Here is a 72,089-nt window from a genome sequence, read left to right as displayed (position 1 = left end):
AACAAGGAACAAGGTCTCATGAAGTATATGTCTAAGATTGTCAATGAACTGATTGAGAATACCGAACGCTTGAAACACTTAAAAAAAACAACACTATGCAGAAAACATGGCAAAGCAACTGGCTATCTTCCTACAAACTCAGAAGTTACAATTAATTAGAACAAGACGTACAAATACTATGCAAGCTGAAATGAAACTTTTGACAATTCATGACAACTTTCGTCAAAAGTACAACGAAACAGTTGATCGTGTTCAAAATATTCATCGTAATTTTCAACAAGAGGAAAGTGAAATTCAACAACAAGGTCTCACTTCAAGAAAAATCAGAAGTTTTCAGCTTTTTACAGCAGATGAATCACATGTTGGTGATCAATGTAGTATTTGTATGGAAGACATTAATGTTGGTAGAAAGATGAGACGTCTCACTTGCGATGGTCAGCATTGTTTTTGTCAGGAGTGTATTGAAGGATGGTTTGCTGAGCATAAGACTTGTCCTTTCTGTAGGCATAACTTTGACTGAATTAATTTCGCAACAATAAACAAATATGTTTCAAGTAGTTGTTATTGAAGTCCACTGCCTTTATAATACATCTTAACAATACTTTAATATAATGTATCTTAACAATTCTTTATATTTATTTCATATAGTATTTCACCTATTTTTCAAACATTTTAATAAATTTGTTTAGTTGTCTGTTTGCGAATTAACTTTTCTAATGATACTTTATTCAAAAGCTTCCGATACAATTTTCCTTAATCTTTCACTGGCAGAAATTAATTGATAAAATGCCTTCCTTTATTAAGTATATACATTCAATAACATATTTTTATTAATTCTTTCCGTTTTTGTCTTGTTATATTAAGGATCGCCTTTATAAGTTGACGATATCACTCAATTATGGAAACTCCTTTTTAATATTAACAGACAAGATTTATATATAATACAATACTCAAATTGGTCCAGAACACAGTCAATTGATTTACTTGTCATTTTTCCCTGCATAAATAGTAACAAAATAATTAAACGATGGTTAAAAAACCTACAAGTTTATTGCTTACTTTAGTTCCAATCGATTTCGGGCATCAGTCCTTCTTCAGTGAACTTTAAACTAACAGAGCTAATACACATTCATGCAACCAAGTTAAAAAGTATATCGCTAAAATGTTTGTTTTTAAATTCATTTCATTTGGATTTGCTTTTACATACAAAAAATATTATTTTAGTGTAAAAAATATTCTAACTCTAAAAATTTGATATTATATACAGTTTTGTATTACTACGTAATAATATATTTTTTTTCATTTTTATTTTCTTAGTTGCATGTAGGTATATTAGTTCAGTTAGTTTAAAGTTCACTAAAGAAGGACTAATCTCCGAAATTGATTTGATCTAAACTATGCAATAAACAAGAATTTTCAACCATCGTTAATTTTTTTATTAATATTAACAGCTAAACCTGGGCATACTTCCCTAGTAGGAGATATCAAAGCTTAAATAATGCAATATTTTTAAATCGCTAGGCCTGTTAGCCCGTGTTTGGTAATTTATTATAGAGTTATGGTTTTTATACATGTATTCATTCTTTTTTTTTTTGCTTCCTAGTTAAAAATATTAAAATTTTGCTAAAGCATCTGTATAAAATAATTTACAAACACATTTTTTAAATTTTAATTTCGTAATAAGTTTTTTCTAAACCAGTTGCAACGCGAGAATGTTTCTTTGAAAAGGTGTGGAAAGTATAAGAATGTCAAATTATCCTTTTAAATTTTCTCGTTAATATGAATAAAATTTAAAAAATAAGAAATAAAACTGCATCAGGGTTTTTTTTTTAATGGAAATGAAGCCACCTTATGTACGTCTTAGGCTACAAGGGACACTGAAATAGGGTAAATATTTAAAAAGGCCTTCTCTTATAGTACAAGTTTGTATCGTTATAAGTTTTTCCCAAATAAAGAATAAAATTAGTAAGTTTTGAAAATCCTAGATTTTCAGTAATTTATATATTAAAATAATTTTTAAGTTATAGAAACAAACTTAAAACAATGGGTCGATATAAAAGATTTTAGTGATAATACAAAAATAACACCAACATACTTTAAAACAGCTGTAATACATATATATGTTTATATTCAAAATTTGGTATTATAAAAATCTATTATATTATCCATTTTTAAAATATTACTTAATAAGTTAAAATTTTTAATAAAAGAATAATGTTTCTTTAAATAAATACAACTACTGATTTTGAAGAAGAGTTTTTAAAATCAATTTGATAGAAAATATAAACAAAATATGAATCAAAGATAAATATTTTTGTTTATAAGTTAATAAATTCGGAAAACCTTAAGATTTATTGTAGGCCCTAATAAACCAGCATAATTAGCTTGAATGTGTTTGTTCCAACATAAAGTTAAAAAAAAATAGAATTTTTCTTTATGTTAAGGGTTACTAGCATTATAAACTATATTTGTTAGTTCTTTTAAGACTATATGCCATTAATTATGTACTTAAGAGTAGTTGTATGTAAATCAAGAGAGTAGTTGTTTAGCTTGAATTGACAAGTATTCTTAACTGTTAAGTAGTACATAACTTAAAGTTTAAAGTTATTGTAGATCTTCGGTAATAAAAATAAAAATAAATATATCTAGTTATAATTAAAAATTAGCAAGTATATATCTTATTAATAGAGATTATAAAAAGGTTAGTCAAGGGTTTCGCTGAACTATTTTTATAAACTCCTCTTAGGCAGAATTTCAATAAACAGTTGCCCAGATTTTCTACAGGTTTTTCATAAACTTAATCAAATCAACTCATTAATATGATTGCTATTTAGCAGCAAAAATAAAACCTTCTTCAAAATTGTAAGTTTAAGAAACATTGAGTTAAACTTTTCAATGACTTTCTATTTTATAGTGAACTTATTTTTATTGTTTGAAACCAGTAGCCAATTCATTTGTCTAAGTTAAATTTTTGATAACCAGCGTTTTAATAACTGTTGAAAATTTAAATGTGAAAAGTTGCTGCTTATGCTTATAACAGTAATAGAATAAGTAGTTGTTTAAAGATGTGTTAAGTGTTAACAAACCTACTACAAACTGTTTTCAGTTTTGGTTTAAAACAGTTGTATAAATATGGGCTTCTCGAATTCAATAACTGCTTTATTTTAGAAACTTTTAAGTAAACTTTCTAAGTAAGTTTCGCCACTGAATTTATTACAAATTTTACTTCACTAAATTTACTCCTATTGAAAATTGTAATGCACTTTAATCAGTGTTATTTCAAAAGTGTTTTAAAATTAGACTTGGTCAGTATTTGGTGGCCATTAAACTGTGAATTTTCAAATTTTAAAATCTAGATAAAAAAATTGTGTATTATACTTTTTGAAAAAAACTTAAAAGCCTGTAATTTTGATTAACAGTCATTAAAATATTTAGAAAGTCTGAATTTGTAACAACTTTTGCTTTTCGATTAATGAAATTTAGATTGAATAAGAAGTTACTGTCGTACTTTAAAGATAATTTTTGTTTTAAACTTTACTAATTATAAAATCCAAAGTAACATTAAAATACTTTAAATTTATTTTTTTTCATATGTTCAAATGTTTTTAATTTAACATTTAACTCAAAAAAAAACAAAGCCTGTACTTTTAAAATCCTGAAATTAACTTATAAAATGGTGCAATTTTAAAATTGTTCTTTTTAGTGTAAACTTAATAAAAATCAAATAACTAAGTTTATTACCGAAATATTACTAAAGCGATGCTATGTTGTAATTTTTTATTAGTTTTTTGATTAGTTTAGTTGTTTATTTATATTTTAAATGTTTTTTTTTTCTAATCTAAGTAAATAATAAACTTTAAAATTCCAAAAAAAAATACACAATTACTCTAACATGAAATTTAAAGTTCTATCATGCAAACGTCATTTACTATCTATATTTTCCTTTTTTTGAATTTTGCAACTCTGCAAATTAGAACTTTTTCATACATAGTTCAATAAAGTTTTTTAGAACTATTTCTATTCTTTTCAAATACTGAACTAAAATAACTTTTTAGAAGATAATATAGGCCAATGAAATTTTAGTAAACTTGACTGCAACTCAAAAAATTTGCCATTGCTTTTTCTAATAGGTATTAATTTTATTTTAAGAAAAAAATAAATTTATAGCATTAAAGTACAGTTATTGATTAGTTTTTGTTTTAGTTTTAAAATGTTTGCGTCGGAACTCCTTCAAGTTTAGCGTTTAGTTTCTTAATTAGATCTTAATTTATTTTTAAGGCTGTGTGTGTTGATTATTTGTCTTTAATTTTTTGATCCCAGATTAATATAATGTTATCTTTAAAGTAGTATTTGAGAAAATAACATATGCAAGTTAATGAAATTAGTTTATCCTAACAGTATTTTCAACCAAATTCAAATTGATTAAGACTTTATCTACCTATGTACTTGATATTTTTGTTTTATGTAAGCTAAAAACATAGGATTCTTTTTTTGTAATGAACATTAAAACATTATCAGCTCTTTTTAAGCATATGTGTACTTTTTACTTTTAAAAAATCCCTCACTTATTGAAAAATTTTTCCAGTCAAATATACTTTTTAGATTTTTTCTTCTTTTATTCTAGCAAACTTTTACTTATTTTAAAACTTGATTTGAATTTATTATAAATGTTTATTGAGTAGGTTGTATCTTGTTGTTATAAGTATGTTGTTGGTTAGTGAAATTTTTAATCATTTTGAAAGATTTGACACTTTTAATTTAATGAAATTTTAATAATTTAAAATGTTTTTTTTTTCTAATTATTTAATTTTTTTTTTGTATGAAGTAAGTAAATATTAAACTAAATAATTTTGTCAGGGTGGCAACGAAACCTAGAATCCTGATAAAAATCTGGATTTCAAAAAATTTTGAAAAAATCCGAAAAAACCTTGATTTTTAGACAATTTTTACATTTCAAGAAAAATAATTTTGATATTGCACAAAAAACATATGATTTATTAAAAAAAATGTCATCATCAAGTTCTTTTTATCAAAAAGCACATTTTAAGTAGTTAAATAGTGACTTATCAATGTTGTTATACTCTTAAACACAGTTTATAAACTTAAAGTTAATTTTAAACTAGAAGTAGACTAAAGAACGTTTACTTTAAAAACCTAGAATAAATTAAAAATCCTGGAAGAAATTTCTTTAAAAACAAGTGGCTACCCTGTGATGTGTTGATCAGAAGTTATACAACAGTAGTACAAAAAATAAATAAAAATTTAATTTTAGTTCTACCACTGAGTTCATTACAAATTTTAATACACTAAATTTACTCATAATGGTGTTTTAATATTTTATAATAGGTGATAATGCAAATATGTCTTAACATTTGATCAGTATTAGGGTGGCCATTAAACACTGGATTCTTAAATTTAAAAATATAGACAAATCAACTGTTGTTTTTTACTTTTTGAAAAAATAAAAATAAAAATTCTGGAATTTTGATCATAAGTTTTTAACAAATTTTAACTCATTGAGCAATAGTATCTTTTATTTAGAAATATAAATATATTTATTGTTATATGGAATATTTGCATGCATCATGATAGTGTATAAGTAATGACATTTTATTATCATCTGTTGATTTTAACTATAAAATAATTGGTTTCTAACTTTATAAATATTGCATCATGCTTTTATTAAACATTTAGAGTTCAATAGATTTTCTAATCGTAAAGAAATTCTCTCGTTTTTTTTATTACAATTAAAAAGTAAGTTAATAAAAAAACATTTTTTGATACTTGTAAAACTTAAAAATCACAATTGTTACGGTATGCATTAAGTGCTTAAATAAGACATTTAATATCAGATTTTTTACTTTATTATCTATTAAGTTTATCACCAAATTTTTTCGTCCTTGCTTAGGAACCTTTTAAGGTTTAATTAACATTCTGGCATTTTTCCCTATGAAAATTTTCAAAAAACAATCTTTTTTGTTATTAGTTATATTCTGTTTGTTTAGTGAGACCATTTATAAGTCACCTCAATTCAGTTTTATAATAAATTAGGGAATTTTCATTCTTTCAAGAATTTTATTTTTAAAAACCAATACTTATACATTTATCTGCTATGTAGTTTGTTATTTTTAAAGAGTTTTTCTGAGCATTAAAGCAAATATACTAGTTATTTTAGATTTTTTCATCATGTTTTTAAATATTTAGCTGTCAGATAGGTAGTTGGGGTGGTATATTCAAAAGTTAGAATTATTTATTTTGTCAGCCATTTTCAGTGCAAAAATCCAAGGAATAGGTTTAATTAAGGCTGACCAGAAGGTGTTAAGATTTTAGTGTAATTATATATATAATTACACTAAAATCTTAACACCTTCTAAAACAAAAATTTTAGCCACAATACAGATAACTTAAAAATTGATAACTAAACACTAATTATTTCTAACCATGGTCTTGAATAGTAATATTTTTTTCCTTGTAAACTATGAAAGACCTGGAAGAATTTTGAATAACCTACAGAAACTAAGAAATCTGAGAAAAATCACTACACCTATGACTTAATAAACTTCAAATAAATATTTTCTTATATAAACTTATTACTGTTAATGAAGGGTGTGAGGTATATATCTTTAATTTTAAAACAATAACTTATAATTTTTAACCTGAAGTATATACTATAAGACACAATTTATAAACTAAAGTTTGTTAAACTAATTTCTAAGGTATTTTCAGTTTTTTTAAAATGTTTTTGAAAAATAAGTTTTTTATGGCTGATTTTATCAAGGTTTTTACAAGGTATACCCTTACTCAAAATACTCTAGACACTCATTATAACTTAGTATATTTGAAAAAAAATCTTAATCTTACTCAATAAAACTCAGTTACTCTTTTTTTGAATTTCTTTGTGACTTAGGACAACTCAGGATATTTTGAACTTTTTAACTTAGGCCAATTCTGAATGTTATCATTTTCATTAATAAACAAGAAAAGTTTTGTTATTTTTAAAAATAATTGACAGTGGTTTTTCTTATTTTTGAATGAAACTACTTTGTTTTAAGATCTTCTATCACCAACTTTATTAAAAACATTTTTTTTCTTAGAATAGAAAAATTAAAACAAGTCTTTTAAGGTTTTGAAAAATCTAAGAATGACTAAGGTTAATATTTTGGTCATCCAGGACAAATATGGTGGCAAAAAGAGTGGCAACCCTGTTTCAAAAAATTCAAATATGTCTGTAAGGTTGAAAATAGTATAATACATATTTTTGACAAGTATGTTTTTCATAAAAAAAAAACTTAAAGTTAGCATATTTCAAAACAAAAAATCAAATTTTGTAAATGTAGTTGAAATAAAAAGTGTTTTGTTTATTTATCTCAACTAAATATCATAGAATATAAATAACAATGTTTATTCAACTTTTAATAGTTTGTTTATTTAATACTAAATAAAAATATGTTTTATGTATAACTATTTTTGTAAACAAACTAATTTTTGGTAATATAGATTTTACTGTTTTATATACATAGTGGTCATATTACATTGACTAGCCTTTATTTTGAAAACTTAGGCAATGAAATTTAAAATTTCTATAGTTTTAAACAGATTTCTATAAAACTTAATATAAGATAAAAACAACTAAAAAACAAAAACAAATTTTTTATAGCATGAACATACGTAAAAGTATCACTACAATACATTTATAGCAAATTTATACTTAAAACGACTTTTAACTTATATTTAACCAAATAAAAAACACTAGAAAGTATTTTCTTACCAAAAGCTTGACATTTTTTTGAAAATCCAGCGGCTACCCTGATTGATAAAAACAGATAGAAAATAAATATTTCTATGAAACAGTTTATTTTTACTTAATAGTTTTCACTTTACTATAATTACCTTACTGTGCTTTTAAAATTAAACAGCTTAAATTTTAAAGTTGCTTTTCATATATACTCCAAAATAACTAGTAGCTTAGCTATTACAATTTGAAACAAAATTTTTCTGATAAAAATTATCTTCCTTTTCTTATAGTATTGATATTAAGTATAAGCTGGAAAAACTATTTGTAATTGAAGAATGGTTGTTTCAAAGCATATTCCTATACATTTATAATTTTAAATTTGGTTATATACTGTTCAAAACTTAATTTTACACACCCAACACAATCAATATACGTTTTCAAATACAGACTATATATAATACAATTGCTTTACTTTTATTATTTTTATTTTATTTTAATAATTTCTATGATGCTTAAAATCGTTGAAACCGTTCAAACTTTCCAAGCCATTTCCAACCGAATCAACACTTCCATCGTGTTTTTTGTTGTTTTCTGTGATAAATTTGCAAAATTAATAAAAAATATTAAACTTGTTTTCCTATAGGTAAGTTTTCTTTATCATATCATTATCAATTTTCGCTTAGTTTCTTGTAAACGTTTTTTAACTATATATGTGTTAAACTTTTATGTTTTACTTACTTTGATTTTGTTTATATTGAGTTATGTAGACTATAAAATTCAATAAATTATCATGCAACTTATAAAAGGCTGCTGACCCCTTGATAAAACCATTTTGTTTTGTGAAAAAAGTTGTAAAGCTTTCATCAAAATTTTTGTTTATTTAAAAAAAGAGGACCCTATTTCATAACCAAAATGAGTTCAGTTTTGTAGATAAATTAGAATTTAGAATAAGTAAGCTAAAACTAGTATTCAGTTTTGTTGTTAATTGAGTTTGTAACCAAACAAGTATTATGCAGTACAGGCAGTAGAATAGAACTGTTGTAGAATAAGCAAGTGTGAAAACAACACTTAAAAGTTAAAGTTCATTTATTTTTACTTAAATAAAACAATTTACCTTTCGGTTTTTGGTCCATTCTTAAGTATTCCATATGTAAATGTTTATTTTAATATTTGTCTACAATATTTTAAAGTTAACGATTTAAAAAACAAATTATATGAATTATCACTATTGTACTTACAATTAAAACAGATAAAACATATTAAACACAAGTTTTCAGTATCACAATAGAACTAAGTAATTTAACTTAAAGTAGAATTTAAACTAGATTTGTTAGGTTTTATAATAGTTTATAACATAACTAACAATTACATATGATTAGTTTTAGAAATTTGAAATAAAATTCAAAACAATAGCAATAAAAGTTTAAATAGTTTTAAAGGTGGAAGGTGCGAACTAAAAATATCAAAAAAAGACTTCCTAATTGAAAATATATCGTCTATAATTTTAGTATAAATTTTCAAACTTTATTAGTCTAACTTTGATTAAATCTACTTGAAAGTTTATACTTAATAGACTAAAATGTTTAACATTTACAATTGTATCTTAAATGATATTAAAGTTTTTGCATTTTATAATAAGTTACTTAAAATTTGTACTTCTAGGATATAAAATATTTGCTAGGATTAGTTTATTTACACAAGGTAGATTAATGAGTTTCTAGTCTCAAAATAACTTTAACTCCATGTTAGTCGTTGTTTTATACTCTAAACTATTAAGACTAATTTGATTTAAGAAATTAGAGATAACACTGTAGTATTTTCATTAGACTAATAAAAACTACGTACAAACAGTTTGAAGAAAAATGAAGTTTTAAACATCGAACACTGCACTAATTCTTATAGCTGGGATATTGGTCTATAGTTAGACAGAAAATAACTCGTAAACATTATTTAGTTAACTTGTATAGCTTTTCATTTACATGCAAATAATTAAAGTCAAAATTTTTTCCATTTAGTATAGCAGAAATAAATATAAATGTTAAATTTTAAATTTAAACTTTAAAAATATTCGATCCTAGGATAACCCTTGGTTATTGAGTCGAACACCACGGATACCTTTTGACGTATCCAGGACGTTTTACCATAGTACTTAAACCATATATGTTACAATTCTTTTTTATGATATTTATAAGTTTTGTGTATACTAATGTTTTTAAAATATGTATTTAGTCTTATGGAATTTACGAAAGTAATAATAAACGGAAAAGTTATATTTGAATGCAAGTTATTTTTTAATGTATTATTTTTTATATTATAAATGATTGCCTTCACGAGGTTTGATTTCAAAACTCACGTCTTATGACTAGACATTAATCTGTGAAGATGTAAAAATAATATTAAACGCGAGTTGTTTAAAATCATTTGTTTTAAAACAACTCTTTTATTTTAATATTAAATTCATTTGTTTTAAAACAACTCTTTTATTTTAATACTAAATTATTTAAATTTATGTTCATTTATATTGTTTAATGTTTTCTGTATGAAGCTTTAAATTCAAATTAAAAACAAATATTATTTCAGGTAAATTTTAGAATTGATATTTTAGATTCCGATTTTCTATACTAACAATTCATATAATTCTTTACTATTAACATAAAACTCATAAAAGCTACGAACAAACAGTTTGAAGGAAAATGGACTTTTTACAACCAAAAGCACTATATCAGTTCATATAGCTGGAATATTGGTGTCTTGATAGACGGTTTTTAACTCAGTAAGTCCTATTTAGTCAATTTTTTAAATATTTTTTACTACATGGAAATAATATAAGTCAATTATGTTTTTTTAATTTAAGCGCCCAAAAATATTATTTGTGAACTGAAAGTTTAAACTAAAAAACAGAGAATTTATACATGAACTTACTACATATCAAAACTTTTAACATTATGCAATAGAACTTGAACATTTTCGGTTGAAACTGTTTTTAAATTTTTTATTTATAATTTCAATGAATTCTTATCTTAACAAGATATGTACTTAGTTATACTACCAAATAATTTACCCAAGTAATGCTTATTTTTCGAATCTAACTGTTTGTTCAAAAGGTTTTATTTTTAGTTAAAAGTTAAGTATTTTATACAGTTATCTAATATATGAGAATCAAAAACTCAGAAAAAAAAAGTTAAATGTTTAAAGTCTGTATCTGTACTATTTAAGGTCTGTTTAAATATAAATTTTAACAATAATTTGTTACCAGCTAACTTTAATAGTTACTTTAAAAGTGTAAAAAACGTCCAAAATTATAATACGATTTCTGCAGAAACAATTGTTTTCTTACTAAGATTCAACAGCCATCAGGTCATAAATCGCTCCCTACCAAGGAAGTAAGATATGGACCATATGTTTAAAAAATGTAAGTTTTATAAAATTCCAGGATGAACTTAAAAGTTATCTATTAAGTAGTGATTATAAATACCACTAGTCATCATTGCTACTCGTCAATTTCTATTTGTTTAAGGAGGTAATAGTATTTGTTGTTTAATTTCCTTGTTCTTTTTGGTCTTAAGTTAATTTCTTTTGTTACAAATACAGTGGCTTAGACTAGATTGCAGCATTTGTTATCTGGTTATTCCTTAAATTGTTTTTTTAAGCTATTATTTTTAACTTAATTCAGAAAACTTTTTTTTTTTCTTTTTTTTTTTAGCATGCTAATGTAAATAATTGTTTTAGATGTATATACTTTAACAGAAAATTAATTGTTTATATATTTAGCTGAGATAACTGTTTTAAGCAAACTTATGTTAAATAAATATCTTTTTCTAAGGAAAGCAAAAAAAAATCTCTTTTATGTTTCCAAGTGTTGTTTGCTTTCTAACATTACAGTTTTAGACTTAGACAAGTATTCAAAATTTAGAAATGTTTATTTTAAAATAGAAGGAGATTTCTTGTTCCTATTATTATTCATTATTATTGTCTTTTTACTTATTAAGTGCATAAATGTTAAAATCTATTTTTATATTTTCATTTTAAAAAGTTAAGCTCAGTTATGGTAGAATCATTTTTTTAAAACGATTTAAAAAAAATATACATTAGTCTATTTATGTTTTTAACTGTGAAATTACTTTTAATGTTCAAGTAAAATTATTAAATAAAAAAGAAACGATATTTTTTTACAACAAAATACTGATAAACTTTAAATTAAAATAGTTTCAGCGTATTACATTTTTACCATATTTTTAAAAAGTGTCATTTAAACTCTATCAATCATATCATTATTATACAAGTTTTATAGTCGTTATATTAGTCTATTATGAGTTATCAGACAACTACATTTTAAACACAAAAATTATTTAATTAAAAAGTTTAAACATAACTGACTCATTTTCGAAAAAAGTTTATAGATTAATTTCGTTTAGCTTTTTTCGGAATAAAAATGCTAAAAACTATGAATATTATAGAGTAATTTTAGTTATATACAATGAATTTGAAAAGTCTAACAAAAAATAGTTACGTCATAAAGTATAAAAGTCTGTTTATAAAAAGTTTGAAAAATAGAATAGAGTTGTACTGAATTTACTTGAAGTATTTTATAAGACAATATTGCTAAAATAAAAACATTTAAAATAGTAGAAATTTTTACCTGAAACTAAATTAAATAAAAAGCACATTAAAAAATACGACAATAACGACAACAATAATACTACGAAAGACCCTATTTGTAAAGTTTTAAATTGTAAAAATCTCTTTGTTTGCAAATTTTTGGCTCGCGAGTTCTAATAAACAAAGATTCTAGAACTGAAAGATGGTAGGTGTTTCTAGCTCGGGATAGAATTTCGAACCTATTATTCAGGTAGTTCTTGGCGCAAACAGGTTTCTCCTCTTGTTGAGGAGGTGCTGATGAATAGATGACTGTTCACCTTTAGTCTTCACGTCGTCATTAAAAATAAACCTTTTAAGCTTTTTCGTGACATGCTGCTTTCGCCTTATTTGGAAACATAGAGATGTTCGACCTACGTAGTCATTTCCGCAATGACATTTAAATATGTATACTATATCACTCAAATCATGGGTAGGTGTGGCATCTTTTACGATTCCGTTAAGCGGGCGGTTGGTGTTGTACACAACACGTAGCGAAATGCTGTTAAAGGTGGATTTTATAGCCAATGAAGCTTGCTTAGCCAGTCTTATTGAGTTTTCACCCATATAAGGAAGGCGGAGGTAGACTTGCAAGGATGTGGGCCGAAAGAGGGTAAGCGATTCATTTTGGACTGAGTTGCCTTAATTGTCTTCTTGATGACTGTTTCGGGGTAACCTAGTGAGAGAAAAATTTTGTAGATGTTGTCAAATTCTAGATTCAAACAGTCAGCCGTGCAAATTTTAATAGCTCTATGAAGATCATACAATGCATAACCAACTGAGCTATTAAAATTTGCACGGCTGACTGTTTGAATCTAGAATTTGACAACAACTATAAAATTTTTCTCTCACTGTTTTCTGTTTTATAACTAAGGATTTAAATAATTAGATGATAAAAAATTATGTGCAATAGCTCGTAATAAATTGTAAAAACATGTGGTGTACGGCTCGATAACCGATAGGTTTCTTTTCAAACAAGGTCATGACACCAAACTTTTTAATCTTTTTTTTATCGTTCAATATACGATTATTTTAACAATAAAAAACGAATTAATATTATCTGTTTTTTTGTTGTTTTTACTTTTAAATTATTGTCAGATTTATTTATTACATCATTGTTTATAAAAAGTTGTTTGCATTTCTAAACAGTCTTCATCAATAAGTTCAAAATTTTTGTTTCCATCATCTTAAACAAACAAGTTTTGAAAGGCCTTATTAAACCAATAGACTTTATCAAAATCAAATTTTTATTAAAATCAAAAGTAAATTGTTATCGTCATGCAATACAGAAAAAGCAGGTGCTATCTTAAGTTTATACTTTACGTAGCAGTAACATTTTTTTCATATATGTTCTGTAAAAAACTTTTTTCATGTTCCATATTAAACACTTTAACTGCTTTTCGATATTAATTTGATGTTTTTTTCATATTTCTGTAACATCTGCTTCGTCATAAATTTATATTGTTTATAGAGTTAGCTCGGTAAAAATCTGGGTAGAGCAATCGAAAAATTAGCTTTATACCCAATCAACACTAATGCCAAAACGAAATAAAGCTGTGGTCATTAGCATCGATTAAATGCGAATAAATTACAAAGCAGTAAATCAAGAATATTACCGTCTTCATGCGTAGGTGAATCAACAAGTTGTGTAAAAAGATTATCTGAAAAAAAAGCTTATTTGACAGTCATATTAGGTTGTGACCATGCATTTATAGTTATGGTGCTTATTTATTAATTATTTTTTTATCTTTTCAAGTTTTCTATTACTAATTTTTTTATTTGCATATTACTAAGTACAGTTGTAATAAAGACTTTTGTAAATTTTAGTATAGAAATTTTTGAATCAAAGTTGAAATACAAAAGCAATGTTTATTTTTCTTTAAATTTTAATTTTAATATCTGTTCTCAGAACTGGAATATGACTGTTAAAAGCTAGCTCAAAAGTTGATTTTGGAACAAAGTTATCTGATTTATGCATATACAGCACAAGTTTGAGATAATTTTTATATGGGTAACGAAATTTAAATCATTCAGATGAAGCCCAGGCCTAAGACACAGCCTACCAGCTTTTATCTCAGTCGAAGAAAGTGATTGACAATGAGAGGGCTAATAACGCTCGTCTCAAGCTGAGATTGAGCAATGTTGCAAAGAAGTATGAGAAATTGTCCGAAGCAAACATGGTGCTGTATAATTAACACATAGCTCAGGGGTCGGCAAACTACAAGCCGCATTCAAAATTTTATTCCAACCAACTTGATTTTTTTCAAAAAAATATTATGTTTTGAAATTTTAATGCTGTCTTTAAAAGTTAATTTATCACCTAATTATTTTCATTCATAAAAACATAAACGTTCCCTTTTCGACCTACTGATCCCTGGCATAGCTATAACTGTATATATGTATTAAAATTTTGAAATATAATATACTATGTTTAGGGTTGCCAAAAAATCTGGAAATCTAGAAAAAATTGGAATTTAAAACAGTTTTTACAAGAAAGTAATGAAATTTTGGTTTGACATAAAATATCTTTTTATTTTAAATAATTTTTTTTTTATTTAAAACCACAATAAAAGTAGCTTTATAACATCTTTTCTGTTTAACAAGAGTTCTATTTAGTAAGGTGTTTAATAAAAACGTTTTTAATCATAAAAATAAAACCAAAGTCATGCAATTTTGAAAACTTGCAAAAATTCAGAAAACCTAAAGAAATTTCTCAAAAACTTATTTGTGTCAGCTTCATCATTCTTGTAATTTGTTTGTCAATGAAAGTTTATACATAAAATACATATTTAGACAATAGACATACAGCTAAATCACATGAATTTGAGAGCAGATACGGCTTTGTAGGAAGAACAAAGGTTAGAAGATAAAAACAAATTGTTAAAGACCAAGTTGCAGCAGTATGAACAGAGACTGGGCATTGAAACGAAAAAAGTGTAGCAGTATGAACAGAGGCTGTGCATTGAAACGAACAAGTTGCAGAAGTATTAAGAGAGGCTGGACATTAAAACGAACAAGATGTAGCAGTATGAACAGAGGCTGGACAATGAAAAGAACAAGATGCAGAAGTATTAAGAGAGGCTGTGCATTGAAACGAAAAAGATGCAGCAGTGTGAACAGAGGCTTGGCATTGAAACGAACAAGTTGCAGCAGTATGAATAGAGACTGGGCATTGAAACAAAAAAGATGCAGCAGTATGAACAGAGGCTTGGCATTAAAACGAACAAGATGTAGCAGTATGAACAGAGGCTGGATATTAAAAAGAACAAGATGTAGCAGTATGAACAGAGGCTGGGCATTGGAACGAACAAGATTCAACAGTAATAACCGAGGCTAGACATTGAAACGAACAAGTTGCAACAGGATGAACAGAGGCTGGACATTAAAACAAACAAGATGCAGCAGTATGAACAGAGGCTGGACATTGAAAAGAACAAAATGCAGCAGTATGAACAGAGGCTCGACATTGAAAAAAACAAGTCGCAGCATAATAAACAGAAGCTGGGCATTTACAAGAACAAGATACAACAGTATAAACAGAGGCTAGACATTAAAACGAACAAGATTCAACAGTAATAACCGAGGCTGGCCATTAAACGAACAAGTCGCAGCAGTATGAACAGACACTTGGCATTGAAACAAACAAGTCGCAGCAGTATGAACAGAGGCTTGGCATTAAAACGAATAAGTTGCAGCAGTATGAACAGAGGCTGGGCATTGAAACGAACAAGTCGCAGCAGTATTAACAGAAGCTGGGCATTGAAACGAACAAGTCGCAGCAGGATGAACAGAGGCTAAGCATTGAAACGAACAAGGTGCAGCAGTGTGAATAGAGGCTGGGCATTGAAACAAACAAGATGCAGCAGTGTGAACAGAGGCTGGATATTAAAACGAACAAGTCGCAGCAGGATGAACAGAGGCTGTATATTAAAACGAACAAGATGCAGCAGTGTGAACAGAGGCTGAGCATTGAAACGAACAAGGTGCAGCAGTATGAACAGAGACTGAGCATTGAAACAACATGATGCGGTAGTTGAAGGAAAATTTGGAAAGCAAAGAAGAAGGTTCTATCAAAAAAAAACTGATGCGTCGGAAAACTATTGGTTTACAACTTCGTTGATTTGTTGATGATAATTATTTATGTCCAGTTTGATCATTTAAATATATATGTAGCCTCAATTGTGATTGTTACGTTTGTAGATCCCCAATTTGCTGTATATTTTCTGTTTATTTCTGTAGATTTCTCAATTTTGCTTTTTGGTGATTACTTTTAGTTCACTTAGTGTTTTTGTTTTATTATGTACCTTTGTTTAAAAATTTTGATTTTAATAAGTTATACAATCTGTACTCTGTTCGTTTATGATACAATATTTGATGTAAATAAAACTTTGTGAACAGTTCAAACTATTCTTTCGTTTTTAGTTAAAAGTCTTTATGTTAGTGACTAAATGTTTCAAATATTTTGGATCTTTAATTAAATTCGGTATAAAGTTTAACATCTTAAAGTTGGCTGAATCTAATAGAGTAATAGCTGTATCTAAAAACAGGTTTTGTTTTATATCTAAATATCAAGTTATTAGACATAAAGCAGTTATTTTTAATAAATATATATCGAAAAAATTAACAATTTTATATTGTATTTGTTTATTAGTAATTGTTTTTTTCTAAAAGTTCATGCCAAATATTAAAATTTTCCCTTAATTATTGTTATCACAACAATGCTAACAGGATTTTTCAATGTACAAAAACTTTAGTAATACAAAAACTGCTGTTGTAAAACAAAGTAATTGATAAACCGTAAGTAAATGTTGTTAAGGCTGGAAAATATGCTTGCAAAGTTAGAAAACAAGCTAGTAATCTGTAATTAGCATGTTTAATTATTTGTTTTAGAACCTACTATATATTATTTTAAAATATCTTTGTTCAAAAAATTTTTAATTGCTTCACAATGGTTCATTTTTTAAATTCGTAAAAAGAATTTTGCTACCAATAACTAATTTTATTAATGAAGTTAGGCTTAGTTCTTAATAAGTTAGTATATACTAACTTGACTACTATCTACTACTTACCTACTGTAACTTAAAGATATTTATGTCATTTATACCTTGTTAAATAAATAATTGAAGTGAGTAGAAAATATGAAAGGTAATAATTACAATTTTATTACTTCAACCTTCTTTAACAAAAACCTTTCAAAAGTATTGTTACAGTTTATAAGGCTTTTCATTGTTTAAACAAAATGTAAGAAAGAAATACGTTGAACGAAAGTGAGAATTTTATAGACACCTTTTTTTTACCTGCAAAGCACCATATAGCTGTAGTGGCATTATTTTTACCGAACTGTTTGTACCTTTACTTGAATTTTTAGTACTCAGTTAATGTTTTTTTTATAGTAAATGATATTACTAGCCTAAAAACACAAGTTAAACGTCACTGTAAGTGATAACTCACCCTTTAATCAGATTAGTTAAAAACTTTTTCAGTATATATGTTTTATAATTTTTAATGTTAAAAGCTCTATTTAAAACAATTTTTATTCGGCGTGTAAATCATTTATTTCAATGATCATTAAAAATTGATAGTGTTCTATTAACCAAACTCTTAAATTGATCAAAAATGTTTTTCCCGTTCTCAATAGACAAAAAAAAAGTAGAACTTTTTTTTTATTACTTTTAAAAGTCTTTGGAAACTTATTAAAGATGTTGTTTTAGTTTGGGTATTAACTTTATCATAATTCTAATGGTAAACAATTAAACTAAAATTCATGTTAAACAGTAAATCTAAGAATTCTATTTTTCAAAGCTATACATATATAAAATTTTATAATCTGTTTTAATAAAAATTAGTTCAGTATTAAACACTTTAACTGCATTTTAGCTGTTCATTTGAATCTTTTTTTAAATTTCTGTATCATCTGCTTATCTGATTTAGATTGTTTATAGAGTTTACTCTGTAAAAATCTGGGTAGAGCAATCGAAAAACTAGCTTTATACCCCTATCAACACTAATGCTAAACGAAATAACGCTGTGGTCATTAGCATCGATTAAATTCGAATTAATTACAAAGCAGTAAATCAAGAATGTTACTGTCTTCATGCTTAGGTTAAACAATAAGTTGTGTAAAAAGATTATCTGAAAAAAACTTATTTGACAGTCATAGTAAGTTGTGACCATGCATTTATTTATTTAGTTTTTTATCCATCAAGTTTTGTATTATTAAAAAAAAATTGCTCACTACTACTACTAAGTACAGGTGTAATTAAGACTTTAGTAAATTTTATTTTAGAAATTTTTGAATCAAGGTTTAAATGTAAAAACAATGTTTTATTTTATTCAAGTCTACATTTTACTAGCTGATGTTAGAACCAGAAACTGGCTTGTAGTGTTAAAAGCGAACTTAAAAGTCTTCCGACTTTATGCATCGACAGCAAAATCTTGAGATTGAGTTTGATATAATTTTTTTATTGGTAACAAAAATAAATAATATTTATTGGTAATTTCGAGTAGATGGAGCCCAGGCCTCATACACATCTTACCAGCTTTTATCTCAGCCGAAGAAGGTGATTGACAAGCTAATAACGCCCGCCTCAAGCTGAGAGTGGGCAGTGTTGCAAAGAAGTATGACAAATTGTCCGAAGCAAACAAGGTGCTGCATAATTATAACATAGCTAAGCGGTTGGCAAACTACAAGCCGCACTCATTTATCTACTAGTAGATTTGTTTGAATAGCTGAAAAAAATTACAAAGCAAATTTCATTATTTTTTAAATTCATTTGACTAATTTCTTAGTAGAAAACTACAGTAATTTGTTTCAAAGTGTAACTTTATTTTCATTTTTATCGCCGGTTAATTTAAGTTTGATTTTAATCTAACGAGTTTTATTAGTACAGCAAAGTTCTACAATATAAGCATTTAGTTAGTTTTTACATTCGATTATTACGTCATTTTAATTTTAAAAATTAGAACTACAGTACAATTTTACTTCATATTCAATTCAATTTAACTCAGTAAGATAAATTTTTGATAAGCCTTACTACAAAAGTACTCAAACAAAAAAAAATGTGTTATGTTATATTTTTTAAATAATTTTTTAAACGCATTAACTCCCGACTTCTTTTAATTTTAAAATTTATAAATAGTCTTTCTTTAAGGATTATTGTAATATTTCATGATATAATAGTTTAGTCTGAATTGTTTAATGAATTTCTAAAATGTTTATTGATGTAAATATTGGACAAAAATAAAAGGAATTTATAAAATAAATTTAATACCATAAGTTTAATCAATTAATAAGTCTAATGAGAATATAGTATGACGAAATAATAAAGAAACTTTTATTTTGTAAAGTTTGTTACGATATCATATTCCTTTTAACAAATTTACTAATACTGAATTATTACTATTCTAATCTATATAGTTTTAAAATAATATTTAGAATAGTTTAACAAATGTGTTAGAAAATTAATATAAGCTAATATATATATAATTTTTGTTATTAACTACTCACAAATTTTTTACTAGTAAACAAACATACCAGAATTAATTAATTATCATTCTTTAAGACTAAATTATTTTTTAAATGTCACAGTTAAGTAATTCTATCAATCAAATCAACTATGTAAGTTAATCGTACAATAAAACATTGTAAATTATTACAGAACTAAATTTTTCTAAAAATTTTTGAAATAATGCTTTATAATTTTTCATGAATATAAATTTATATAACATCGTTATTCATTTACGTAGTTAAAGTGAATAATAAACCATATTAATTTTTTCAATGCTCATTATAAGTACTATTAGGAGCACAGTTGTAGTTTTGTTTCTTTTTTATATTTCTGCAGACAGTTGCAATATTGTATTAAACATTAACTGCTGCAACATATCATATGACTGTATTTCTTAAAAGGGGTACAAATTATCATTAGTCTGTTTATATTTTTTTTTTTTGAACGCTTCTATCTTTATTCATAGTTAAACAACTATTATTGCTAGAATAAGTTTTAAGATGTATTAAATTTTAAAGATCCCAAAAATTATTTAAAGTTCAAAAAAAAAATTGCAAGCAGATAATAATAAGGCTTACATATTTTTTTTGTAATTTTTTTGTTACTTTTTGAGATATGGTCTCATAAATACACTTTTAAGAATTTGGACTTTCCAAATTTTAATTTGACATAACTTAACAATCCTCTTTAAAATGGTAGCTAAGTGTGCACAACTAAATAAACTAATATTTTCTTTTTTGCTGCCATAAAGGACATTTGCTTGAAAAATTGACAGTTTGTTTAGCTGGTATGCAAAAAATAAAACTACACTAGATTTGCTTCAGGATTTACACATTTTAAAACTTAATATTGTTAGTGTTTACTTTAAGACATGCAAAATTTTGAAACTATCTTTTAATAATCAAAATAGCCTGTCTTTTTGCTAAATATAGAGTATTTTGTTATTTTATTATAAGAAAGTTATGTGTTTTAAAGTTATAAGTAATTAGGATCTTTTGAACAATAAAAGGACCAAACTAATATGAGTATAATATAATAGATATAAAAATTTGAAGTTAGTATGTTACCAAAATTTTGACTAATTACTTTTATTTAACAAATATTTAATGAAATTTAGACATTAGCGTGTAACTTTAGTAATACTTTTAAAGAAGTAATAAAAAACAAATGTATTCAAAATAGCTCTAGTAAAAATATTATATTTATTAAGCCTAATTAAATTAGTTGATATTAGTTAAGTAAACAAAAAAAAAATAAAAAAAAATCATATATTTCACCGTTTTGGTTTAACAACGTTAATAGAATAACAACAAAGATAATTTGCTAGAACATTAGATTTTATACTAACAAATAATATGAGTGACTCGACCAAAGAAATGCAAACATGCAAAGATGTGATAACCGAAATGGATCTATGATACAAAAAATACTTATGTCGAAATCTTTAGTGACCTAATAAGAATTTTCCAAATATTAAAAGGAGCAATGTGTTATAAAGAATCAGAGCAATTAATTGATTGTTATTCTGAAATGCACAAAATTTTCAAAGAGTTTTGCATGGAATCAACAAAGTATTTTTATACAGAAAAATTAAAGGTTAACAATTTTGACAGTAGTGGTGTAAGAGTCAAAATTTGCGAGTTTAAAATAAATTATAGTGACTCGTTTGTGCCATTTCCGAACGAAGATTTCAACTATGTAAGACAACTAATGCATACCATCGAGGATGATAAGAATATTGAATTTGAGTATTTTCCAACCTATCACATTTCCTTGCTAAGTCTTCTATTTGAATTAGAGCTTTTTGAGAAATCTTTAAGAAATAAAAAGACTTGTTCAAAAGAAATTCAGCTCAAAACTGATAAGCTAAAGTCTACTTTTAAAGCCTTGAAAGTAAGTGAGTTCACCTCGACTCTGTTATCAACGCAACAAATTGTTTTTGAGAAAGGAACTAATGCAGTAGTCAACTATTGGCCAATTTTCTTGCTCAGTAGACAAGAAAAATACGAAATAAAAAAGGATGAAACTTTAATGTGCGCGGTTTGTTACGAACACTTTAATGAAGGCACAACTATGATCAAGCTCAGGTGTCAGCATATGTATTGTAATACTTGTATAGAAAGTTGGTTCCAGCAAAGAATTAATTGCCCGGTGTGCAGATTTAAACCAAGACCATATGAGCGTAGTGAAAGTTAAACAGAATAGCAACCTCTGAACATTTTAACCTAATTTGTTTGAAACTTTAAAGTTCTTCAAACACGTTTTATGCTATTTTAAAAAAAAAATATTATTTAAACGGAATAATTCTAAACTTTGAGTAAAATAAAAAAAAAAGTTTTTTTTTTGTTTTAATTCTAAAAAAAAACTAAAGTTGTTTTTTTCTTCTTTTGTAATATCTTTATTTATGTTTCAATAATATTAAACCTTTACTGTTAATGTGTTTTTATGTAAAAATTTTTTTTATAATAATTTTTATTTTAAGCACAATCTACTTGCTATAAGTATGATTTAGTTTTACTTATTCAAACATTTGGCCATGCTAGTTAAATAATTAAATGATAATAATTTAACCCTTGGAATAATTTCTCTGTACTTGGATAAACTGTTATAAACAGTTTCGTTTTTTGCTTGGATACTTCGTTTTTGGGCTCATTTTATTTAAATTTTTGCTATACTAATCAAAGCATTTAATGTTTTTGCCTTTTTCAAAACTTGTATATATATATATATATATATATATATATATATATATAAATCTTTTGCCTGATCTTTAAAAAGTTTAAGATTTCTTTACACAAATTTAATAATAATTTTATTTTAAATGAACTGTTAACGTAAGTAAATTGACATAAAAAAAGTTTTAAGTTCTATTTTAGGTGTTGTACCATATTTATGATGTTTTGTTAGTGATATCAATGAATTAAATATTTGAATGTTTTAATTTTATACTTAACTACCACAGTTTTAAAAACTGCTTAAGTGTTATGTAATTAAATTTTAATAAATGTTTTTTAAATTGTATAACACGTGTATTCTATTTATAAAATGTAGAAAAAAAGGTTTTGCAACTATGTAAATTCTAATTAAGATTAAAGCAAATTGTGTACTAATTTTATATCAAACTTTACTACATAAAATCTTTGCACACTAATTTTATGTATTTTTAAAAATATATAGCACAAAAGTTCTGCATTTGAAAAATATTTTAAATTCATGAAGTTTATATTTTTAATAAACACTTTAAAAACTTTCTATTTCTTAAACTCTTTCGTTTGAGTTAAGTGTTTAAAATTAACAAAAAACAAGCTAAAAGATTGACTTTTTTAAAAATTTACATATTTAGTTAAAATTAAATAAGATATATTCAAATTAATTTTGCATACTAACTTTGTACAAAGCTAGGCATATATCGTTAGTAAAATAATTCTTTAGTAATAATAAGTTATATATATCTTTAGGTTAAAAAATTGATATTCTTTGAATTCAAAACCGGTTTAAGGGTCTTACATTAGTATAGGTAATTACTAGACCTCAGTATAGAAAGCATTAGAACTCATTTTAAAGATTTTAAGACAGTTAAAATATAAAATGATATAAAGTTTTTAGTATAAAATATAAAGCGATCAATATAAAAGAATAAAGTTTTATTATAAGTATTTAAACACATAAAGTTTGTAGTCTCCCAACTTACTTAATATTTTACTCAAATTTACTTAAAATTTTGGTTTTATTTAAGCCTTAATTTTACGCATAACTTTAATTGTAAAATGTTTAGTCGAGTTGTTGATTAGTATTACACTTATTTGAAAGAAAATTTACTGACCGTAGGAATTAGAAAATGTTAATAGTTATATGCAAAATTTAGAATTTAAATGTCTAAGTAAAATAAAAAAAGTAATAATAAAAACGTTATTGTTTTTAACTATAAAATTAATTTGTACTTTTTAAAAATGTTTTTACAACAGAGATGTGCAGATTGAATATTTTATTTACAACCAGGTTTTGGAATATTATTAGAAAACTTAAATAGTAAATTAAAACATTTAGTTTGCACATCTCTATTAAAATAAGCTGTTTACATTTTAGGTAAATAAGCAATCTTTTATATTTTAGACAAACAACTTTAAAATTGTTATTCAAAAAAAATAGTCTATTATTATGTTTAAGTTTAAATAAAACTAGTTTATGAGGTATATACACAAGTAATTGTACTTTTATTCTACAGATTTTCATTTAACTTGATCGGTAAATTGGGAAAAGTAAAACATAAAATTATCTAATAACACTTAAGTACGTACTTTTTTAAAGTATTGATTTAATTAGTTGCCGCGAAAACTTGTTTGTTAATAAAAAATTAAATAATTAAACATAACTTTAGCTCAGTAAAATTAGTCATATAAATTTTTAAAAGTTATGTTTTGTTTTTTATTGCTTTGCAAAAAAGTAATTACTATCAATATAGTTATACATTTGTTTAAGATTTCATAACTATAACAAATTAAATATTTTATTGTTTGCAATTACTTGTTTTATAAGCAATGAAAAACCATTTCCAACTAGTTTAATAACTAATTACTGCACAAAACTTATGTTTAGCTTTTGACTTTTTTTAATAACACACAAGTATACGCGGCATCTAATTAAACCAATATTTTAAAAATAGTATGTACTTTAGTGTTATTAGACATTTGTTTAAGTTTTACTTTTCCATAATTTGTTATTCTTATATGTTTTAAACATTAAACTATTTCTAAGAAATATATAACATATACATTATAACAGCTTTATACAGTAAATTACCGCTTAAGTACGCAAGTTGATCCCGACCAAAAAGTGCGTACTTAGCACGGGTAGTGCGTACTTTTTGACGACATAGTATAATATGAAATTCATTTTTTGTTTTCTTTTTTACAACTAGCCACCAAATAATTAAGCCAATTAAACAAGTCTTTTTATTTTGAATAACATTAAATACATAGTTCTAATCTGCAATTTTTTTTAATATATTCTCAATGATTTGTTTTTTCTATAAAAAGTTTCTACATAATTAATATATACTTTTAATATAGAAAATTAATGTCAGTCAATGAAATAAAAAAGAATATTAAGCCATATTTTCCATATGTTTTGTTTTGTTAGAGGAAAAGTACCAAACTACATTGTGTTTACCAAACATTTTTAAAAAACATCAATGTGTATACATTTAAATTAAATAATTACTTACTATGTTGTAATTGTAGTTTTTTTTTTTTGACTTTGTCCTCTAAATTATATATTTTATAGCATTACAGGTCAAAAATAATTATTCTTTTCACTTTTCTGCAACCACTACATAAGTATTTAGTTTATTAACATTTAATAACAGGACTGTAACAATCGCAGGCCATTTAGACTACACAGGATTACTCACCCTAGTTTAAAAGTTGTGAAAGTCTCTGGCTAACTCAGCAGGTCTACCTGGAAACATAAAATAATCTGGAAAAACTTGATGGTTGAATATTTAGGCAAAGATAAGTGCGTACTTAAGGCGAAGTGCGTTCCAAAAAAAGTGCGTACTTAAGCGGTAGTCTACTGTAATTATAGAAGTAAAACTGATCAAGTATATTTGAAAATCTTTGAAATAAAAGTACAACAATTGTGTGTAAAATTTATAATCACATTTTGATTAAATAATTTATTGTAACTATATCATAAAATTTAAAGCATGTTATTATGTTAAAGTAGTTAGAAAATATCAATAAAAATTTAACTAAAGCAATAAAATTGTTATTTTATAATAGGGACTTTGTTAGTATTAAAATTTGTTTTTTAATGAAATGCTGGGTGCTTCTGACTAGAAGAAGTAAAATAAATATATAATGTATAGAACTTTATTAAAAAGTGTTTTTATACATGAAATTTACACATTTGTTTTCTAGTATTTAGTTTAATTCAACGATTGCTTTACATTAATTACTTATTACTCATAATAGGCACTTTGTTAGTATTAAGCTTAGTTTTATAAATGAAAAATTATTTATATTTTTATGTTTAGTTTCTACTGGATGATATTGACTAGAAATAGTAAAATACATATTAAACTGTAACAAAAAAAATAGAAAGTGTTATTTAGTTGAACCTAGTTAAAAGTAAATACTTTTGTTTAAAACTTTTATTATTGTTTATCAGTATTGCTGGTAAATAATTACAATCTGTTACATTTTACTTTGAGGATAGTATCTTGTAAATAAAAAAAATAAGAGAATATCAAAAAAACTCTCAATACTTTTATACCGTTTTAAGATTTATTTTATGTTTTTGTTCGAGGTCTTTTACAAATTTCAAAAAATCTGTAAACTAAATGACCATCGTTTGTATAAGTACAGCGTTTGTTTAATTATTAAGTCATGTTGGGCAAGATTTTTCTGTAAACATGTCCTAATTATCATTTTTCAAATAGGTACAACTATATCTTAATAATTTAAAGGGCTAATACAGCTTAATCATCAGGAACATTATATAAACAAAAACATATTTAAACTTTTTTTAAGTACTTTAAAGAACGTATTTTTTACTTTTGATTTATAATTAACTATGTATATTAATCTATATTTTATTTGTCTTTGTTACCCTTTTTTCCAACTGAAAAATAGGTCATGATTACCAGACCTTTTGGTTAATTTAGGCTATACACTTCGTTTCAAAAACAATTATTATTTTGAACTAAAACCTTATTTTAACAAAGTTACTACACATATAGTTACAATGTGACTAAATAAATTTACAAATGTGGCAAATGCGGAAAACCAGGAAATATCAACAATAAGTACATATAAAATGATGAAATTAAAACTGAAAAAGAAAGACTAACATGTTTAAAAAATAATAACATTCAGAATTATGTATGTTTAAAAAAAAGGTATAAACAAAGTAACCTTTTAGTTATATCTTAAATTTAGTTTCTACTACTAAAAAAAGACAAATAATAAAGGAGTACTTGAAAAACTTCTTACTTTTTAGTTAATTGTTCAGTATTTATGGTTTTATAAAATAGACCTCAATTTTGTATCTGAGTTTTCCTTTCTTAAAAATAGTAAGATTGTATTCAAATGTTTTTTTACTATTTTTAGTTTATAATTTACTACTTCTCATTAAAAAACTCGCTACCTGGTTTCGAATACTTGTCTATCATTGTATTTTTAGATTTATATCTTTATATTTTTAAATGCACTATATACAAAATAAAGTATCTGTCTTTTTTGAACAAATATTAATAGCCGCAGTAAATAGGAAAACAGGGAAGAAATGATGAAAACCGAGTATCATAATTAGTTTTTATTTTTCCTGATAAGTTTAAAAGTTTTTATAATGTTACCGAACATTTGCAATGTGCTTTTTATATTTTAAAAAGTACTATTTAAGTAAACATTAAGTGATAAATTTTAAATAAGAATTAGAGGTTTACAGCTGAGTGCATGCACTATCATGGAAAAATAAATAACCATTATTTCAAAATTAATGATTAATAACTTGGTTAAATATAATTTAAATTTACACATGAAATATATAACAAATAAAGAAATGTATGAAGTGAACGAGAAAAAAATAATAGTAATTTTTTGCTAGGTTAAACCAAACATTTTTTATAAGACTTGGTATCAACTGGTTTTTTTGAACAAACTTGTGTTACATAAAGAATTTTTATTTTTTTTAAATTAATTATTATTATCATAATTTGTAGCTCTCAACGCTTACTTTTATAAGACTTATGAAAATTTAAAATTTATTTTTAGTTTATATATAAAGTAGCATTTAGTAAAGATTAGTAAAATATGTAAACAATTTGATATATCAGAAAAAAAAAATTATCCGTTTAAAACTATTTTATAACATGTCAACAATCAACAAAACATTTATGTTTTAAACAGTTGTGAATTTTGTTCATTTTCTTAATTCAAAAAAAAAAAAATAAAAGTACGAAAAAATAGTACACAAAGTATTAAATAACTGCTATTTATGACAATAAGCTCAAGTATACTAACTTATAACATTTGATTTGTTGTACACGTATGACAAAGTTGCTAAAACAACTGGAGTTCAGGAAAAATTTGATTTTGAGATGATAAAAAAGAATAACCTGGAAAATAAGCAATTTTAACATGTTCAGTAGTAAGACTTTAATTTAAGACAAAAATCTACCAGATTAATAAAAAGTTTTCATAACATCAATTTTTTATTAAAAATCATAATTCAAGTAGCTATACAATATGTTTTCAATGTTGTAATACTACTCAGCACTGTCTTTAAAATAGTTACAACTTTAGAATTTGTTTTATCATCATTTTAAACATAGTAAAATATATTTATTTTAAAGTTAAAAATATTGAAACAAAAAATATTTTATAGCATTTTACACAAGGTTTTGTATTAAAAACAAAAGTATTTTGGTTTTTACTTGGTTGCATATTACTTGTTCTTGTATCTTTATCGAACTAATTGAAATTTTAGACGTTATTCATTTTCATCAAAAACATACGATTCAAACAAATACGAATGACAGTTCATGAAAAGTTAAAGTTAAAAGTTTCAATGACACAAAAGCATTTTGAAATTTGTGAAACTTTTAGCTTAATTAGAAGACTCGTATACTTCTTAAAAAATAAATCAAACTAAACAGTTAGAAATAACTTAGGCAAGATAATTAGTAGATAAAATAGTTAAAAGAAAAGTTTATTGCTTAGCTAAAATGTAACTGCTAAAAATAAAATTAAACTATTCTTAAGTTTCGTAATTTTAATATAATAACTTAAAAGTCTATTATGTACAGATTTAAATTTTTGTAATAAAAAAAAGTTCTTTAAACACAGTTAATTTTTTTATATTAGAAGCTTCAAATACTAATAGAATTAGAAATTTTGTATCAACTTTTTATTTAGCTTTTAAACTTTTTAACATTTTATGTTTTTTTTTATCTGTCATTTACAAACAATATGACCATTGATTTTAAAATAATAGTAATATGCTTTAACGTTGTCCTGAAAAATTAATTTTCATTAATTTGTAACAATTTATAAAAAAATTAATATTTTTAATAAACTGCAGTATTCCGCACCAAAGTCATGAATTGTACGAGTTTTTTGATTTATTCTAGCGAATAATTTTTGCTTGTGCGCATAGTAAACATCATAAAGGTTTACACGTTTTCAATAAAATTGTAGTTAGATATTATTAGTTATTTTAGTTTATTTAAAACCAATTTAGAAATTTATTTTGCTTCTTACTTTGTTGGATTCTGATTTTTTTTTATCTGAACAGTCATCCGTTAGGCCGTGCTCGTATATTTAAAAAAATAACAAACATCCCGTTTAAAAAAAGCTCTTATGCATTAGTTCCAATAAATATATCAGTATTAAAGTATTAGTTTATATTTGACTTTATAATTAGATATGTTGTCATAAGGCATAATGTTCTTCAAAATTTCAGTTAAACATGATTCCAAAAGTGTTAGCAATTTACTACTATTTCATAACAAATATCTTGTCTAATAAAATTTTTCTGTCTACATAGTCAAATGCCTTATATAGATCTAACAAAACTGACTGCACAAAAAGCAATAATTTAGCAAAATAAGAAAGTGTACTCTATACAAGCTCTGAAAAAGCTAGGGTAGTAGAGTGTCCTTCCCTGAATCCAAACAAAGAGATATTAAGTTCATCAAATTTACAAGAATTATACATAAACGACTATATATTGTCATTTTGATGATCTTATAATTTGACAAAATTTAAATTGATCTGAAATTTCCTGAAACTGTTTTTGAACCTAATTTAGATATTGGTTACTTTGGAAAATTTTTAACAACCTTCTTAAAAAACAAAAATTTTCTATCAGAACTCTAAAAGAGTTAATTAGTTTTAGCATTTTAACGATGACATCGCCAGCGTCTATGGCTTTATTTTAATATAAACATCAATGATATCAGACATTTATTTTTCGGGTAGCTGTCTAAACTGCACGAAAATACAAAATTGCACAAAGCACAAAATACAGTTATACTTATGCACGAGGATACTTTTGCACGTGGACAATTTTGATTTTGCATGAGTTATTTTTTTTTTAATAATTGTATTAATATTTTTATTTTATTTATTTTTTACTTTTACTGGTACCCATAACCCTTACCGTCGGTCCGTAGCTTTTATTATTTTAATAAATTTGTTATTATTTGTTTTATTCTAATCAGCCGATTTAATATAATTTTTTTTTCTTTAATTTGTTACTAGTTAATTATTTTATTTTTACTATCACTGTTACCCCTAACCAGGGACGTAGCTTGGTACATTTCTGCAAATTTACAGAAACATTTACTTATGTGCATAAAACTTGCTTTTATTTCAGCTTAAAATAACTCTGCTTTCTTAGCTTTTACTATTCATTTATACTTAATTATGCACCCCTGAGAGATAATTTAGACATATATGTACTCTTTAGCATCTTAAGTGTCGTAAAAACTAAACGATTTAAATACATCCAAATTGTAACATTTAGCGCGTTAAAACTTTAATTTGACAAAAAGCTGCATTGCAAAAGTGATTCTAATGAAAGCTGCAGTTTCAAAAACCAAAGTCATACAATTTTATGTTACAAAAAATAAATGTTTGAATATAAATGTTTTTAAGTTAAATTGTGAATTTTTTATACTTTTTTTTAATGAATGTTTTCAGGGTTTACACAAGTGGCATGACATAAAGAGTCATAGGCCCTATGACATAGGGGGTGTGAGCAAAATAAATTGCCAATTGTCTTGTATACAGTTATCACTCGTACTTCAACATTCTACTTTTGATGTATTAACATAACTGCATATTTTCAGATTAAATTTAATAACATTATAGGTAGTTTAAATTGCTGTATTCCGGCTAGGACGTGTTATTTTAAATGTTTTAGTTTTAGCAGATTGTAAATTTTTTGGTCTAGCTACGTCCCTGCCCCTAACCGTTACCGTTGGTCAGTATTTTTTTATAATTTTTTTAATAAGTTTATTTTTTCTGTATTTTTTTACTCTCGTGCAAAAATGTATCTTGTGCAAAATTGACCCTTGGTGCAAAAATATCCTCGTAGAATTTTGTTCCCTTGTGCAAATTAGGCTTCGATCAAATTTGGATTCGTTCAAATTTGGCTTTGTGCAATTTTGTGCTTTCGTGCAATTTTGTTCTTGTTGTTCTATCTATATTAAATTGGCTATTCATAACAAAAGTGATCGATTTTTGTTCCTTGTTGATGATTAACTCTGGTTGGAACATTTATCAAATTGATTAGGCTAAAACTATCAATTTCATTAAGAAAATTTTTAATTTATGTTTCTCTATCTTTCTTAAGTTGGTCATATTAATGTTATAATTTTAACAAGTATGCTAAGTTTCTTTGTTTTTATTATGTTATTCGTTAATAATTCTAAAAACTGTTTAGTAAAGTCGTTTATTGAATTCAGTGGATTAGGATATACAAAACCAACTATATTTTTTCATTATTCATTTCCATTTGTATCTACAACCAGACTGACTCATAATTTTTACTAGTATAAATAAGATATGTTTTCAGTATAAATATTATAAGTCACTAACATAAATTCTAGCTCATTCTTTTTTATAAGGAACTTTTACAGTGGAAGGTGTATTTGTTTAAAAGTATTTAGTCTAATTCCATATTTATATTCAACTTAGTCTCACAGACCCCTAGTATGAATGGTGATATTTTAAAGATATGTTTGATCCATAAGGGTTCAGGTAACATTTTTGTTTAAACCATAAGTATATTACTTTTTATGATAGAACAGATTTCTTATTGTTTATTTGTGTTTTTTTAAGTATTAAAATAATATTTTACAATAATTTCATTATTTACATATTAAACAAAATACTAAGGTTGACTCAAACTTGCAGATTTGCCCGAAGGTCAAGAAAGTCAGGAAAATCAGGAAAAGTCAGAAAAACTTAAGAAAATTACAAAAGTCAGGAAATGTCAGCAAAAATTGGGTTAATAAAAAACCAGGATAAGACAGATAATTTGACAAAATGTGAAAAAAATATCAGATCTTTTAAGTTTTTTTTTTTTAAATTGTGAGTTTAGTGTTAGAATCAATGGTTTGCTTATTGAGAAAAATGATAGTACAAAATACTTTGGTGTGGTTTTGGATGATATGCTGAACTGGAAGAAACATTTGAGTTCTCTAAAAACAAAATTTTCTTTGAGTTCTTATATTTATTCAAGATTATATTATTTGGACACAATTACTTTTTAAATGGTATATTGTAGTTTCATTTATTTATACATCAACTATTGCATATTTCCTTGGGGTGGTGCTGCTGATTGTGATTTAAAACGAATTATTCGTACGAAAAAAAATAATAAGGTATGTTTGTCGTTTGCCTGTCTTGACCATAACAAACCCTAAAAATAGTGTGCACAATTTAAATGATGTATAAAAGTTGCAAATAGGTAAGTTAATCCGATATACTATAACAGGTTTTAAAGTAGAGCTTAATAGATGTACATTTGCTAGCTTTGTTTACTAACACAACACAAAGTTTTCATAAAAAAACAATTATAACCGCAAGACCAAGAACAAGACTTGGCTTGAACTGCCTAACGTATTTTGGTCCAAAGTTTCGGTCTAGTTTCCCTGAAACTTTTAAAAACTAAAATATAAAAACTTTAGAATGCTTCTTGAATATGTTTTGTTTGTATTTAACTTTGATTCATGTTACGTGGCCATTAGATTGTGATGTGTGTGTCTTTTATTTTATGAATGTCCTGGTAATGAAAAATTAATTGTTATAAATTATTGGTATAAATTATATCTATTGTTAATTAATTTTATTTCTTAATTTTTTGTTACTTTGTTAGACTTATTGTAGTTCAGTTTAATTACTTAGATTTTATTTATTTTTAGAATTTAAAGGTAAAGTATAAAGTTAATACTTTTTTTTAACCATTTTTTAGTCTTGAGTCAAGTTAATACTAACTAATACATATATTATACTTAAAAAAAGAAGAAAAAACTTAACACCTACTTTAGTAAACAATTAAAAAATTAGGTAAAAAATGTCGTAATTTAAATGTAAAAATAAAAATAAAATATTTTCAGCTCTACATGTTCAAAAATGTGTAGTACATATAAATTAAACTTAACAACTACTTAAAACAAACAATAAAGCAACAATGAAAATAATTTAGTCATACTTAATTTAAATAGTCACGTGAAAAAATTAAACAAATAAAATAAATTAATAAACGAAAACTGTATGTTCAAAAACTGTAACCAAAACCAACTCCTTTCAAACCCAGCCAACACAACTGCTTTAACCAAATACGCTATATTAATGTTAGTCAAGTTTATGTATTAGATACGTGGTCTCCAGTAACTTGCTAACTAACTGGTATACTTACGAGTAGTAAATAATATGCTAACAGTAATAAATTACAAGACTAATTTCTAAGCTATGAATAAAACACACTTTGAATAGATGATATTGACTTTATTTTAAATAAAAATTCTTGGTTCTGAAGAAAAAAACTATTAAATCACGATACAAAAAAAAATCTACAAAAAAGATTAACAATCGTAAAGTTTTAAAAAATACTAACATCAACTCCGCGATGTAGACATTTTCTTGATTGTCAAAATTTGTAAAAATAACGTTGAAAAAACGTAACTTGATCGTAACGCGGAATAACTAATTCACCAATTGAGCAACTAACTTTAACAACTAAGCGCGTATTTGAAAGACACACGCAAATATATATGCATTGAAATGAAATTAACTCCATAATAGATAATAATGTTGTTTTGTGAATTGGTAAAATTGTTTTGAGAAAGCTTATTGTTGATTTTATTGTTACAAAAAGTTCCATATTTATTCACAGGCTTTAAATATGGAAATGAAATGCTAATATCATTACACTATTTCATTTTTATTTTTCAAATTAGTGTTTAAAGCAGGGTTCCCCTGGGGGCGATTTTAGTATTTTTGGGGGCGATAATTAGTAAGGGGGCGAAAGGGTGGGCGATAACTAGTAAGGGGGCGAAAAGGGGGCGATTTTAAAATTTTGGGTTGTCATAAGATTTTTACTTTTTTTCTTGGTATTTTACTATTTTTAGCTTGCTATTAATTATTTGACCCTGAGGTAAAACTTAAATAAAAAAGTTTATTTTATTTATGAAAAAAAAAGAAAAAAAATCTAGTGCTTATGACTCCTACTTTCAAGTAAATACTATATTTTCATTTATATATTTGCATACTTAACAATTACATATATCATAGACGATTGGAATCCCTCTAACTATTTTATAACCTGACATATATGTTATTTGGGATTATAAATGGTTTGTAAAAATCTATGTTATTTATTACTATCTATCACCTCATGATATTTCCAGTTGCTTTTTGAAAAGTCACTAAGTTAGACTAAGAAATAAAACTATACAGGGTTGCCAATTTACCTAGAAACCTGGAAAAAACTGGAATTTGACAATTTAGGCAAAAAAAATCTGAAAAAAATCTGGAATTTTTAACAATTTTAACATACTAAGTAGTAAAATTTAGATTTGACACAAAAAAGCTATCATGTAGATAAAAGTATGGATCCCTTCGAGGCAAATACTTTTGAAGTAAACGACTTACCGGAAACCTTCTCAGAGTTAAAAACTGACCTTGAACTTAAAGTAAATTCTTCCAAAGAACGATAGGAAAGCTTTTGGAATCAACAGAAACTAAGGCAAAAGTATCCAATCGTTTTAGAGGAATTTAGATTGTTGTTTATAGCTTTTCCTTCTAGCCATGTTGTTGAGAAAGCTTTCAGTTCAGTTATCAACATCTTGAGCAAAAGGTCTAATCTAGATATTTATAAAGGAGGTGACTTAAGGCTCTATTTTACTAATTAAGAATCAGATTAGAAAAATTTGCAAGCAGTCATATTCCTCATCCTCCACATTATATTAGACTTCAGTAGCAGACTTTATTTTATGAAAGTTTTTTAATTTTATTTGATCTTTTGAAGTATTTCTTATTTCACCTGGTTTGTATTGTATTTAAGTAGTCTTCTTATAATAACAACTTTATTAAGCTATTAATTCTACAACAGGTTTGCATAATGCCTAATAAATATTATTTACGGTAGACTTCCTCTTGAGTTCGCACTTTTTACCCAAAAAAAAGTGCAAATTTATATTTTATTAAATTTAACTAAAGTAAAGTCTATTACTAACTAAATATTAATAAAACAAAATATATATAATATTTAATAGCTTATATAGATCTTTTTTTTTATGAAACTTTGTTTTATATTTCAATGGATTTCATGTTTATTCACAACATCATTGCATATAACATATTGAAATTTGTCATTTTGTAAAAAAAAAATATGGTAATAATTTTTTGATTTTGCACTTTTTGATTTTTTTCAAAGTGCGAACTCAAGCGGAAGTCTACTATATTTATTAAATGGTTTATGTTTTAAAGATTTTAATAATTTTATTTTGACCTGGTTAATTTTGTAGTTGATATTCGTTGTTTTACATTACGCTAAAAGTTTTTATAGCATAGTGATTAATTTATTTGTTTGAAAGACCTTTATTTGACAGGTTTTTGTTATTACTAGTTTAATATGTATACAACTTATATCACTATAAAACTATTATCTGATTGTAATATTTTGACAACCATTAAAATTTTTATTTCTAATAAGATTTTTTTGGTTTTAAAAGAGTATAAATTTGAGGTTTCTATTTGAAATGACTTCTACTTTTTCATTTAAAAGTTTCTTAAACACAATTTTATTTTCTAACTTGATTTATTATTGTTCAAAAGTTTTTTATAATATAAGGAGTTTTAAACTATTAATACAACTGTTTTTTGTTTTATCTTAATTCAATATATATTAGCAATTGAATATACTTAGTTTATTTCAATACTTAAACACTAGCTTTTAGTTTTTCACTATTTTCCTCTGTTAAATTATTGTAGGCTAATAGCTAGAAAAAAAACTTTTTAAACAGAATTAAATAAGCCATCAAAAAGACTGCTACAATTACAAAACAAAATTTAAACCTAGTTAAAAGTTTTTTTTAATTGATTACTTTCTGTTCACAGAATTAACTGTAAAACATTGGGTTTTTTTTTGAATTTAAATAAAGAAAAAAAATTGTTAGAATTAAGGTTCAGTTCCCTAAAGATTATTCCAAGTCAAATGCTATTTCATGGTATTCTACTACGAAACAAATAGTTTAAAAAGTTAAAAATTATTTTTTTAACTTTACAACTAACTTGCTTACAATATATCTTAGCATTGAAATTAGTAAATTTACTGCATTAACTGAAGCTGTTGATGAAACCACTTTTCATGTGAGATAATCAACCAGTCGGTCAAACTTCCTTTAACTAGATCAGAAATAATGTTTTAATATTTATTTCAATTAGTGTAAAATAAACTGTTAATTCTTTTATAGTTTTTTAATCTCTGGTATAGATATTTAAAAAAAGCCTATTTATAAAGTAATTTAAGTATTTTGTGCGGCTTAAATAAGATACTTAGTATTAACTTCTAAATGTCCGAAATTTGTTATATGAGATATTATTAAAATGTCAGGTTTAAGTTAAGATTTCAGGTGGGTAACGTACGGCTCAGATCCAGTCGAATTTCGACCCGCTAAGTAAATTGAAAACTACTTGTGCAAAATAAATAAAATTTAGTTTTTTGAAATTTAATATTTTGATATACGCTTTCATTTCGTTTTCAGTTCACAAAAGTATTTCCTAGATCACAATAATACTAAATCTTTTTATTACAATTTTGCTCGAGTTTTTTAACTTTCTTATTTGTAATTTTTTTTAAATCATGCAGCCCGCAATTACATTTTCTAACGAGTTGGAAATAGAAAATATTTTTTAGTAAATATGAATTGCTGACTACAAAAGTTGTCCACCACTGACCTAAAAGTTTCAATAGTTTTAAAACAGATCATATTTAAACAGGATTGATTACAGATTACTCAAGGCTTTTTATTAATTAAGTATTTTAATACACTTTACTGGGCTTCTAAGAAAATAACTGTAGATTATTTTCTCAAGCCCTGTAAACTACTTTGAAGACAAAAGTGCGTGCATAAGAAGTACAAGACTAAACTACATTTCGAACACAACTTTTTTTAGCTCAAAAGTTTGTACTGCTTTGTAAAATCGTGGGGGGCGATTTTTTTTTCAAGTTACTGAAAAGGGGGCGATTTAGTAAATGAGTTTGGGAAACCCTGGTTTAAAGCCTGGTTTTAAATAATTTAAATCCTTAAAATCCTCCTAAACTTTAAACTTTTATATAAGTGTTAAAAGTGCGGTTCAAAAAAATGTAAGAAAAAGAAACTGTATTACTTATTATCTCAAAAATTACATAATTTACAAAAGTTAAGATAAAACATAACATAAGGACAAAGTAAAAATAATAGTCATTTAGTTGTCTTCCGGCTTCTTGTCCTCAAACTTCTTGTGATCGGGCTGTTCCTTTTACGAGGTTTGTTTAGCAGAAACAAATTGTTTTGATTCGCTTGTTCTTCTCTAAACTTCAAATTCAAAAATCCATCGAATTCAATTCATGACATAGAAAATATTCATCTTTTCATTGTTCATCATTGTAGTATTCATTTGAAAGAATTCATTGTAAAAAAATACGCGTCTAAAAAAAAAATGACATTCTTTCAAGAAAAGTTAGTAAAAACTACTATTTTACTACGCTAATAGACAATAACGAAACTTTCATATTTACGTTTCAACCCATTATTTTATACAAAACAAAAAGATTCCAAACATTTAAAACTGCATTGAGACTTTTATTACTGCTTGATAATACTTTTTAAAATCATTTTTAAACTTTAGCTTTGTTAGGATTTTGATAGGAATGTTTTCTTTTATTACTTAATAATTTCTAATACGCGTCTAAATTTTAAATATACGGAATCCTTGGGTTTAATTATGTCATATATTTTATTTTTTAAGATATTGAACTAATAGTTGAGAGTCATTTACTATCAAATTTAGAATAATCCTAGTTTTAGTTTTAGCATTTTTTAAGTCTTTGAAAAATCAATAATTTTAGGTCTTACATATGATAAAAAGTGACAAGAGGTATTAAAAAGAATAACTTGGGTATTTATAACAAAAGTGATCGATTACTGTTTCCTTGTTGATGATTAATTCTGGTTGGAACATTACTCAAATTGATTAGGCTAAAACTATGAATTTCATTAAGAAAATTTACAATTTATGTTTCTCTATTTTTCTTAAGTTAACTTATGTTAGTGTTAACAAATATGATAAACTCCTTTTCTTTTAATTATAATGCTCATTAATAAATGTTCTGAAAACTGTTTATTAAAGTCATTTATTGAATTTAGTGGATGAGGATATACAAACCTAACTATATTTTTTCATTATTTATTTCCATTTGTATCTACAACCAGACTGATTCATAATTTTAACTAGTTTAAATAAGATAAATTGTCAGTAAAAACACTATAAGTTATTATTATAGATTCTAACTCCTCCTTTTTTACAAGAAACGATTTTAGTGGAATGTGTAGTTGTTTAAAAGTATTTAGTCTAATTCCATATTTAAATTCATTATAGTATTACAGACCCCTGGTACGAGTGGTGATATTTTAAAGTTATGTTTAATCTTGTAGTAGATATATGTTTTTTATTAAATTTCTTATGCATAAAATGTAAAACTTTTGGTCACTGTTGATTTCTTTGGTAGTAAAGCTGTTGTAGAATTGTACTGGTTATAAGCAGAATGTGATTCACCATAGGTATCTAACTAAATATTTTTAAAACAAGATAATAATTCAATAGTAACAATTCTGTATTATTTATTGTGTTAAAAGTTAACATGGCATTATAACAAACTTAACAAATAAAGCTGTTTATAATTTAGTCAAATTATATTTTTTTTAGTTGTATTCGTTGATCAAACTAAAGTTTTAAAAATTGTTTCTTAAATTATTTTATTTTGCTTTTGACCAATATTTTTTTTTCCTTTTTAAACATGAATTCTACTATCGTTTCTTTTTCCAGGTAGTATTTACTTTGATATAGTTCCAGGTACATAAACATCTCAAAAATTACTCAAGAAACTTTTTTATATTTATTACAAAGTATAAAGTAACAAAAATCCTTAAAGTGAAAACTTTTTATTAACTTTAAAATTCGAAAGTACAAAGTCAGCATTTTTATTTTTGACTAGATTCATTTTTAGATAAATACTAATAGAACGTCAATTTTAATCGTTTGATGTTATCGCGTATTTTAAAAGGAATTATTTATGTAAATTAAAACTTTGTTGCTTTGTGTGTAAGCATTAAATTATATCCTAGTTGATTGCTTCGGTATTTATACTAAGCTTCTTAAGATATACATTTTTACATTTTTTTTAATGCTAGACACATTTCTTTAAACTAACAAAATATAAAAATTTAAAATCAATTAAGAATTATTTTTAAATTTCAAGTTAGCACATAAACTTTAATAAACAAACAAAAATAGTTATTATATACCGTTATTTTAAATCAAACAAGTAAAATTTTATTTATTGCATATTTAAAATTGACAAATATATGTTTAGAAATAATTCTATAGAGATACTTTAATAAAGTTCTAAACCAGTAAATAAGAAAGTAACAAAGTAAGAAAAACTATTTGTACGATAAATATAATTCTATATCAATTTTCTAATCAAGTATTAATCAGTCTAGTGTAGGGTTTCCCAAAATTGGCCAAGTTGCCTTTTTAGGGCCATGATAGATACTCAGGGGCAATCAAGCAGCAAAGGGGTAAGAGTGGTGCCATGAGCAGTAAAAGAGACACAGGGGGGCTCTGAGGTCATAATTTGAAACTTACACTATATAATCTTCAGCTGCAGATGAAAAGCAAACAAAAAAAGGTCTTAGGGATCTTTTATGGTAGTTTAGAAACTTACACTAGATATTCTCGATTTGCGGATGGAGATTATAAAAAAAAGGTAGTTTATGAGTAATCTTGTTGAAGAGGGCCATGGCTTTTTCAGTTTTTTTAAAGAGGGCCATTTGCAAAAAATGTTGTTAGTTATACATCATTATATTTATATTTTATCCTACTAGGGAAGTAAGACCAGATTGAACTGTTAATCTTAAAGCAAATTGAACCCCTATATAATAAAACAAAAATAAAAAAAAACAATAATTAATTTGAATATAGTTATAAAAAAGTTATAAATAGTAAGAAAAATTATTTTTGTCTTAATTTCTGCTAATTAAAGATTATGGTAAATCGTATTCAAAGTTATTAGACGAACCATGAACTAAAAACAAAATTTGCAAACAAACTTAATTACTATATTAAAAATTTAGAAAAATACTTTAAAATAAGGTATCAAAAAAACATTAAATTATTTTAAGGAGTTATAAAACAAATTTACTTGAAGAAAACATTTTGAATCGTGCTTGTTTAATGTTGCGAAAAACATTTTAATCACATTTATGCCTACAGAGAGGACACGTGTTGTGTTCAGCAAACCATCCTTCAATACATTTCTGACAGAAATAATGCTGACCATCGCAGGTGAGACGTCTCATTTGTCTACCAACATCTATGTCTTCCATACAAATACTACATTGATCACCAACATGTGATTCATCAGCTGTGAAAATTTCGAAAGTTTGAACTATTTCTGGAGTCAAAATTTGCGGTATATTTCGAAAACGATCGATTATTTCATTATACTTTTGACGAAACTTGTCATGAATCGTCTTTAGTTTAATTTTAGCTTGCTCAATGTTTTTACTTCTTATTCTAATTAATTCTAGCTTTTGAGTTTGTTGAATTATAGCTAGTTGCTTTGTCATGTTTGACTCTAAGTGTTGCTTTTGTAAATTTTTCAGACGTTCAGTATTCTCATCCAGATCCTTGTCGATTTGAAAAATATATTTTGATACACATAGTCTCTTACTTATATACTCAGTATCGAAGAACTCTTCGTGTTGACGAAAAATCGTTAGAAGCCGTGTAGGATTAAAGTTGTTCGTTATCGTTAGTCCCTGAGTAAACCTTTCCCAAGTTTGATATATCCTTTCAACTTTTTGTTCGAACTTGTCCAAACTTAGCTATAAAATTACTATTTAAATAAAGAAATAGATGAGCAGTTATTATTTGAAAATAAAGTTTTTAAACTTCAAGTTATCAATTTTATTTACAAAAGTATGAGTCAATACTACCATTTCAAGTAACATTTCGCAAATATTAAGAAGCTTTTTAATAAATTGTTTGCAAACTAATTTAAACTAAATAGCTAAAAGATTATAAGCGAAACTACAAAATTAAGTATATCAGTGATATTTGACAAGTAATATCACTAGCTAGCATAAAAAATAAGTTTGGGATATTCTGAACTAGGCAACAAAATTAATTGACTAAAGTATTTTTAAATTAGCGTGATTCATTTTCAACTTATCAAAAAAGCCGAATCTACTTTTTAAATGTAAATTCACTCATTGCAGTTTACGTTTAGTTTACTATGATTTAAAAATTAAAAAGCAGATAACTTATTGTTCTAATTAAAATACTTTAATGATATATCTAATGTTGTAAAAAATTAAGTATTATAGAAAGTACAGGATATTTTCTAGGTATTGTAATTAGCACTATAAACTTGTTAACTAATATTACTGTCAAATTAATTTATGAAGGTAGCTTGTTTAAATAGTACACAAAATATTTAAAACAGAAATCATTAATCTCAGTTTATAAATAAACTAGCCTGAACTTTATGGTAACCTTAGTGTTTTTTTTAATGTAAGCGAATCTAATTTAGCATAAACTTATTTGACATGTTTTAAATTTGATGGAAATAATTAACAATATACTAAAAAGTGCATTAAAAATGTAAATAAGTATTAAGGTGTAGTAAAATTATGTTTCATACATTTGAAAACATTAAATTTGGAATCAGTATTATTTTATAAATTGTTTTATGCTCTACTTTTCTGAACTTTACTATAAAAAATACATGTTTTTATCATTCAAGCGAGTATTAGTGTAACCAAACTTAATGATGCTAATTTTAAAAACTTTACTTATATTGTAAATAAGTCGTTATCTATAAGATCGAAGAACAAATTGTTAAGTATTGTACAACTTTCTTACCTCACTTCTCCATTCATTCGAAACTGAATCCGCGGTAATTGATGATGAACTATCCATCGCTTATAGTTATTATTTTATAGTATATCTGAGTAATAATAACAAAATTTTAGTTTAATTTTGATAGTTTTCTGATTATAAAAACTGAGTTCCAAGCGATTAAAAAAACAAGCAATGCTTAAACTTTTTTTCAATCTTATATAGGTGACAATGACAAAATTTATTTAGAAATTTGTCTAAAATAATGTATAAATTATCAATAATAGTTATTAGTTATAAATAATAATTATAATTACTAATTTAATAAATAATATATTAAAATTATAAGTTGTCACTACAACACAACTCATGTAATTCTACTATACTTAACACTGACGAGGTCTTTGAACGAAAACTAGTTTGTAAAATTAATTCTTGAAAGAATAAATTCATACTTAACACAATTATATTTTTGCTTAGAAAAAAAAACCTTTACTACAAGTTCTAACTATAATTCATTTATATTAATGTTGTAATTAGTTTACATTATTAATAATACAACGGTTTTACTACTTTTAGAAGTAATAACTAGCTAAAATTCAATATATTTTCATTAGTCTTAAAAACAGTAGTTTTTATCTAATAAAACTTGAATGTCTGATGTTTTGTAAATCTTTTTGACAGTCCTGGTAGCAACTTCTAAGTAGTCCTGGTAGCAACTTTTAAGTTTTCTTAAGGTATAAAACTGTAGTTTGTCTAGATAAATTTTAACAAAAACTATTATTTTATTTTAAAAAAATGTTCAAAAAGTATAGTACATAAGTTTTATTACGAATTTAAAAAATAAAATTAAAACTGTAAAAATAAATAAAAAATAAAATAGTTACTCATTCAATATAAAATATTTTGTTGGGAATATTTGACGATGTTTTAAAATGCAAAAAACTAAATTAAAAACTAGTATTAAAATAATGCAAATAATAATTTAACTTCAACCAGGTTACTTCTAATTTTAAAAAAGCAACTATATTTAAACTTTATTGGGTACAAAAAATGAGACCACAGAATTTTTAACTTATTTTTCTTTTCATGAGTTGGTTATTTTTAAATTGCGATGTGCGGATTTTATAATAATCTAAGAAGGTTTGAAATGTGCAAATAAGTTTTTTAAAAAATCAAACTGCTGAAAAACAAACGGATTTGATCCCAAAAGTTGTATATACTTTAATTATTTATTACCACTTATAAGGTAATAAAAACAGTTATACATGTCCTAAACATTTAATATTTTATACCTTAAATGGAAATTTTTAACGTTAGGCATACCTTTATAGATACCTTAATTTTTTCTGATGTCATATGACGTCATAATCAAGCAAAACATACATGATTTGAATGCAAAGCATATCATGGTATCAGGTCCTCTTAGGAGGAGGAAACTAAGTTTTCGGTTGCTTTTGATTTTATTTTATTAGCAAATTTTGAGGAAGAGGCTATAAAATTTAAAATGCTCGGTTGTTTAATTAAAAGGTGTACATTGATAAAGTAAAAATATACGGATTTAGACAGTGTTTCCATTTCTTCGGTTTTAAGCCTTTTTTTTAAATTTTTAGTCAGGTTAGTCAAAAGTTTTTTATAAAATTATTTCAGATTAGTGAGAATATGTTTTCTGGTGGTTTTTTATTAATCAAAAATAAGGTTGAAATACTTTTAAAGGTTGAAAATTACTATACATGTACTTTAGTGATATTTCAAGTATGGTCATACTATGAAACACACAATATTACAATTTTATTAGATTATTTATTTTTATTATCTTATAGCTTTTTATATACAAATATAAAGAAAATAAATGACTTTTGTATTAAATTTTCCTAAATTTTCAAATTAAAAGTCATTTCAGGTAAGTGGGCCACCCTGTGGATAATATAAAAAAATCTATATTAATTTATAAATATGCTCTATACACAAAAAAAATTATATACCATCAAATTTTTTGTTTTTTGCTTTTAAAAAAAATTATTAAAATATTTTAGTAAAAATGTTATTTAATTTCTAATAATAACAAACTATACAGTATACTTCTTTCGTTATACCAACATTTTTTTTTGTGTGTAAAAGGGTTAACGAACTTCAACTGAGATCTGTAAAGAAATAAATATTGTAAGGGAAGAATAGATGTTAAAGTAGGTGTATACATTTGTTTATTAAAATAAGATTGGTTGCTATAGATTTTTAAAGGTTGATCGTTAATAATAGATACAATACTTAATGTTAAATCCGACTGTTATAAAAATATATTTTATTTGTAATTATTAAGTCTAAATGAATAAAATAAACTAAAATACACAATAAAGACATACTTTAGCTTTTATTCTTTCCTTAAATTATTAATTTTTTACAGAGCCTAGTTGAAGTGTGTTAATCTGTTAACACACAGAAACATATGTTAGTTTAATAAAATAAGGGTAGTGTATAATTTGTAATTGTTATATATTCAAGTTAACTTATTTTACTTACATCTTTTGTTAACAAACACTTAAGTTTTTATTTTGTAAAAATAATTTGTTTTAGTTTTTCTTAGTTCCTATAAATAAACTTTTTTTTTTCTTAACCTTAGTGATAAAAGTTATATTTTTAATTTTTAATACCAGTTACTAAAATTTATTGGTTTAATCGGAAATAAAAATCTTAAAAATAGAAATTTCATTTTCTTTTATCTCAGCAACAAATACTAGATATTTTTTTAACAAGGTTGCAATTCCTTTAGTCAACATAACTGTTCTTGTCGACCACAATTTTGTCTTTAAAAATTGTTTAAATTTTCAAACCTTAAAATATTTTTTTTGTCTAAAAAAATCTATTTTTCAAAACAATTGGTGATAAAAGATCTAAAAATATAGAAGTGAAATCACTTTAATCTCATTCAAATTCAACAAAAAAAAAACTATCACTTATTTTTATTTGGTAACAATACTAAATATTTTAGAAAAAATATAGAATTCTGAGTCAGCCAAGGTTTAAAACAATTCAAAATATCCTGAGGTATCCTAAGTCATAAAAATATTTAATAATTTTTAAAATACATAAGTTTACCTTAATCATCCTGAGATTAAAAATTAATTCAATTTATACTGAGTAATATTGAGTTGCCTTACATATCTGAGTAAATGTTAACCCTGAAAAACTATGAGAACATCAGATATAAAAAAATTATCTTCAAACATTTATTTCAAAAGCTTATTAAGAACTGATCATGCCTAATAATCAGTTTAACTATTGTTAATTTGTAAAAATTATTATCAGTATGTACTTAAAATAAATATTTTTTTGGCAAAAAACTATAACTTTTATACAGCCTTTATCTACATTTAAAACTTCATATAAAAAACGTTTATATTTTAAAGCTCTTTTTGTCATAGGCTAATTGACAATTTGTACTAATTTTCTGAATTTCTTCATGTTTTTTGAAAATTAATAGAGGCCTTTTAAACTTTTTTTAAGTATAAAAAGCATATTTTTTTGACACTAAAAGATACTATATTGCTATAAAAAAAAAATTCTTTTACTCTTTTGAAACTTAAACCAACACTTTTAATCATTTTTTTTTTATTTAAAGCTCTTTTTTTTAAAGATCATATGTAATATCAAAAGCATACTATTTTAAATTTCTTAAAATATATGAAACTATTGTAATATAAAGTTTACGATAGATAACTAAGATTTTCTGTTTTAAGTGAATCCTGTATTATTATATTTTAATTTTAAAATTTTGATAAACTTAAAACCTTAACCATTCATAAATGTGCAAATAAAAATTTACTAATAACTTTACAAAAATATTTTAAAAATGAAACAATTTTAGCTCAGTAGTTTTCTTTGATTAATTCTAAAGTTTAAAAAAAATTCAATATTTTCTCAATCATTAGGTTTTTATGGCTTAACATTTTAGTTTTGTAAGGATTCTAAGTTTTATGTTAATTCTGATATAACATAAACATGCTATATAAAGTTTAAATTTAAAAATTAAAAGTTTAAATAGTCTCTTAGCATCAACAAAATTAGATTCAAAATGAATACAATATCAACTACAACAAAAAGCAAAAAATTTTAAAAAGGCTCTAAGTTGAAAACCAGTAAATAACAACTGAATAAAATTGTTTAAATGATATAAGACTCTTTCTGCAAGAAAATCCTGATTAAGTCTTAGCTTTCTAGATAAAATTTCAAGCTAAATTGAGAGTGGCCTTACTAAACTAAAATGAAGTTTAAAAAAAAAAGAGTGTTTTTTTACTGGTTTTCAAAGGAAAAAAGCCAGAATGTTTATAGATTCAAAACAGTTTCATGAGCAAAAACCTAAGTTATAAAGATAAATTATTTTTTTTTATTATACTATCTAGATCAGGGTTCCCCTAATTTTATTTCAAATGGCCCATTTAACAAAAATTAAAAAAGTTATGGCCTCCTTTAACAAAATTATTCAAAAACTACCATTAAAAGCACTAAGACTTAATTTTTTTTGCTGTTCATCAACAACTCCAGGATTAATTGTTTCAGTATCAAATTATGACCTCATGGACCCATTGTGACTTCTTACTTGCCACTTTATACACTTTGGGAAACCCTAATCTAGATAATTTCAAATGTTCAGAGTTCATTTATTTTCATGAAATTTCGTACCTTATAGTTCAAGATAATAACAACTCATTATAATAAAAGTTTATAAAAAATATGAAGACTAATATTCTTATTACGTTCAGTTTTAAGTTTCTTCTTAGTTTAGGAATGTTTGTTTATAAATTAAAAAACTATGTTAAAAATAATGATTAAATTTTAATCAGTTTGTAAAATACAATAAAATAAGTTTTAGAAGAAGTTGTAATTGAAAATTATTAACTTTATACACTTAAATTTAAAAGCAAAATACTTAAAATAGATATCCATACAAACCAATGTGATAAATATTAATAGCAATATTAAGCTGATAAGTAGAAAGCTCTTACTGTTTATTTTCAAGTAGAGTAGCTCAAACTATAGACATAGAAGCCAAATGTAGCCTAAATGCTAAAAGTTTGTCTTAAAATCCACTCTATTTTACCACAGATGTAGTTTAGCACAAGCCTATTTCAATCCAATTTCTAATTTAAGCATATAAGCTGACTGAAAAACCCCCTCATATAAAACATATTGAAAAGTAATTTATCAAGGTCTATTAGTTTCAGTAAAATGTTTCTTTTGTTATTAATATAGTAAATTCAAACTGTGAAAATTTAAAATATTATAAAAGATTCTAATGGGCTCTTTTAGTAAATTAATACTTAAAATATATAAATAATGTTCATGCTCAAGACTTCGATGGAAAAAAGTTCATTAATACTAAAAAACCATTTTTAGTGTGTTTTAAAATATTTTTTGGCTACATTTAAATACCACATTTAAAATAGTATAATTTTAAAATTATTTTATTCACTTTAATATTATTTAACGAAAATACGACGCTCAGTAAAGTATTATGTATATCAAGTTTATAAAGTTCTTTGTTTATATAATATTGCCAAATCCTTAGCTAAAATAAATAAATAAAACTGAAAATAAAACTTTTAAAATTTTAAAGATATCCAATTTTAAAAAGCAAAATTGAAGGAGAAGTAATTCTGATGTTTTTTTACCATAAAAAATTAAAATTTTATATAAAAAAAATTATGATAGGTTCTTAGAATACTTAAATATTTAAAATTTAAAATAAAACAGATTCCTTTTTAATTTAACTTGTATGTTCGAGTTTATATATTTGCTTGTTTAAAATAACTTTTGAAACGACTTAATGCATTTCAATCTTTATTACTACATTTTTAGTAATATTGTTAATAACTAAGAAACAACTATACCAAAATTTAAATTTGTTCATAACTTTGTCATTTTGTTAAAATTAATAAATTTAATTAAAAAAAATATATTAAAGTATTAAAAACTTTCTCTTTTGACCTAATTTTTCCAATTTTTGCTGGTATTAACTTAAATTTAAAAAAAGAAGATTAAACCTTATTAAAATTGGTAAATAAGATTTCGTTTAACAACCTATCTGAAAACTTTAACTTAACGTTTTCTTGCATTATTAATGTCTAGTACTGTTTGTATAGTAGTCACATACACAGTAGTGTAGAAATGTGTATAATAGTATTAATCAGTAAAGTTAAAAATTGGTAAATATGTGTTAGCAAGTTAGTCCAACTTTAAAAGTTTTTTGAGTTTTTTCTTTTTTTAACCATCTTTAAAGACTCTCCTTATGTAACAATTAAATTTTTTAATTGCATATTTATTTATTTGTTCAAGAATAGACTAAATAAACTTTTTCATGTTGAAAAGCATGTTCACAATTTTATTTAGAATTTAATAGTTGATATAATTTTTGTTTATATTTTAGACTTATTTTTTTAAACTCTTCTATACTTTCCTAAAACAGTTCTTATGTTATTTTAAAAACATTTTTTTTAACTTATTAAGGTTTCAACCAACCAATTTTTTGAAATTTTTTAGATGTTATAAGTTTTCAACTTAAGTTAAAAAGTTTACAAGTTTTTCAAAAATCAGTTGTATTCAAATCAAAATCTAACGAATTACTTATTAGTTAACAAGAAATTTACTTTAGTTAGTTTTTTATTAAACTACATAATTTAAGTTAAATAGTTTTCATTATATGAACAATAAAATAATTAAATTTAGTTTATAGTTAAATGACTTTATTTTTTTGATACATTAATAGTTTTTTTTTTTCATTTTGATTAATAGTGCTTGTCAAGTTAAACTCGAACTATATATTTATCTAATTTTATAATATACAACAGTTTTATATAGCTATAAAACTAATTTTTTTTATACAAATATATATATATATATAAATTTCGTGACGTAACAATCCTTTAAGTTTTTGCTGAACTTAATTACATCTTTATGTTTTTTGATTTCATTGTAATAAACTAACTTAAAAACAGTTCTGTCTAATAGAACAGTGAAAACATTTGTACTAGTGAAACGTAGTGTTTTATTATATATATATATAAATTACCTAACTATAACACCTTTCTTAAACAATAAATATAAATAGTCCTAACCAAACGTTCAATATTTTTTTTTACAATTTTGATGGTCACATAAAATTTATGATGATTTATTTCTAAATACCACAGGTAAACTTCAGTTAACTTTATTCTCAGGCTGTAGCATGTATATTAGAAAAGCTATATGCAAAATAAAAACATTTTAGAAAATATATATGGGCCGCGATTACAGCTTCTAGTTTTTAAAAAAATCCCAAAATTTCTGGTATAACTTTATAGTTTTCCGTAAACTTTTTCTAACACCTGCTAGTTTTGATATTTTCGAATACTTAGGGTACGTTTTACAAATTTACTTGTTTAAAGGCCGCCTTCTTCGAATTTCTTTTAACGATAATAGGAATTAATTTCAATGTTGATTTTTAGCTACATGTTCTTAGGCGTTTTATTTTTAGATTTTTTATTACCATTTAAAATAAACATATGTGTATTTGTATTTCGTAAAATATATTCTAAAATTTTGTTTAGTCTAGAAACCGAATTTTATTTAACAGAACTTAATTTCTATCTTTACTACAAGTAAATAAGTTTTTAATGATTTTTAAAAAGTTGATTTTAAAAAACTTATATTTATTGTATATAGACTGGTGGTTGATTAATTTTCTATTTAATTTTACTTGAGTTATAGTAATTTTATTTCAATCAAAAAGTTATCTTTATGTTTACTACGGATTTAGGTGTATTAAAGAGAAAGATTTGGTTTCTCAAAAAAATTATATATTCTTATTTTAAAGTTTCTGTATGAACATAAATAAATTATACTTACTACTAGTTAAAACTTGACCTTAAATCTGAGTTTAGTTTTCAAGTTGACTATATTGTAGCGAACAAATGAACATTTTTGGTTTTCAGGTAAACTATTTCGTAGTAAAAATATATTTTTTTTTTTAATATTACAATTTTTGTTTTATTCAACGTTTAATACATATATCAGATGATAATTCTAATATTAGCAAAAAAATTTTTTTTTTGATAAATTCATTGTTAGTTTTTTAATATTTAATAGCACAAAAACAATAATAACTATATAGTTATTATTTAAAAAAGCGGACTTCAAACTATAAATAAACAACAAAGTACCTGTCAAACATAGACTAGTCTAACTACCTGCTTAACTACAAAATATAAAACATTTTTTACCACATAAGCCGTAACATTTCGTTTTTTATGTACTAATCGAAATACAGTATAAATAAAATTTGTTTAAATTTTTTAATTAACTTACTTTAAAAAGAAGTAGCTGTAATATAAACACATTTCACCAAACTATTCAAAATCATTTAAATTATTTTATTACATGAATTACAGAGAAGTATTAAAAAATTACTAAAATTTTTAAATAGCACTAAATTTTATTGACAACTATTTGAAACATAAAACATTTGTTGTGGCTAAAACAAATTAGTCAAACTTATGCCTACAAAGAGGACAAGTGTTATGTTCGGCAAACCATCCTTCAATACATTTCTGACAAAAATAATGCTGACCATCGCAAGTTAGACGTCTCATTTTTCTACCGACATTTATGTCTTCCATACAAATAATACATTGATCACCAACAAGTGACTCATCGGCTGTAAAAAGATGGAATGTCTGAATTAATTTTTTAGACAAGCCTTGTGATTGATCATCATTTTGTTGTTGTTGTAAATTCATAGTTACATTTGTAAGACGATAAACTGTTTCATTGAAATTTCGGTTAAATTTTTTATTACTGCTCAAAAGTTTAAATTTTTCTTGCTCAATATTTTTACGTCTTATTTCAATTATGTTTAGCTTATGAGTTTGTTGAATGACAGCAAGTTGTTTTGTTTTATTTGTTACAAAGTGTTGCTTTTGTAAATTTTTTAGTGACTCGTTATTTTCAGTCAGTTCTCTATCGTTTTGAGATATATGTTTTGTTAGATGTTGTACCTTATTGTTATATTCAGTGTCAAAGAAATGTTGGTTTTGATATAAAGTCCATTGAAACTGTTCAATATCAGAAATATATCTGATACCCTGTAATAAATTCTCCCAATTTTGAAACATCCTTTCGAGATTCTGTTCAAACTTGTTCCAATTTAGCTGAAATAAATTGTCGTACAATCAAAGAAAGAAAAATTAAAGCAATTTATATTAAAATGAAATAATAATCAAGTTTCAAAACTATTTAGATGTAAGTATATCTAACTCAACATCATAATTTTAAGTTAACTAATTAAGCATTTTCCAACAATAATTAAGCAACTTAAGCATGTTTAAGCATTTAAAAGTTTTTTAACAAAAAATATGTTTTTTTTTTTTAAGAGACAAAAAAAAATTGCTCGAGGTATTTAGTAATAAGAACTGGAGCACGAAAACTTTTCGGTTAACGACTTGCACACCACTTGAAAATTTATTAAGTCTTGTCCAGGATAATATTTAAAAAAAATTAAAGTGTTATTATTATTTTTTTTTTTAATTTGGTAGCAAGGATTCTAAACGTTCTAACTGGGAATAAAATAAACAATCTTAGTCTATGTTTTGTATAAAAGATTACTAAGTGCAGTTTAAGTATAGTTTAGGCTGCAGTGAAATTCAAAAACGTTAAACTTATTAAACTAAATAAATTACGTTATGATCATATAAAATGTTGTATTAAGCTAAGCATTATAGAAAGCACAACACTTTTTGTAGTTATTGTAATAAGCATTTGTGTTAATTAAATTTGTATGGTAAACTATTACTAACAGTACGCCCAATATTAAACACATAAAACATTAATGCCAATTTAATAGTTAAATTAGCAGGAACTGTATGGTAGATTAAGTCTTTTTTAATATCAAAATATTCGAACATAACTTGGCATGTATTTGTCTCAACTTTTAAGAATTTGTTAGAAACAACTTTTAATTTAAAATTAAAACGCGCATAACAAAAATGTATATAAGGTTTACTTACTAAATTTTTTATACATTTATAAATTTTATGGAACATATTAATAGATTTTTATTAAATACTAACCACAAGTTTTCCATTTGGATTCAAATCTAAACCAGCTGTACTTGATGATGAACTATCCATTGCTTATTTTATTTATTTTATAATATATCTAAGTAAGACTTATATGATTTGATTTTTATATGGTATTGCTAGTAGAAATTGAGTTACAGTTGTTTTTAAGAAAACAATAGAAAAGTTTCAAATCTTTTTCTATTAAAAGTAAGTTTAGTGCAGTAAATTTAAAGCAAAAAATTTAACTGATTTTTTTTAAATTCTAGCTAAATGCTGAAAAACATTATATGAAGTTTAAGTATAAAATAAATTATCTTAACATAATAAAAAGTTTATTAGATAGTTAACAACAATTTATAAATTTTATATTTAAAACACAGTGCTATTAATGTATTATCATTAATAATTGTTAAATTTTAGTTAGCTTATTAATTATTATTTATTAAGAAAACTAAACTTATTTACACTACAACATCACACATGTTAAATTAATAAACTTAACATAATCCTATTCTGTTGTTTAGAAGAAACAAACCTTTAGTCCGAATATTTACTGTTGTACAGTTTGAGTGTAGTGCAGGGGCGTGTCTAGACTTTTTTCAAAGGGGGTTCACATTTTTTTCATCTTAATTTGCTGCTTAAATACGTGTTTCTTAGGTATGCACTGCCAGTTAAGTACGCATTATGCGTACTACTCAAAATTTAGCCGAAATACCCTGTGTTTTAAATGATTTTTTCTGCTAATAAAAAAACATATAAGAAGTAAAGGACAAATATTATTTTTTTTTTATTATACAAATTAAATTTAAATGAAAAAAACCAAAATAACCAAAACAAAGTTATGAACTTACAAATTGTATATCAAAATTTGTTATTTTATTTTTTCAACTGTTACAGACATAAAAAACTTAATCTGTAAAAAATTCAGAGTTGCCACTCGCTTTTTCAAAAATTTTTCCAGGTTTTCCATATTTCTTCCAGGTTTTTATAATTACTCATTTTTGGGTCTATTTTCAGTTTTAAGTTTAGTTTAAGGTGTTAAAAAGTTTAAATACATTAAAAAGATACTGTAAAGCTACTTTGAATGTGCTTTTAATAAAAAAACAATTTAACGTTACAATTTTTTTTTATTTATGTGATAGATTTTTTGAGTCAAATTGAAATTTTATTGGTGAAAATTGTTAAATTTTTGTTTTTTCCAGGTTTCTTTAGTTATTTTTGTTCAAAATTACAGGTTTTTTCAAAGTTACAAAATTCCAGGTTTTTTTTTGCCTAAATTGTCAAATTCCAGGTTTTTCTAGGATTCCCTTAAATGGCAACCCTTAAAAGTAACCTTTTTATCAGGAAACAATATTATAAAATAGTTAAAACTAGAATAAATTTTTACAAAAAGAATTTCAATTTTGATTTAAATGTTAGTATAGATGGAGTTCTTACAGTTTTTTCTTTTAAATTTAAAACCTTTTTCATTTAGATATCTATTTATAATAAAAATATTTTTATCAATTAATTCAATCTATAAAATTTGAAATTTTACTAAATATACAATAACATATACAAATTTATAACAACTTGAATAAAAATTGAAATTTCACTTTAAAAAAAAGCTTAGACTTATATAATTAAATTAAAACAAGTTCAAATTATTATTAAATGTTTGCCTAATGGTTCAGGGATTCTGATTATGGTTATGAAATTTCTTAATGTTGAAAATTTCAAAAAATCAAGAATCAACTTAGTGGTCAACAGATGTACAAAAAAAAAAAATAATAAATAAAAATATTGAAATACCATTAAATGATAAAAGAATAAATTGCAAGATGGTCTAGTAGAGTTTGATTTAAAATAATGATAATGATTTTGAAAATTCTCTGGATTTAACTTTTTAAATTTTAAAAGCTTTACAAATCATTATTATATACAATTAACTAAGTAAAATAAAACTTTTGTTATCATATTGGAAACTTTTTAAGTAAAATTGTAAAACTACTAGTTGAAAAACAATAATTAATCAAAAGTTATTTAGACTAAGTAACAATTTTTAATGAAAACTAAGACCATCTTGGTAAAATGTTTCCGAGGAAAAAAATGTAACTTTGAAACTTTTACCTATTATGACGTTACAATTAAAACTTTATTAAAAATTTATTTCAGCTGAGCAAAAACGAGCATTTTTTGTTAAGGAAACTTAACAATCTTTCAGTGTTAAAAGTTCAACATTCATTATTCAAAGTTTATCAAATAACCAAAACATGTCAATAAACAACGTTATTAGTGATATTTTAAGAATCGTTTTATCTTTTTTTTTTCCTTTTTTTTTATCGGGGGGTTCACAGGAAACAGGAAACCAGTAAAAACACGCCCCTGGTGTAGTGTACAGCCTAAATAAAACTATAATTAAGTTTAAATTAAATTTAAGAATTTATAGATGCTTAAAAGTACTTTAAACTAGTTATAAAACTTTGACATAAATTTTGGTAAATAAATTTTATCTTAAAAAGCATATTAAACACTATACTTTAAAAGTTTCAAGTTTTCGTCGTTTTTCATCAAAGTTTATTTAATGTTAACATGTTATCAAGTTTGCAAGTGGATTATTGATAATCAAAGGATTATGTAAAATGTTCTAGGATTTTAAAAGAACAAGTTTATTTTTTATGTTAAATAACTGTCTTTAAGTTTATAAAAGTTTTAAAAAGATACTTGAAAGCTGCTTAAAAAGGGTTTCATATATAAAAAACTGTATATGATACTAAAACTAAATTGTATCCAATGTATCTTTTTATGAAATCTGTATTTAATAATTTACATGTAAAATTGGCTTAAAATTCTATGTTCTTAATTTTTAAGTGTCAAAAGTTATTGAGGCAATCCTCTCTTTCCACAATTAATTATTGATTAAGAAAAATTAAAAGTACAAGCCATTGAAGAATAATAAATAATACAGCTAAGTTATGAAAAAGTAGTTTGTAAAAACTATTATTAGTCAAGACTAAATATTTTAACTAAACTACTTGGGTTAAGGCATCGTAGAAATTGATATAAGAAAAAAACATATTAAAAAGTAAAGCATGTAAGTCTATAATTGAAAATATTAATTAATTATCTATAGTTGTAACCTTTAAATCAGTAATATAGGGTTGCCATTCCTTTAGCTAACATAACTGTCTTGGATGACCAAAGAATTTTCCATTCTTATATTTTTTTAGAACTTGAAATATTTTATTTTTATTTTTAAAAAATAATAAAAGTTAAAGTTTTTAACTTAAGTTGGTAATAAAAGAGCTTAAAAATATACAAATTAAATCTCAATCAAAATCTAAGAAAAACAACTGAAAAGTTTTTTTTTGATAACTAAACTATATTTAACTTTGTATAAAATATATAAAGTACATAGAGTCGGCCTATGTTTAAAAAACTCAAAATTCCTAAGTATTCCTAAATCAGCCTGAGATTTTTAATTATTTTGAATGTACTAAAAATACTGAGTGTCCTTGGTACTCTGAGTAAGCGGTAACCCTGTATAAACTTATATAAAGCACCCATATAAAACTTCTGTTTCAAACATTTTTCCAAAAACTTTTTATAAATTGACAATACTTTAAAAACTAGTTTAACTAATTTCAGTTTTAAAGAAATGTGTTTTACAGCATATACTTTAAGCTTAAAATCATAAGTTATTGTTTTCAAAAAAGTACATCTTAATAGCCTTTTTAATATATAAATATAAAAGTAGCCTTCATTAACATTAACAACTTTATATAAAAAAAAATTGAAGCTCATCTTGTGAAAGGTTTTAGTCATTTGTTTAAAAGTTTTCTTAGTTTTCAAAATTTTTAAAACTCTTTCAGGTCTTTTAATTTTTTTTAAATAGCTATTTTAGGCAATAGTTTTAAATGAATTAATGTTAATTTATCAAAGGTGTTTTTAGATAAATTAAAAATTTACAAGATAATGTATTGCAGCTAAAACTTTTGTTTTGTACTTATATAACCTGTACCAAAATTTTAAATATGTTTTTTATTTAAAGTTAAGATAAATACATTTCTTGTAAGTGTTCTCGTCTGATTGTATAAAAATTTGTTATATTACAACTCCCATATATGAAAAAAAAGTATAGTAGCAAATGTTTTAAATCAGACAAATGAGGTTATACTTTTTTTTAAATTATTGTGTCCTGTAGTACACTCACTATTTTAATCTTAAAATTTTATTGAACTACCGAACTATACTTTTTTACGTCTTAACATGTAATAATTTACTAGTTACTTTAAAAAAATCTTATGAAGATGGAAGTATAGCTCAAGATTTTCTATGAGTTTTTTATATAAATTCTAGGTAATTTTCAAATGTTTTAAACTTTATGTTATTCTTTTTTTTTTGTCTCATATTTAAAATTCCAGACTAGTGTTCTAAGTTAAAATAAACTAGTAAACAACTACTAAAATCACTGTTTATACAATATAACACTCCTGTTTAAACTTTTATAACATGGTAGTATAAGAATGAAAATATTTCAAAAAAATAGCAAACATCTTTGAAGAAAAATAATAGATTTTAAAGAAATCCCTTATTTATATGAACAAAAAATTCAGAATAAGGCAACAGAATATAAACTAATTAAATCATTACATTTAATAATAGTCGTTTTTTCGCTGGACAAAATCTGACTGGACAATATTTTCAGCTTGATATTCGGCTAAAAACACAGTGAGTTCATACAAACTAAACTGGACAATTTTGAGAAGGACAAAAAACTCACTGGACAATTTTGGAAAGGACAAAAATCTCACTGGACAATTTTGAAACAATAAAGCAAAATAAAGAAATAAAAGAAAAAAAAAATTGTTTGTATTTTTTATAATATTTTAAAGCTTAAATAACGTAAAAAATATTGCAAATATTAAAAAAAAAAATGTTATTAAATATTAATAATATTAATAAATATTTTACATAATAAATATTAATAAAAAAAATTTCAATAAAATATTAATAAAAAATTTTAATAAAATAAAACTCTAAATTAAAAAAAAAAAAACAAAAATTTAAAACTTATAAAGCTCAAAAAACGTAAGCATTAGTACTAAAATATTAATAAAAAAAATCAAAATTAAAAAAAAAATTAACAAAAATTTAAAACTTATTAAAGTATAAAGAAACGTAAGCAGTAATGAGAATATTTTATAAGACTAAAACATCTAAATTAAAAAAAAAAACGTTTTAAGTTAGTAATTCTGTAAATAATAAATACAAACAAATTAAAATAGTAAAAACTGATTTTAAAATTTTTATACATTTGTATAAATACGCAATATTTCAATAACATATAAGTGTTTTAAAACAAAAACAAAACTATTTCAAGTTTGCAAATGTGTAAGAGGTAATTGAAATTAAAAGAAAACAATTAAAAACTTTTAAAACTTTTATTATTTTTTAAAATATAGAAAATAAAAGAGGGTACGCAATATTGTTGAATTTTGAATAACTTAAATATTTGTCTCAAATTAAAATAAAATCTAATAAACCGTTTTATCATTTATATTTGTGTTTTAAACTTACAAATACTTAAAATGTTACAAATAACACTAGCATAGTCCTTTTTCAGTATAAAAGCATATCCTATATCTCTTCTTAAATCTAAAATACTCGACTAAAAAATTCGAAATTTTGTATTTGTGTTTTTCAAGTGTTTGTCTATGCGCAATCGAAGTAAAATTAACTCAAACTTATTAACTTTTATAATTAAAGACACTTAGAATATTACAGAATAACACTAGCATAGTGCTTTTTCGGTATAAAGCATATATTATATCTCTTCTTAAATCTAAAATACTCAACTAAACAATTCAAAATTTTCTATTTGTGTTTTACAAGTGTTTGTCTATGCGCGATCGAAGTAAAATTAACTCAAACTTATTTACTTTTGTAATTAAAGACACTTAGAATATTACACAATAACACTAGCATAGTCATTTTTCGGTATGAAAGCATATACTATATCTCTTCTTAAATCTAAAATACATAACTAAACAATTTGAAATTTTTGTATTTGTGTTTTACAAGTGTTTTTCTATGCGCGATCGAAGTAAAATTAACTCAAACTTATTTACTTTTATAATTAAAGACACTTAGAATATTACACTATAACACTAGCATAGTCCTTTTTCGGTATAAAAGCATATCCTATATCTCTTCTTAAATCTAAAATACTCAACTAAACAATTCGAAATTTTGTATTTGTGTTTTACAAGTGTTTGTCTTTGCGCAATCGAAGTAAAATTAACTCAAACTTATTTACTTTTATAATTAAAGACACTTAGAATATTACAGAATAACACTAGCATAGTCATTTTTCGGTATAAAAGCATATCCTATATCTCTTCTTAAATCTAAAATACTCAACTAAACAATTCAAAATTTTGTATTTGTGTTTTACAAGTGTTTGTCTATGCGCGATCGAAGTAAAATTAACTCAAACTTATTTACTTTTGTAATTAAAGACACTTAGAATATTACACAATAACACTAGCATAGTCATTTTTCGGTATAAAAGCATATCCTATATCTCTTCTTGAATTAAAAATAATTAACTGAACATTTTCTAATTTGTTAAGTTTTTTATTTTTAATTTAATTGCAAATTGTAGCTTAATTAAAATTGATGCTTTTGGTTTCACCGTTAGTACGCTTATTCGACCAGTACGCCACGATGAGGCCAGCATCTTTTACTGGGTTGACTTTTTTATAGTGGAGTGTCACTTATAACAATATAAGTCCTATAATCTATTGTACACGTTTAAATACATACACCACACTCATAATTTTTACCTTGAGTGCAATTCTTCAAGCAGGGAAGATGAAAATATCTTTCGCATTTTCCACAGCCATGCTAAAAAGTTGATTTTTTTTTGTAAAATAAAGGTAATAAAATGTTAAAGAATATTTTTTACTCACCCATTCTATTTCTTTTGTTGAATTTACTGACTCAGAAACATCATATTCATCTGTGCCACACGAGAAACAAAAGTCTGATAGTTTTGATTCATTTGTACTATAATCCCTAGATCCTATATGTATACAATAAGGTTATAACTATTTTATAAAAATCTTAATTTGTATAATTTCACTAACCTCCTTTTTTTAAAATATCTTCAGCAATTTGGAGTTTGAAATTATTGTAATCTTCTTCAATAACTTTCGTGAATTTATCATCTTCTATTGTAAAGTAGTCAATTGCGTACTAAAATTATGTTTGCATTAAGTTTTTAAAGTAGGCTCAACTTCTCTAACAACTTTGTGTAATTAAGTATATCTTAACTAATTTACAACGGCTAAATACCTTTATCACGTTTAAAGATGACTCTTCATCATTTTTTAGACTGTGACACTTGTAACGTCTTTCTTTGATTCCTCTCTTCTCAGAAAACTTACAAATCTTGGTTTCTAATTTTTTTTTTACTTGTTTCGTCATCTTCGTTTCCAAGTAAAACCCATTCTTTTTATAATTTGTTCACAATCTAAATATTATAATGAAAGTAGTAAAATATTCATTAATAGTTAAGTTAAAGAAACATACAAATAATTTAAAATTTTCCTTTTTGTCCTTAAACACCGAAACAATTCTATCTGATCTTTTCATCTTTGTATTTACTTTAATGAGCCCCTTTTCAATCATCATAAATCTTTTTAAAAGACAGCCTTCAATAATTTCAACATCTCAAATCATAATTAATGTTGTATGACATGCGTTTAAAAAAATATAAATGAATAAACTAACAGTCGCTTCATAGTTATTATTTTAATCAATATAAATTAGATTTAATTAACACTGCAAAAAGAATATATTTACTGCTAACCTTTAGGTAACTTTATTCTTAATATTGTCTTAATAACTTGGTCATGCAATACTTTTCCTGGTGTTAAAGTTTTGTACTGGTTGTGACTTATACTTAGGGTTCACGTTTCATCTTTTATCAAAGGAATATCTTTGAGAACACTTACTAGAACTTTGCTTTCTTTAGCTTGCATAATTTTTTTGACCTAAGCAAAATAGTGGATTACTTAGTTCATTAAAAATTACAAAGTTATTACTATTCCAAACCTTTTCTTAGTAGTATGAGGGCTTGTAGTGTGGCATTTCAGAGTCTTTCTTTGCTCCATTAAGTGAAGCCTTTTATAGAAAATAAATTAAAAAAATTAAAAAAACCAATTAGTAATTTAGTTTCTCACTTCTAATTTATGTTGATAGTACCCAGTTGTTTGATTATTTCCTCTTTTTTTCTTGCTTGGTTGGATGTTCCATTCATCATCTAAATTGAATTCGTTTTTCCTTATTCTGGGCATTTTTAACACTCTGGTCATATCGATTCCTTGGTTCACCATAAAAGTTTCTTGGTCTTTTCTAAAAATGTTTAATAAGGCTTTCGCAAACTTCCTTCAAATTTATGAAAAACTACCTGTAAATTGGTCTAATTCTTTTCAGGTATCTGTGATAGCTCCATCTTGTATTAACATCACCATCATCATCCTCTTCGTTGTCTTCCCTTCTGTAATTTATTGTGTTATTGTGTAAGTGTTATTGTGTAATATTCTAAGTGTCTTTAAATATAGAAGTAAATAAGTTTGAGTTAATTTTACTTCGATCGCGCATGGACAAACACTTGTAAAACACAAATACAAAATTTCGAATTGTTTAGTTGAGTATTTTAGATATAAGAAGAGATATAGGATATGCTTTTATACCGAAAAAGGACTATGCTAGTGCTATTGTGTAATATTCTAAGTGTCTTTAATTATAAAAGTAAATAAGTTTGAGTTAATTTTACTTCGATCGCGCATAGACAAACACTTGTAATACACAAACACAAAATTTTGAATTGTTTAGTTGAGTATTTTAGAATTAAGAAGAGATATAGGATATGCTTTTATACCGAAAAAGGACTATGCTAGTGTTATTGTGTAATATTCTAAGTGTGTTTAATTACAAAAGTAAATAAGTTTGAGTTAATTTTACTTCGATCGCGCATAGACAAACACTTGAAAAACACAAATACAAAATTTTGAATTGTTTAGTTGAGTATTTTAGATTTAAGAAGAGATATAGGATATGCTTTTATACCGAAAAAGGACTATGCTAGTGTTATTGTGTAATACTCTAAGTGTCTTTAATTACAAAAGTAAATAAGTTTGAGTTAATTTTACTTCGATCGCGCATGGAAAAACACTTGAAAAACACAAATAGAAAATTTTGAATTGTTTAGTTAATATTTTAGATTTAAGAAGAGATATAGGATATGCTTTTATACCGAAAAAGGACTATGCTAGTGTTATAGTGTAATATTCTAAGTGTCTTTAATTACAAAAGTAAATAAGTTTAAGTTATTTTTACTTCGATCGCACATAGACAAACACTTGTAAAACACAAATACAAAATTTCGAATTGTTTAGTTGAGTATTTTAGATTTAAGAAAAGATATAGGATATGCTTTTATACCGAAAAAGGACTATGCTAGTGTTATAGTGTAATATTCTAAGTGTCTTTAATTACAAAAGTAAATAAGTTTAAGTTAATTTTACTTCGATCGCGCATAGACAAACACTTGAAAAACACAAATACAAAATTTCGAATTGTTTAGTCGAGTATTTTAGATTTAAGTAGAGATATAGGATATGCTTTTATACCGAAAAAGGACTATTCTAGTGTATTTGTAACATTTTAAGTATTTGTAAGTTTAAAACACAAATGATAAAACGGTTTATTAGATTTTATTTTAATTTGAGACAATTTTTTATGTTATTTAATATTCAACAATATTGCGTACCCTCTTTTATTTTCTATATTTTAAAAATATAATAAAAGTTTTAAAAGAGTTTTTATTGTTTTCTTTTCATTTCAATTACTTCTTACACATTTGCAAACTTGAAATAGTTTTGTTTTTGTTTTAAAACACTTATATGTTATTGAAATATTGCATATATATACAAATGTATAAAAATTTTAAAATCAGTTTTTACTATTTTAATTGTTTGTATTTATTATTTACAGAATTACGAACTTAAAACGTTTTTTTTTTATTTTAGACGGTTTTATTCTTATAAAATATTCTCATTACTGCTTACGTTTCTTTATACTTTAATAAGTTTTAAATTTTTGTTAATTTTTTTTTAATTTTGATGTTTTTTATTAATATTTTTGTACTATTGCTTACGTTTTTTGAGCTTTAATAAGTTTTAAATTTTTGTTTATTTTTTTTTAATTTAGATTTTTATTTTATTAATATTTTTTTATTAATATTTTATTAAAATTTTATTTATCAATACTTATTATTTAAAATTTATATTAATATTATTAATATTTAATAACATTTTTTTTTCAAATAGTTGCAATATTGTTTACGTTATTTAAGCTTTAAAATATTATAAAAAAAAAAAACAATTTTTTTTTTGTTATTTTGCTTTATTGTTTCAAAATTGTCCAGTGAGATTTTTGTCCTTTCCAAAATTGTCCAGTGAGTTTTTGTCCTTTTCAAAATTGTCCAGTTTAGCTTGTTTGAACTCACTGTGTTTTTAGCCGAATATCAAGCTGAAAACTTTGTCCAGTCAGATTTTTTCCAGCGAAAAAACGACTAGACATTTAATCCTTTCTTATTCAATTATCTAAAGCTAAAGAAGAAATAATATAAAATAAAATAAAATTTTCGTAAACAGTAAGTATTATAAAAAAAGTCTTTTATTATAATAAGAGTTTTACTACATAGCAAATCTGTGTTTTGCTTTTCAGAAAACTTATTTGTTCTTAGGTTCACAGTCTTATTTTGAATTAAAAAATGCGTTCTTAAAAGAATGCTTATAGTTTTAGTATTAGAAAAACAATAAAGTTAATTATTTTAAATTAATAACTAAGACATATAAAATTGATAATTTTTTTTATTATGGTAATTTAAGAGTTTATTATTCTTAAAGCAATAAATATTGACTTCAGAATAGTATATTTTAAGGTTTAAATTGCAAGGTTTAAAATGGAGAATTTTAACTAAGCTACACTAAAATCTTAACACCCTCTAGTCAGTCTAAATCAATTTTTTGGAATTGGCTGTAAAAATTGCTGCAATTGAGGTAGCTTTAGAATGATCTTACTAGAACTAAATAGAAACTAAATACTTAAAAATAGTTTAGTTTTTCAAATTCCCATAGAAGAAAATCCAGAATGTTAATTTTACCTAAAATGGTTTACAAGCAAAGACAAAAATCGTTGGCGATAAACTTAGTGTGAGATGAATTGTTAAGAAATCTGAGATTAAACATATTTTAATATATTTAGTGCATACGGTTATAGTTGTTATTTTCAAGTTCTGCAATAATATTTTTTTCTTATTTCGTTGTTAAACTGAATAACAAACAAATTAAAAAAAAAAGATAACATTTCTATACGATTAGAATATCTAGTGAATTATAAATGCTTAATGATAGTTTATTTATTCCATTGTAAACCATTTTTATTGTTTAAAAAAATTGTTGCTAATAAAAATAAATTGTATGCAACATGCTTTTACTTTAGCATGTTGCATACAATAAATTTTTATGAAAAAAAAATATAATAATTTAAATTGTGTTATATTTATGTATTCTCTATAAAAAACTCTATAATAAAACATATAATAAGTCTAAATATCTAAGCAAGTCTTATTTAATATAAAACTTAAAGAACACTGCATTAATCTATTTTTTTATATTATCCAATACTATGTTAATTTTGTTGATACTAATAATTTTTTTTTGTAGAAATGGTAGTTAGCAATAAATTGTCAGAAATTCCAAAAAAAAATTTGATTACGTTCATTTCAAAGTTATTTTTTATACAATAGATGATTAGCTAGAACATACTTTAAATCTAGAACATACGTTAAATATATCCAAGAGGTGTGCTATTTTATCACGGTCGCTTGGCCCTACTACATTATTCAAAGTCGAAGCCGGCGAGTGGACTTTTTGGTGACCACCTTTTTTAGAGCCTTACTAGTCACCATTGGCGCTACTTATATATAATAACTCTCGCATCTTTACGAACTCGTGACGTTACGCACTCTCTTTAGTCATGCATTTTAAATTCTAAAAAATTCAAACAATAAAAATGTTAGTTTTCTATAATATTGCACAAATTAGATTTATTGTATATTTTTAATGTAAAATGTGTTTTTAAATATTAGCTCACCTCTCTATCATCTTTGTACTTTGTTCCTTGACTAGTTGATAAGCATCTAGTTATACCTCAGTATATAAGAAATTTTGTTAGCAATAAGAAATTAAATTAAAATTCTGAAATACATATGACTGTGTTAAATAATGAAAGTATAATGAAACAATGAGAGTTTGTAACACAAATAAATAATAAAGTACTCTTGCCCTATAAATGAATAAATGTATTAAAAAAAATATTAAACTTCCTAGCAAAAAGTAGCAGTGATACTTAATAGCTCAGACTTGTTTTTTTAGTCAATATATCACTAAATTTCATTTGACGTTTTATTTTAATTTAAGTACTTCTTCTGTAAAACTTGCTTTGCACAGCAATTTGCTAAGTAGAATAGAATATAAATGATAAGTATTAAACAAGTCAGATATAAGTAAAGATCAAGATAAAATCTACTTTTTATTAAAATTAGAAAAATTTTTCTAAAAGTATTATTATGTTATATAAAATTAAATCCTTTTCTTTAATTCATAGCTTTATTTTTTGTTTTTATATTTATAAATTAAGTAAACAAATTGTTAAAAGTGGGGAAGTCCTCAGTCTGCTTTAAATAGAAACAATATCAAAAAACAGCCATTATAGCAAGTATATTTGGTACCTCTCGTATCTTTACGTTCTCTTATATCTTTACGCACTTTTTCTGTGGACTAAATGTGTGTAAATAAGCGAGAGGTTACTGTACATAAAGCAAATTAAAGGTCAAGTAAGTACTTAACAAAATAAAATACAACATAACAACAAACTATTTACTAAATGGGCTCACAATATAAAATATCAAAACAACAATTAAAACTTGATAACACGTAAATGAAATAAATAAATATAATAATCGACTAAAAACTAAGCAAAACGTAAAAGCTGACTTATGTATACTACAAGGCCATGAAAAGTGACGTAATCGCTCATGCGTAGTATATATAGTCATTTAACAACTTTTTTTTTTTTGCTAATTCTCCCAATGCAAACAGAGCAGCTTTTTAGATCTATTAACATTCTGGCTTTTCTTCTATGAGAACTAGTAAAAAAAATATTCTTGATTTTAATTATATTTTATTTAAGTTTAGCAAGGCCACTCTCAACTTAAGGTAAAGCTCAATCACCATGTTTTTTTCAGGATAAATTATAATATAAATTTTTTTTTAGTTGTTATTACTGGTTTTTCAATCAAGAAAAGTAATCAAAATTATATTTTTTTTGTGTAGTTGTTATTATTTTTTACAACCAAAATCCAACCTTGTTTTTGCAATGTGACTATTTATAAAATGTTATATTCCAATTTAAAATTGATATAACCTGTTTATGTTTTAACAGATTAGCCATAAAACAAGGATTCCTAAAAAATTTGGAATTAAAACTATTAACAAAAAATAAATAAAAACCTGAATTTAAAAAAAATTTAAAAATACCTGTAATTATATACAAAAAAGTCTTTAAAAAGCCTGGAGCTGTATTTGTTTTAATTATATATTGTTTTTGTAAAATTACTACTAAATTTAAACATATTCAGACGTATAAAAGTTTAGTTTTGTATTTTGTTAGAATAGTCACATCCAAAGTCAATAGTAAAAGTTAAAAAAGTAAAAATATTACAGGAAATACTTATCAAAAAAAATCAGTTGTCTTTTGTTACATTTGTGTTTCATTTATTTTTGGAATTATGAGGTAATATGCTTTTGAACTATCAAATCATAAAAACCTTAAAAAATTCATTTTGAAAATTGATAGTGATGGTACAGATTAAAAGAGAAAAAAATAGAATTTTTGACAGCAATAATCTTTAAATCATTTAAAACCTATCTCTACAACACCTTTGTTAAGTTAAGATTAATTTTATTTTAACAAAAACAAAAACATGTATTTTTTTTATTCTAAAAATAAAAATTGAAAGACCTGGAATAATTTAAAAAAAATCTGAATAAATTAAGAAAACTAAGATAATAAAACCACTAAACCTATGTCAAAAAGAGCTTTAAGCTGATTAGTTTTTTTTATAAAATTATTATTGTAAAAAAAAAATTAATTTTTTTTAATAAAAATTAAATTTTATGCTTGAATTATAAACTGTAAGGTACTTTGTGTAAAGATGAAAATAATGTTATTAATTTTTAAAGTACAGTCAGTTTTAAAAACGTTTTTAAAATAAATGTTTGAAGAGATGTTTTATATGGCTGATGTACTCATAGTTTTTTACAGGATTACCACTTACTCAGAATACTCAGGCCACTCAATATAATTAAATTGATTCAAAAAATTTCAAAAATCTTAAGCTGATTATGAAAAACTCTGTATATTTTTATATTTTTAAAAACTATAGATTACCAGGATATTTTGATTATTATAAAACTTAAGCAGACTTGGAAAACTATTTCTTTAATATCAAAAAATTAAGATAGTTTTATTATTAATCTAAAAGTTTTGAAAGTATTTTCAAAATTTTGAACAAGATTTAATTGATTACTTTTTATATTATTAATCTTTTATAACGAACTTTGTTAAAAAATTTGATTTTTCTTAGATTTGAAAAACTAAAAAAAAAAACTTAAAGGCTTTAAATATCTCAGAATGACAAAGAAAGATTTTTGGTTATCTACAACAATTATGTTGACTTAAGGAGTTGCAACCCTGTTTGAACAAAAAACTATGTCTAATAGATTAAATAAAGTAATTTTTATTTTTAAAAGTTCTTTTTGTTATCACAAATACTTTAGGTAAGTTGATTTAAAAAATAGAAAATATACTGTTTTTAATTAAAATTTCACTATAACAGTATATTTTGCTTCTGAAATAAATAAGGGAATTTAAATTAAAAGTTTTCTTTAAGTTTTAGACTACTTTATTAAAAAATAACAAAAAAATATATAAGTAATGTAAATTTATTGTGTTTACAGAGTATTTATTACTAAATAAAGATTAAATATTTTATCAACAGGGTGGCCATTTTACCTGGAAAAACGTTTACTTAGGAAATTTGAACAAATAAAATGTTAAATAATGTCATTTTGAACAGTTTTATGTATAAAACAATACAAATTAAAAAAAAACTGATTAACCTAAAAATTTTACATAATATGAACACACATAAAGTACAACTACAGTACCTTTATAGTAAAATTATATTTTTTAAAGCACCTTTAACTTCATTTTTAACTTAATTAAAAACACCAAAAGACAAGTTTTTTTTTTTAATAATTTTTTGGAAAGCCTTTGGGCAACTTGACTAAAAGTAGATAAAAACTAGCTAAAAACTAAAGAAAGAGAAATATTTAGCTGAAATAGCCTATTTTTACTAAATTAGTTTTCACCTTCTTGTAGTTTAACTACTGAGGTTTTCAAATTTGAAAGCTTATATCTAAAAAGTTGCTTTTAAAATAAACTCATATATAACTGGAAGTTTAGTTATTAAAGTTTAAAACAAAACTTATTTTTAAGATTTTCATCCTTCTCCTACGGCGATAATCAAAACTCTAAGCTTAATAAAATTTGAAAACTAAAACTACAAAACTAAAAAACTTGGAATTTGATAAGTTAAAAAAAAAAACTGGAAATTAAATAACATTAACAAGTAAATAGTTAAATATTTACTACATACAAAAATATATTGTATTCATTTTTTTTGAACTACTTACAGTTTTTATTATTATAGAAATCTACAATGCAGTATTTGGTATCTTTCTGATATATTTATATTATATAAGACAGTTATTTAGCTTAAAATTTAATTTTATAACAAAAATTAACAAAAAACTTGTAAATTTTAAAATCTGGAAGAAATTAAAAAATACTTATCCAAAAACCTTCTGCAAACCTGTTAACATGTTAACTTTAAAAAATAAGAAAAATATAAAATTTTGAAAACATATTGAGTTTTTATGATTTTTTTGAAAAAAATTGGAATTTTGTAAAATTTTATGTTGTTTGATTATGACGTCATAATACATCAAAAACCATTGAGATGTATACAAGTGTATACCTGTGAGTGTAAGATATAGATTTATTGTTTATGACATCTATAATTTTTTTTGTTATGTTATAAGTCAAATAGTTGAAAAGTATACGAATCAGTTTTTGTGCAACAGTTTGGTTTTTTTGTAAACATTTTTTATTTCAAACGTTAAACTTTCTTCTAATCTTCTAAAACTTGCACAATGCTTTTTTGAAAAATCTAATCGATGTAAATAGAAACCATTCAAAAGCTATTTTGTGTCAGTTATTGTACCCCATAAAGTTTACATTGGGTTGCTATCTCATAAGATTAAAATCTTTATGTATGTTGATGTATTTAAATTGTATTAAATATTCAGCAGAAAGACTTAAGATAAAAATTGCCCATGTAAAACAACTTAAGTTTAAAACCCTAAGGTCATATGTTTGATAAGCACCCTAATGACTGTACAGTAATATTAGAAAAATGATCTAAAGCAAGTTTACAATTTTATAATAAACTTGCTTCAGCAACAGTGTGATTGACGAGCATAAAGTTAATCTTATAGGCAAATTTAATATTTTTTCAAAAAACATAAAACTTTAATGTCAATTATTTTCCTTATCTTGAAAGCTATCTAAAAATTTTATTTTTATTTTAGAGAACGCACCTTTGCCTTTAATTTAAAAAAAAAATATTTGGTTTGGGGTTGGAATTATTTCATGGGGTCCCTCCAAAAATAAAGGTTTTTTTTTGTTTTTTTTCATCAAATAGTATTAGAACCAAAAATAAATATTTTTTTTTAAATTTTTTTATTTGATTTCCCTTTGTTTGCATGTTATTAAAACTCTTAAATAGTTATTTTATAAATAATGTTAGTATCTTTTACGATTTGGCCCAAAAGCAAAATGATGTATATATATTACACTACCATTTGCCTTGGCCATTTCCTAGATATAAAATTGATAAAAGGAAAAAAAAAATAAGAATGTGAATATACAACAAATTTAATTAAATTAGTTTACTTTAATTAAATTTGATGTAATTCACATTCTTATTAACTTTTTTTCTCTTTTATCAGTTTTTTATCTAGGAAATGGTCAAGGCAAATGATAGTGTAATATACTACATTTCGCTTTTTGGCCAAATCGTAAAAGATACTAACATTATTTATAAAATAACTATTTAAGAGTTTTAATAACATGCAAACTAAGGGAAATCAAAAAAAAATTTTTTTTAATATTTATTTTTGGTTCTAATACCATTTGATGAAAAAAAAAGAAAAAAAAAACCTTTATTTTTGGAGGGACCCCATGAAATAATTCCAACCCCAAACCAAATATTTTTTTTTTTAATTAAAGGCAAAGGTGCGTTCTCTAAAATAAAAAAAAAATTTTAGATAGCTTTTAAGATAAGGAAAATAATTGACATTAAAGTTTTATGTTTTTTGAAAAAATATTAAATTGGCCTATAAAATTAACTTTATGCTCGTGATTGATTGTACTAAAATGCAAGTCAAGACTTTCGAGTTGTATCTTCGGGAGGAAAATTTTGTTTTATTTTATGTTTTTTGTAAAGTTCCGTATTAAATAATGCTCATTGCTTATAACTGACTTTTCGATTTTAATTCCAAATAAGTAAATCTTGTTAAAATTATACATTTTATAGTATATTCCTTTTATATTTAAATCTTGTGCCAAAGTTTTGACCACAATTAAAATATTTTCTAAAGTATGATGTTTTTGTAGTGTTTGATATGTTCTTTAGTAAATAATAATGATAACCATCAAAAGTCATGTCTATTTTTTATAAGTGAAATAGAATACTTTTCATTATCATTTAGTTATGAAGGTTTTTTTTCAAACAACAGGATAAGATTATGTTAAGTATATTTAATTAAGATAAGTTATGTTGTAGTGTAAACAAGTGTAGTCTGGTTAATTTATTATGTTTATATGATTGATTGAAAATTAACTATAAATATCACAATGTATCAATCAAGAAGCTATTAATTGTTATAAACTATTTTAATATAAACATTTTTATAATAAATAATTTTATCTTAGACTTAATTTTCATTTGAGATTGTTAGCCTAAAAAAAAATTAAAAAACGATGCTAATTTTTGTGCTATAAATTTACTATATTAGGCTTGTTTTTATAAAATACTATTTGTGTTACTTCATTAAAAACAACTGTAATTCTGTTTCTGTTAGCAAAACTAATTAAAAGTGTTTAGCTGAAATTATATTACTGTTACTTAGATATATTATAAAACAAAATAAGCAATGGACAGTTTATCAAGAAATACAGCTGGTTCAGTTTTGATTGCATGGAGAAGTGAGGTATGTAAATCATAAAATTATAAGGATCTTGTAATTCTATATGTAGAAAATTGTACAATAATTAACAACATGTTTTTAAGTATATTCAAATGCATAAATATTATTGTAAGTAAAGCTTGATACTTCTTTGCATTATTGTATTGCACATTTTTGTTTGTTGTTAAATTTAAGAATATTTCTAGCAAACTTTTAAAATGTGAGATACGTATATGCTAAGTTAGGTTACCATAAAAACACTCAGGCTACCATAAAGCTCAGGCTTGTTTATTTTTTAAATTTGGATCAATTATTTTTGTTTTAAGTATTTGGTTGTGTTATTTAAACTAGTTACCCAACTAATTTAAACTTTTAGTACTATTAGCTAGCAAGTTTATTTTGCTCATAACAATACCTGTAAAAAATTGATGTGGTTTCTATAATGCTTAATTTAATGTAAGACTTATTTTATTCATGACAATGTTTATGAAGTAAAACATTCGATTAAAGGTTCTAAATATTATAGCAGCATAAACTAAACGTAAACTTTAATAAGTAAGTTTTCATATAAAAGCATATAAGCTTTCTTAGTAAGTTTAAAATCAAACAGACTAATTAAAAATTACTTTGGTCAGATAGTTTTATCGCCTTTTTAAGGGTCACCAAATTATTTTTATTAATACCCCTTTTGAGAAATAAAAAAATATGTAGCCTCCTCCGACAAGATTTATTAAAAAACTTTTTTTAAGTACACTTTAAGATCTTCTTCTTGTACTTATCACCACCGATTCCAGAGTAACTAGTGAAAATATAAAATTTTAGCCACATGGCTTCCCCTTTTACTTCTTATGGCCCACTAAATTTATAAAACTTTCCTATAATAATTAGTATAAGTTCTAAAATTATCGTTAAATACACCTAAGACCTTTATTTTAATATTTCAGTATCAACTCCAGAATATTTAGTGTAAGGACTTTTTATGGCCTTTGAGCTCCCCTTTAAGCCAATTGCTGTTAATGTTTCTCTAAATTTTCAGTTTTAGTTATATAATTAATCTAAATATTATCAACTGCTAATCTTAGATTTTAACTTCCATACTTAATCTAAACTAAAACCGTAAAATCTTTAAAAATTCATACAGTTTTTAACTACTTAACTAACGAAAGTATTAGTGACCTACAAGATCTGAAGAACTAGTATCCGCTTTGATCCGTACCCGTATCTTGTTTCAAAATAAGTATCTTGCTGGATCTGGATCCGAGTCTTATCTTTTGAATTAAGATCCAGATCTTATTAAACAGGATAGGGCCGGATCCATACTTTATTTAAAATTCTAATATGATCAGATTCTATAGATTTTTTAGCTTTTTAAAATGAGCTCAAGAATATATAAAGTAAGTTTTATATTTTTGTAATATTCATTAAACTTTAAATGACTTTCCAGTAATCTC

Source organism: Thalia democratica, chromosome 7 (assembly GCF_965202585.1).
Source record: "Thalia democratica chromosome 7, ktThaDemo2.hap1.1, whole genome shotgun sequence".
Classification (NCBI taxonomy): Eukaryota; Metazoa; Chordata; class Thaliacea; order Salpida; family Salpidae; genus Thalia; species Thalia democratica.
Note: the sequence above shows the minus strand (reverse complement) of the source record.